This window comes from Anser anser, assembly GCF_964211835.1.
Source record: "Anser anser genome assembly, contig: HAP1_SCAFFOLD_133, whole genome shotgun sequence".
Taxonomy (NCBI): domain Eukaryota; kingdom Metazoa; phylum Chordata; class Aves; order Anseriformes; family Anatidae; genus Anser; species Anser anser.
In genome coordinates this window covers 213-70,521 of record NW_028153510.1, presented here as the reverse complement: position 1 = coordinate 70,521, position 70,309 = coordinate 213, and the positions used below count along the sequence as shown (strand labels likewise).

The 70,309-nt window shown below is 55.2% G+C and overlaps 5 protein-coding genes across 5 annotated transcripts; 4 read left to right on the top strand and 1 right to left on the bottom strand.

The window, feature by feature from the left end:
- Positions 1 to 13,914: 13,914 nt before the first annotated feature.
- Positions 13,915 to 15,275, bottom strand: LOC310892047 (olfactory receptor 14C36-like). Its single transcript, XM_083854229.1, has one exon. The coding sequence runs from the start codon at positions 15,163 to 15,165 to the stop codon at positions 14,206 to 14,208; it is 960 nt and encodes a 319-aa protein (XP_083710355.1). The 5' UTR covers positions 15,166 to 15,275; the 3' UTR covers positions 13,915 to 14,205.
- A 7,624-nt stretch (positions 15,276 to 22,899) lies between these two features.
- Positions 22,900 to 26,870, top strand: LOC310892029 (olfactory receptor 14C36-like). The gene has a single exon (XM_083854214.1). It carries the CDS (start codon positions 25,298 to 25,300, stop codon positions 26,462 to 26,464), a length of 1,167 nt encoding a protein of 388 aa, XP_083710340.1. The 5' UTR covers positions 22,900 to 25,297; the 3' UTR covers positions 26,465 to 26,870.
- A 4,732-nt stretch (positions 26,871 to 31,602) lies between these two features.
- Positions 31,603 to 34,894, top strand: LOC310892030 (olfactory receptor 14C36-like). The gene has a single exon (XM_083854215.1). It carries the CDS (start codon positions 32,078 to 32,080, stop codon positions 33,017 to 33,019), a length of 942 nt encoding a protein of 313 aa, XP_083710341.1. The 5' UTR covers positions 31,603 to 32,077; the 3' UTR covers positions 33,020 to 34,894.
- A 6,819-nt stretch (positions 34,895 to 41,713) lies between these two features.
- Positions 41,714 to 46,019, top strand: LOC310892046 (uncharacterized protein). The gene is made up of 3 exons (XM_083854228.1): positions 41,714 to 42,800; positions 43,545 to 43,640; positions 45,733 to 46,019. The coding sequence occupies exons 1-3, from the start codon at positions 42,105 to 42,107 to the stop codon at positions 45,997 to 45,999; spliced, it is 1,059 nt and encodes a 352-aa protein (XP_083710354.1). The 5' UTR covers positions 41,714 to 42,104; the 3' UTR covers positions 46,000 to 46,019.
- Positions 46,020 to 46,179: 160 nt separating this feature from the next.
- Positions 46,180 to 49,105, top strand: LOC310892024 (kinesin-like protein KIF22; the record flags this gene model as incomplete). The annotated part of the gene is made up of 4 exons (XM_083854209.1): positions 46,180 to 47,414; positions 48,324 to 48,456; positions 48,528 to 48,655; positions 48,747 to 49,105. The coding sequence occupies exons 1-4, from the start codon at positions 47,330 to 47,332 to the stop codon at positions 49,103 to 49,105; spliced, it is 705 nt and encodes a 234-aa protein (XP_083710335.1). The 5' UTR covers positions 46,180 to 47,329.
- Between the last annotated feature and the right edge of the window lie 21,204 nt (positions 49,106 to 70,309).

Sequence of the window (70,309 nt, the reverse complement as noted above, 5' to 3'; positions counted from 1 at the left end):
CCGTCTTAGCCAGTATGAAATAACTCCCTGTACCCAGGCGCCACTGTCCCCTCTTCCTGCAGAGCAGCACTGCCATCTCAGGGTCCTCTGAGGAGCACTAGGAGGAGGCCAGGAGCAGCAGGGCTGGTGCTCCTGGAGGAGGGATGGGGAGAGGTCAGGGAAGGGCTGACCTGGGCTGGAATTTTTCTCACAGAGAAAAATACTGATGTTCTGTTAATCCAAGACAATGCCCAGGCTGCGGGTACCCTGAAGTACACTTATAGTGAAGTCCCTTTTGACTTGGTGCTCTACTAGTGTCTCCTGCTCTAAACTTTGGTGCCTTCATTCCTCCAGAAGGGTGTCATCAAAAGGAAGGATGGGACCCTGTGTCAGGAGCTATACTGAAAGAACAATAACCCATACCCCATGGTAGTTCACAGATATCCTTCAGTCCCCATGCCCAGCACACATCCTTGAGACAGTCTCTCCCACTCCATGTGCCAGGCCTTACCCCAAAAGTCTCCCCCAGACAAAGCTCCTCAGCTGTGGTCGAGCTGGATCACTGGAGTCCAGCCATGACCATAGGGAGGACAGAGCCTCTCATGGGTCTTCTGAAGGGAGATCATCCTCTGTGATCCCCAGAGAAAATGGCAGCAGGCAGAGGAGAACTTAAGAAACTGTTGCCCATTCCTGTGCACATGGGACCCTCAGCCCAAGATCCTGATTGGCTCGTTGTTGCATGAAACGGCAAGGAGAAGCTCTCACGGGAGCATTAGTCCAAGATCACACCATTTCACAGAATGCTGGAGGTACCAGTCATTTCATCATAGGAGGTTTTCAAGTTGTTCAAGCATGACTTCCCTTTGGTGAATCCATGCTGACTACTGCTGATGACTTTCACGTCCTTTCTTTGCCTGTAAATGGTTGCCAGGAAGAACTTCTCCATCACTTTCAGAGGGATGGAGGTGAGGCTGCCCAGCCTATAGGCTCATGGGTCCTCCTTCTTGCCCTTCTTGAAGATATGGAAAGCACAGCACTATATGAGCTGTTCTAAGAATGTTAACTCAATCCCAGCCACACCTTGTACAGTTAGGCTTGGTCAGAGTAGGTGAGGTAATCTGTCCTGCTGGCAGGGATGGGGGGGAAAAGACAAAAGACCAAGAGGGAAAAAAAAAAAAAAAAAAGTGAAAGGGGCCAAAAGAGAAATTTCGAATGGTTTTCAGGAGAAAATAAATCACCGTGAATGTGAATTAAAGCTTGGTCAGGAGAAAGTACTGACTAATCTGATCTCTCAGTTAAGTTGTCTCTGCTCAGAGCAGACCACAGTGCTAGAGAGCTCCAGAAGTCCTTTGTGACCCTAGGTCCTGTCAGGGAACGGGGCTGCACAGTGGAGGCAGGGTTAGTGGGCACTTCCGTGTCTTGCGGCTTTGCTGGCCTTTGTAATCCCTGGCCGGACCTGTCCTCAGCACTGCACAGTGACCATGTTCATCCTCAAAATGCAGCTCTGATCCATGGGCTCCAGGACTCCATCGAGGATGGGGGTACCACAGACAATTTCTCAGAAACACTGCTGGGCATTACAGAATCACAGAATTATGAGGGTTGGAAGAGGCCTCTGGAGACTGTCTGGTTCAAGCGCTTCCTACTCAAGCAGGGTCAGCTGGAGCAGGTTGGCCAGGACAGGGTCCAGCAGTGTTTAGAATATCTCCCAGGACAAAGGCTGCAGTATCTCTCTGGGCAATGGTCATCAGTCACCTACAGTAAAGAAATGTTTCATAGGGTCAGCTAGTGGCCATTGCCTCTGGTACTTCATCAGCCTCTCTACCAGGATCTTATGGGAGACATGTGAAAAGACTTTCGGAAGACAAGGCAGACAGCATCCCCTGCTCTCCCCTCATTTACCAAGGCAGTCTTTTCATTGGAGAAGGCTATCAAGTTGTTAAAGTCACAAGAGACCCTTGGTGAATCCATGCTGACCACTCCTGATCACTTTATTGTCCTCCATGTGCTTGGAAACATTTGCCAGGATTAGCTGCTCCATCACCTTCCCAGGATCTGAGGAAAGGCTGTCTGGCCTCTAGTTCCCTGGGACCTGTCTTGCCTTCGTGCAAGGTAGGAGTCACATTTGCCTTCCTCAGCTGTGCTCTGGGCCTCTTTCTAAGGCTGTGCTCTGGGTTTCTGGGTATTGCTTGCAGTCTGGCACTTGGAGAGCCATGGTGCTATGCAACTGTACACCCCATAAAGGTTTGGCCAGCTCATAAAGAGGAAGGTTGAAAGGGAAGTCCTAGCACATGTGGCCATTGGTCAACAGCAAAGAGCTAAAGGCAGGATCAATCCAACCCCTCTAACCCTAATTGCTTTCTGCTCCATTTAGATCTGAAATGGAGATGTGCAATGTGCCAATACACGCATGTCCTGAGAACACAGTTTCACCACTCAAAGTTTAGGGAAGGAACATGTTTGGGAACATGGGTGCAAGCTTGGATGAGAATTCATAGACAAGCCTAAATGTTCTGGAAGTTAGTGCATTTCATTTGTTTTGTCTCTTGGCTTCCCTCCATAAATCAAGGAGCTCAGGATTTCAGCATGTGACTCTCTGATTCCAAAAAGCGAATATCAGGAAATGAAGTCCTGGGAAAGGAGTGGTTTTGGTGGCCTTGGTGGGCCTTTTGGTGGCCAGGAGGGCCAACTGTATCCTGGAGTGCATCAAGCAAGGCATTGCTAGTCGGTCGAGGGAAGTGATTGTCCCGCTCTACCCTGCGCTGGTGCGGCCTCACCTCGAGTACTGTGTGCAGTTCTGGGCACCACAGTACAAAAAGGTCATTAAACTGTTGGAGAGTGTCCAGAGGAGGGCGATGAAGATGGTGAAGGGCCTAGAGGGGAAGATATATGAGGAGCGGCTGAGGTCACTTGGCCTGTTCTGCCTGGAAAAGGGGAGGCTGAGGGGAGACCTCATTGCAGTCTACAGCTTCCTCACGCGGGGGAGTGGAGGGGCAGGCGCCGATCTGTTCTCCTTAGTCACCAGTGATAGGACCCGCAGTAACGGTGTCAAGCTGAGGCAGGGGAGGATTAGGCTAGACATCAGGAAGAGGTTCTTCACTGAGAGGGTGGTCACACACTGGAACAGGCTCCCCAGGGAAGTAGTCACTGCACCAAGCCTGTTGGAGTTTAAGAAGTGTTTGGACTTTTCACTTAGTCACATGGTCTAAAATTTTGGGTAGACCTGTGTGGTGCCAGGAGTTGGACTCGATGATCTTTATGGGTCCCTTCCAACTCGGGATATTCTATGATTCTATGAACTCATAATCCTCAACGAAGAAGGAGCTGGTCAGTGGAGTCAGGACCTGGGAACACTGCTGTGAGTTGAGACACTGCCTGCTTTTGTAATCTCTGTTCATCAGGGTTACCTAGTGAGTGAAGTCATCCTAAAAGCAAACTCTGTTCCATGGGCACCAGGACTCAGACTGGTTTGAGGTGCCACGGAAAAGTTTCCAGAAACACTGCCGGGTATCAGAGAACTACAGAAAGTTTGATGTTGGAAGGGAGCTCTGGAGATTGCCTGGGCAACCCCATTGCTCAAGCAAGGCCAGCTTGAGCAGGTTGTCCAGGCCCATGTCCATGTCCAGATGGGTTCTGAATATCTCCAGCTATGTTGGCTCCACAACATCTCTGAGCAACCTGTGCCACTCATCAACCAAGTTCACAGTACAGAAGTGCTTTCCTGTGTTCAGGAGGTTTTACCAGTGTTTCATTTGGTGCCCATTGCCTCATGTCCTGTTCCTGGGCACCACAGAGACGAATCAGGCTGCCTTGTCTTAATTCCTCCCATCAGGTCTTTACCTAACGTGGCCACACCTAGAGTATTTTGTCCAATTCTGAGCTCCCCAGTAAAAGAGGGACTTGGAACTGCTGGAGCTAGTCCAGAGGAGGTCTACAAAGAGGATGAAGGGACTGGAGCACCTGTCATATGAGGACAGGTTGAGAGAGCTGGGCCTGTTTGGCCTGGAAAAGAGAAGACTGAGGGGAGACCTCATCAATGTGTATAAATATCTGAGGGGAGGGTGTCGAGAGGATGGAACCAGACGTTTTCAGTTGTGCCCAGCAACAGGACTACAGGCAACGGGCACAAACTGAAGCACAGGAAGTTCCAGCTGAGTATGAGAGGGCACTTCTTTACTGTGAGGGTGACAAAGCACCACGTTGCCCGGAGAGGTTGTGGAGTGTCCTTCACTGGAGATATTCAAAATCGGCCTGGATGCCATCCTGTGCAATGTGCTCTAGGTGATCCTGCTTGGCAAGGGGATTAGACTAAATGATATTCAGAGGTCCCTTCCAACCTCAGCCATTCCATGATTCTTTGATAAAAAGCTCCCCCGAGCCTTCTCTTCTCCAGGCTGAACACTCCAGCTCTCTCAGCCTCTCCTCATCTGAAGACGCTCTGGTCCCTTAATGATCTTTTTGGCTTCTGCTGGACTTACTGCACTACATCCAGGTCTTTCATGCACAGGGGAGCCCAGAACTGGACACTGCACACTGGGTTTGGTCTCAGCAGAAGTCAGTAGAGAGGAAGGACCAACTCCCTGAATGTACTGGCAAGGTTCGTAATAATGAAGTCCAGGGTGCTGGTGGCCTTCTTTGATGTAATTCCACATGGCTAGCACCTGTTCATCTTGTTGACTACCAGAAAACCCAGGTCCTTCTCTACCAAGCTGATTTCTAGCTGGTTGTCCCCAAGCAATGTCTTGGTGCATACTGTTATTCCTGCAGGAGCATTTCACTTTGTTGAATTTCATGTGGTTCCTCTCTGCCCAGTTCTCCAGCCTGCCGAGGTCCCTCAGAATGACAGCACAACCATTTGATGTGTCAGCCACTGCTCTCAGATTCATATCATCTGCCAACTTGCTCCATTGTACAGATCATTAATAAACTTGTTAAATAATACTGGTCTAGTATTGACTCCCTGTTTGCACAGTAGTGAACAACCTCCAGCTGGAGTGTGTATATCTAGTCACAACACTCCAAACCCAGATGTTTAGCAAAATTCCAGTCCATATCATCCACACAGGATCACCGAATTAAAGAATGGCTGAGGTGTGAATGGACAGGATAGGACCCAATATTGCCCCCACAGTGTCCTGCTTGTGACTGATCTCCAACTAGACTGCGTGCCACAGGACTGTGAGCCCAGCTGTGCAGAAACTTTTCAATACATTTCTCCTCATCCTGCCCAGACTTCATCAGCTTCTCTACCAGGATCTTATGGGAGACATGTGAAAAGGCATTCGGAAGACAAGGCAGACAGCATCCCCTGCTCTCCCCTCATTTACCAAGGCAGTCTTTTCATTGGAGAAGGCTATCAAGTTGTTAAAGTCACAAGAGACCCTTGGTGAATCCATGCTGACCACTCCTGATCACTTTATTGTCCTCCATGTGCTTGGAAACATTTGCCAGGATTAGCTGCTCCATCACCTTCCCAGGATCTGAGGAAAGGCTGTCCGGCCTCTAGTTCCCTGGGACCTGTCTTGCCTTCGTGCAAGGTAGGAGTCACATTTGCCTTCCTCAGCTGTGCTCTGGGCCTCTTTCTAAGGCTGTGCTCTGGGTTTCTGGGTATTGCTTGCAGTCTGGCACTTGGAGAGCCATGGTGCTATGCAACTGTACACCCCATAAAGGTTTGGCCAGCTCATAAAGAGGAAGGTTGAAAGGGAAGTCCTAGCACATGTGGCCATTGGTCAACAGCAAAGAGCTAAAGGCAGGATCAATCCAACCCCTCTAACCCTAATTGCTTTCTGCTCCATTTAGATCTGAAATGGAGATGTGCAATGTGCCAATACACGCATGTCCTTGGAACAGAGTTTCACCATTCAAAGTTTTGGGAAAGAATATGTTTGGGAAAATGGGTGCAAATTTGGATGAGAATTCATAGACAAGCCTAAATATTCTGAAAGTTAGTGCATTTCATTTGTTTTGTCTCTTGGCTTCCCTCCATAAAACAAGAGAGCTCAGGATTTCAGCATGTGACTCTCTGATTCCAAAAAGCGAATATCAGGAAATGAAGTCCTGGGAAAGGAGTGGTTTTGGTGGCCTTGAAATGTGTGCTTGACACTCACAAAAAATATTTTTCATTTCTCTAAGGTTCTCCGTTGTGGAAATTGGACTAAGTAGAGGAAATATGGGCTTAATATAGAGCTGAAGAGTGTCTTTTATTTTTGACCAGACTGTGCCTTTTATTTGTCATTGCTGTCAATTAAGACATTACCTTCAGTGCCTGCATGTAGCTCATTCTCCAAGGAAAGCAGCTGGGAATTGGTGCCAAGGGGCTGGAAAACATTCCAATGCAACACTCATGAAAAATCTCAGAGCTTCTCACACCTGCTGTCAGTCCCAGGTGGCTGATAAGGGAAAGAGTGGGGCTGAGGGGTAGGGATGGAAACTGTGCATAGGGTGCCTGGCAGAAAGGGTCTTGATTTCCCCACGGGCTCAGAGTCCCTTAGGAGACATTCAGGACCAATATCAGTTGGAGATTGTTGATATCACTTTATCTGTAGGCAGACAAGTAAAGAAACAGCAGAAAGAAGAAATCTTTTCCTATACTTTTCATTATTATTATTCTTGAAGTCTCTCCATTTAAGGAGACTCCTGGCATCTCCCTAATTAACCCCATAAGAACTGAAGACTTCGGGAGAATTGTGTCCGGAGCCTTGGCTTGTGAGGGAGTTTTGCATGTTGATTCGCCCTCTGCTGCCAAGTTCCTGAACTGCAGATCCTGAAGCAAGTCTGAAGAAGTAAAAAACAGAAGCCCCAAGATGTTTGAGGGTGTTGGCCAACCCCGATGAGGGCCATCCCAGGAGAGACCACGAGAGAAATAACCAGACAAGGTGCCTGTCTCTGGGAGATGGTGAAGAAGAAAATCAGAGGCACTGGTTACAAGTGGAAAATCAAATGGAGAAGTTGCTCCGAAAGCCCTTGATGTGTTTCACCAAGGGGGATGGCCAAGGCCTGTGCGCATCCCCTGGGAAGGGGGATCCTGTACTTCCTTGGCTGCTCGGGGCTCTGGCAAGGCCAATGGGATGTGGGGGTGTGCAATTCCGAGTGCAGGACACTGGTAGGACACTTGCCAGGCTCTGTGGGGCCTCAGTGGAAGAGGCTGCAGCTGTAGCCCTAAGGATACCGGTTTCATTGGGGGGGCTCCAACCCCACTAGAGCCCTTTGTCATCCCTCTCCACAGCCTCTCCCAATTTTTCCTGTACCTGTACTTGCATCCCTGCAGACTTTTACCACACATTCACATTCCCAGCTCACTCTGACCCTTCGACTGCACAAGTTCTCCTGATTTCTCTCCACCCTCACTAGATTTGGCTTCAAACACTTTGTCTTCCTGAGGATTTACCGATACCTGTGGTTTCCCCACAACACATCAGACTTCTTCCAAAGCCCAATCCTAATGGTCCTCTATCAGCCAATATGTCCCAGACCCACCTTTGTTTGCTTCATCTCTGCATTGAATCTCTACATTGCAGCCCTGACCTCCACATTACCCTTCTGAAATGGAAAAGGACTCACTAGAGCATGTACATCTCTGAAGAGAATGTGGCACGTGGATAAGTCCACACCTCTGAAGGCACACCCGCAAGTGTTGGTGGCAGTCAGTAAGTCCACGACACAGTAGGTAGAGCTCTGAAGGGACTGTGGCTCATGGATACGGCTGTGTCAGAGCAGGTACAGCTCTAAGGGACTGTGGCCAGTGGACGAGCCCAGGCTGGAGCTGAGGTGACGGCAGGAGTTCATTGCAATGTCAGATTCTGCGGCCTGGTCTGTGCTGTGGTTTAACTCAGCAGGCAGATAAGCACCTCACAGCCATGTTCCATAGCAGGAAACACTCGAATCAATGGCAGACGAGCCTCACAAGAAGCAGTGCAAGTGCAGCAGTGACCTGAGCTGAGCTGGCGTTGGTGACCTCTCACTCCATGTAACATATGTCTTCTCCTGTCCTGTGGGGCCACAACAACAGATAGAACCCAATTCATGAACTAAATGGATTCATTGGACATTTTATGGGCATTTCACTGAGTAGGCCCATAGACTAAGGGTATGAAATCCGTGTTTTAATTGCAGGGTGTTGATTAATGAAGACGTATTGGAAAGTCCTGAACCTGTCATTATATAAACAGTAGAGAATAAGGGGTGGATATTGTCCTGGTTACTTCTTGGGTGACTTTTTTGGCTCTCAGCCCAGCTCAGAGAGGTTGTTTGTTCCTCCACAGAGGGACGCTTAATGGAGAAGTCAGAAGTCCATATGTGTGCCCTCTATAGATGAGGCTTCAGTGTGTACATTGTGTGCATGTGAGGTGAACATGAGTGAGCACAAATGCCCTCTCCATGTGTCCATTCCTCATGCCACGGGGTATCTCAGACAAGTGCAGAGCAGGGCAATGCACCACAGGGCTGAGGTGCCTCCCAGCCTGTGGGAGAGGCAGCAGGAGCCAGAGGGACACCACAACCACTGCAATGCCCTGCCTTTGGGTGTACAAGGGTAGGACTTGTGTGTTCTTGCCTGTCTCCTGCACCACCCTCCCCTGCCTTCCTGGACTGTGTCAGCAAATGTGCCAGGGGGACTAGAAAGCTTTTTGGAGACTTGGAATGACATCAGACCTGCCTTCCGGAAGAGGAAAAAAGAGGGTGGGAAGAATTAAGGCTGGTCAGCCTCACCTCCATCCCTGGGAAGGTGATGGGGCAAGTTTTTCCACAGCTACCTCCGGGCACTTGAAGGACAAAAATGGGATTGCTGAACCCATAGGTGAGGGAAAAGGAAGGGATGCTGTCTACCTGCACTTTGGCAAGGCTGTTGACATTATCTCCTGGAGACTACTTACAGCCTGATTGGTGCCATGTGGACTTAACAAATGGATGAGGCTGTGGGTGGGAATTTGGCTGGACACTCAGGCGCAGTTGTCATCTGTGCTGCAAAGTTCTCCTGTCAGGCAGTTCCTAGCACCATCCCTCAGTGAGCAGTACTTGGGCCAGCACTGCTGAATGTCGTTATTAACTCTCTGAATTACAGGACGGAGCACACTTTCAGATCCTTTCTGGATGGTGCCAAGCACAGAGGAGCCCTTGACCAACCGCATCTAGTTTAGTCTGCCTTGAGCAGGACAGTTGAAGAGGATGACATTCAGGGGTCTCTTCCAACATGAGTTATTTTGTGATTCAATGACTCTTTCCATTGGAGAGCTCTCTGAAGACATAATAGGGAGAGGAAGAAGAAAAGAGAGACAGGCAGAGGTAGAGATACATCGTGTCTTACTATGAACACAGTAGATCCTGTGAAGAATGTTTCCGTATTTAAAAAAGTGTTAGAAAATTTGATTAATAAATTTCATTTAAAAAGCTTACTTTTTGTGTCCTCATGTCCTGGCCCACAAGGCGAGTGCTGGGTGAATGTGTTCTTATGTGGTCTGTCGTGCCTCAGAAACTTAAAGTCCAGTAGGAAGCATCTGGTCACCTCAGTCTCTGGAGCTGACAGGCCAGCAGCAGTAACATGGCTGGGGACAGGGCCTATGAGGTGACTGCTTCCTGAAGCAGCTGATGTGTCAGCCCTTGCCTCCTGGCTGAGACCTGTGCTTTTCCGCTTACACCTGCCAGCATCCCTGATAAGGCAGCAGAAGGCACCTGCTTGGCACATTGATTGTGAGATGCCCTCTGTCTGAGAGCCTGATAGGCCCCATGCAGGAAGAGGCCTTGGTGTGAGTTATAACATCCCTTCTGCCTGAGCACATGGTGGGCCAGCAACAGGAACACAACTTGGTCACATCTACCTGAGAAGCTGGAAGGCCAACAGCAGGAATACGGCTTGGAAGATCATGGTGAGGTTTCTTCTGTCTGGTCAGGCCATAGGGCTCCAGAAGGCTGATGGCTTGGGACATCTGCTAAAAAAGTGGTTTGTTGATAATGGAGCTTTCTCTGGTGGTGGGAAACAGCAGGAGAGAGTAAAAGCTGCTGCAATGTGCTTCTTGGAAGTTTACGACTGGGCATGAGGAGGAGAAAATGTCACTGAAAGGGTAGTGCTGTGGTGTCAGAGGTCACCCAGAAGGAGTCTGTGGTCAGCCCATGCCATTGTGTTTCAAGCAACTGCCATGGAGGGTGGGGAGACATCAGTGAAAGTAAGGAAATGCCTGGATGAGAGCAAAGAGGAGAAGCAAGGTGGGTGCCTACAGCCTGCAGGGAAAAGCGGGAAGGGATAAGACAGCGCAGGACAGCCTGTGGCGACAGAACCTCCCTTCCCAGGGGCTGGGGGTCCGGGCTTGGCCTTTGTGCTTCACCAAACAAACCAAGGCCTTTACTCAGCATCAGTCTCCTGCCCAGTGCCTTTGCCTACCTGCAATCATGGCCTCCCATTGTCTGCTCTAACAAGTCCATAGGGAGGCTTTGTCAGTAATGATCCTCACTGGGGCCCATTAATACTCCCACACACTTCAAAGTCTCCTTCTGACTTTAACTTCTCCTGCAGTTACATCATTCTCTTATCACTACCTGAAGTTTATGGACTCAGCACCAAATGCACCATGGGGCTCATTACAATTCAGTCATTTTCATCCAGTCTTCCAGACTTGTACAATTAATTAGTGAGGTTTCAAGAATGCAGTTTAAAGAGGAAGTTTTCAATGACCACTTCACTAAGAGCATTTTCCTTATTTAAGATTAGTTTCCATTAGTTTAGAGTTTTCAGAAGAACTGATAGCATCATTCTCTAGTTGTCATGAATCCAATGTGCCTCCTAAGGAGGTCTGTATAGGTGGAAAGGCAGTCCATTGAAGTCCTAGACTGTATGGACAACCTTGCTGCTGTATGGACAACCTATGGACAACCTTGCTGCTCAGCTCCCCATCCCCACCACTTCTCTCATCAGACACCTGGGACTTGCATCACTTTGCCTTACACCAGACTTCTCCACTGAAGTCTGCAGCTGGATGTGACAGCATCTTTTCACCAAGTCCCACCTCCTTTCTTCAGACAACTGGCTGCACACAGGCACAGTTTTTGATGTCGTTGTTATTAACATGTTACAACAAAGAAGCAAACCCCACAGTCCTCAACAGTGAGCCAAATCCAAGTTGCCTCCAATGAGGTGCAACTTCCACAAGGGATGACTATACAAGAAATGTTTGACATGGGCAGGAAATGATGAATAGAAATGCAATTACAGAGTTGTCTGTAGGGATGATGAGGTAGAAAACTGAAATATGGGCAAGCTTGAGATCCCTCAAGTTCTGAGAACCAACTGTGTAGGTGAGAGGTATCTGAATGATCAAAGAGTGAGGGGAGGGGAATCTGGAGAAGAATGGAAACTGCACATGTCCAGACAGTCTGCTGGAAAGGTTACTTCCAACACGGTCTGTTTCACAAAGCCAGGTGGAAATACCTGAAAGACTGGGGAGATGAAGTGCGGTGCATAAGAGACAGAGTTCTGGCAATGCAAGTACAGGGGAAGATTGGTATTTTTTCTTTTGCTGTAATAAACATCCAAGAAAAAAAAAAAAAGATGTCATGGGACAATTCAAACATTGTATTAGAAGTGTTCAGTCATTTCAGTTGATTGAAGTGTGCTGATTGAAGTGAAATGTTTGAAATGGTTAAAAAAAATGGAGGCAATACTCAGGCCTACAGCCATAAAATGACGATTTTCAGTCCTGCATGGAGCCCGGTTACCATAAAACCATCCCTGCTCAGGACTGTTCATGCCACCCCTCACTCCTGCCACAGAGCAAATCTTTGACATGTCGACCTCTCCTGCCTGTTAGAGGCCCAGATGATGTAGGCAATGGTATCTGAATTACCAAATGCGGGTACAGGTATAGCAAACTAGGGATCAGTGGGGGAAAATGTGATTGGTGAGCACTGGTAATTGAGCAGGGCACTGCATGTAAGAAAGGAAGGGATTAAAGTGTCTCAAGGAGGAAGAATCCTGTGGAAGAGGAGGGGAGAGGGATGCAAGGGGCCAGCTGCATGTGGATATGGGGCTGGTCAGGGCTGGTCTGCTCAGGCCCTGTGCCTGATCACTGTCCTGCCTTCTTATTCACCTCTGTTGCTGGCTATTTGCTGTGTGAGTGTGCTCACTCCTGGGTGTGTTAGGGGTGAATCATACAATTATGGAACCACATAGCCATGTGTGCGTCTGCACCCATGGGTAATTGCTGCTGGGGATGCGTGGAGCACTGGTGACCTTCAGAGCAGATCAGGCTGAGGTGGGGAATGGGATGGGTCCAGGTGTGTTGCTCATGGCTCTGTGTGTGCTGCTGGTGGTGTGGTGGCTGTGAAGGTGCTGTTCCCTGTTGGAGTTGCTCTGTGTGTGGTCAGCTGTGTCCATGCCATGTGTGCACATCTTTGTGTGTATGAGAGTGTATGTTTCTGCATGCACGTGTGTGTTTTTCCTGTGTGCACAAGAGTGTCGGAAATTCTGAGAGAATTTCTGCAGGTTCCTGATGAAAGGAGAAGCTGGGCTTTGCTGGATCTTAGGACTGAGGGACATTTTCTGATGCTCATACAGACACAGAGATTGTGAAAGGGGTGTTAGCATGTTATCAATATGCTCCCTTTTCCTGTGGAGCATGCAAAGGCATCCAGCTATGGACAGGCCCAAGGAGAGGGTTCGTCCTTCCTGTGGTCACAACTACACTCCAGTCCTTGGGGAGGACCCAAGCTGAGGACTTGCTGAGGACTTCTGGGCTCAGGTTCAGCTCACACAGACTGGGGGAGACTGTCTCACGGCCATGTGCTAGACACAGCCAGAGGAACAGCAGCAAACTGCTATGGCTGCTGGGCCCTGTTTCCATCAGTCAAAGCCCAGACACAGGGCACAGGCATTGCTTTCGATGGCACCCAACTAGAAAGATGGTTGCATTAAGGGCTGGAGAATATAGGGCACCAGTTCTTCCTCAGCCACTTCCTAGGCTTGGTGAAGCACCAGGAAACCGTGGACGTGTGGCTCTGTATCGTAAGAAGCACAGAATCATAGAATTATTAAAGTTGGAATAGACCTCCTAGATCATCTGGTCCAACCATCCCCCTACCACCAATATCACTCACTAAACCAGGTCCCTAAGTACTACATCCAACCTTTTCCTCTGCACAGCTTTCCAGCCAGCCTGCCCCAAGCCTGTAGCACTGCATGGGGTTGTTGTGGCCACAGGGCAGGACGCGGCACTTAGCCGTGGTGAACCTCATCCCATTGGCCTCTGCCCATCGATCCAACATGTCCAGGTCCACCTCTAGAGCCTTCCTATCCTCCAGCAAATCGACACCTCCCCCCACCTTGTTGTCATCTGCAGACTTACTAAGGGTGCACTCAATTCCCTCATCCAAATCATCAATAACGCTGTTAAAGAGCATGGGCCCCAACACCAACCCCTGTGGAACACCACTAGTGACCAGTCACCAGCTGGATTTCACTCCGTTCACCACTACTCTGTGGGCCCGGCAGTCCGGCCAGTTTTAACCCAGCAAAGAGTGTACCTGTCCAAGCCATGGGCTGCCAACTTCTCCAGGAGAATGCTATGGGAGACCGTGTCAAAGGCCTTGCTGAAGTCTAGGTGGACTGCATCAACGTGATTTCCCTCATCCACCACGCAAGTCACCCAGACATAGAAGGAGATGAGGTTGTTCAGGCAGGACTTGCCTTTCATGAACCCATGCTGACTGGGCCTCATCCCCAGGTTGTCCCACATACGTTGTGTGACTGCATTCAAGATGATCTGTTCCATCACCTTTCCTGGCATTGAGGTGAGGCCGACAGACCTGTAATTCCCCGGGTCCTCCTTACAAACCTTCTTGTAGATGGGCTTCACATTAGGAAGTCGCCAGTCATCTGGGACCTCTCTGGATGACCATGACTACTGACAGATGATGGAAAGAGTCTGATAGGTGATGGAAAGCGGCACAAGCTTCGGGAAAGCTTGGCAACAACCTTGAAAAAAGAGCCAAGGCTTCAGACTGTGCACTGTGGAGATCCCGTTTTATTTTGCAGATGCTATGGAAGAGTCAGCTCTGACCTTCTGTTAGACACATATTTACAGAGCCTCAAGAGCAAATAGAGCAGTGTCGATCCTCAGCAGAAGTAAGATGAAAAAGAAATATTACTCTAAGAGCATAATAAATGCAAATGATACCAAAGATAAGAATAACAATAATGATAATGAAAGAAGGACCAGGCCTGAGGGGAGGTACCAAGTTAAGTCATTTCTGGAAAAAGAGGGGAAATTTCTCACTATTCAGAAACGTCCATGAAATCACTTTCCTAATAGCCCACTTGAGCTCCTGGTTCCTCATGCTGTAGATGAGGGGGTTCGATGTTGGAGGTATCACCGAGTACAGAACTGCCACCACCAGGTTCAGGGATGGGGAGGAGATGGAGGGGGGCTTCAGGGAAGCAAAAAAGCCAGTGCTGATAAACAGGGAGACTACAAAGAGGTGGGGGAGGCAGGTGGAGAAGGCTTTGTGCCGGCCCTGCTGAGAGGGCATCCTCAGCACAGCCCTGAAAATCTGCACATAGGAAAAAACAATGAAAACAAAACAGCCAGATGCTAAACAGATACCAGTCACAACTACCCAAAAACTCTTCAGGTAGGAGTGTGCACAGGATATCTGCAGGATCTTGGGGATTTCACAAAAGAACTGGTCCACAGCATTGCCTTGGCAGAGGGGCAGGGAAAATGTATTGGCAGTGAGCAGCAGAGCATAGAGAACCCCACTGCCCCAGGCAGCTGCTGCCATCTGGGCACAAGCTCTGCTGCCCAGGAGGGTCCCATAGTGCAGGGGCTTGCAGATGGCAACGTAGCGGTCGTAGGACATGACGGTGAGAACATAAAATTCTGCTGATATGAAGAAGAGGAACAAAAAGACCTGTGCAGCACATCCTGCATAGGAAATGGCCCTGGTGTCCCAGAGGGAATTGGCCATGGCTTTGGGGAGAGTGGTGGAGATGCAGCCCAGGTCGAGGAGGGCGAGGTTGAGGAGGAAGAAGTACATGGGGGTGTGGAGGCGGTGGTCGCAGGCTACGGCGGTGAGGATGAGGCCGTTGCCCAGGAGGGCAGCCAGGTAGATGGCCAGGAAGAGCGCGAAGTGCAGGAGCTGCAGCTCCCGCGTGTCTGCGAATGGCAGGAGGAGGAACTCACTGATGGAGTTGCTGTTGGACATGTGCTGACTCTTGGCCTCGGAGCCTGTCCAAAGACAAAAGGACACAGAGAACTTAGGGCAGACTTCTCTGAGCAGAGCTCTGTACTTTCAGCAACACTCTTCCTTTCTCACTCACCTACACAAACGCATTCTCAGCAGCAGTTTCATTCTCTTCTCTGGCTGGAGCTCTGCTTCGTGTTGGCTGAGTGCTGTTTGGAGCAGCAGCCTCTGCCCATGAGTTCTCTAGGACTCAGCCCTGCTTTGCAGCAGTGGGTACCTGGGAAAGCTGGTGACCCATTCTGAAACTCATAGTTTGGTTCAGATGCTGTGCACCTGTAACACAGAGAGGCTGTTCAACATCCTCCAGCAGGATAACCCCAGGGACACCGCTGGATGTCCTTAAACCAGAGTGAGCTGAATAGAGCCAGCTCATTTCCCAGCCCTACGCACCAGAGTGCCCAGAGCCATATTGCCTAGAACAACTTTGGCACTTTGCTCCCAGGGATACACCTCCAGAGCAGGACTCAGTACTCTGGTGTTTGAGATCTGGCTTTAATCCCACTGCCCAGAGTCTGAGGAGAATAGTAAGGGCAGGATGGATGGGAGGGGAAACACAAAGAAATGCCCCATTGCTTCTGCTGAAGAAGCCAAGAATGAGAGTGAGAGCTGGGCATTTGGGGTGACCTCTTGTCCTGAAGATTGGACAGCCAAGGGAATAACGTTGAAAGACTCCATGGTTGTGGGGGTAGTGGCTTTACTGGATGGAAGAGCAGACCATGCAGCTGCTCAGGGGAAGGCGTCTCCAGTGCAGGGATGGCAGGGAGGTGCCTGAATCCCCTCTGCCATGGAGTTTCTGGGAGCAGCTCCCTCTCACTCCCTGACCAAGGCTCTGCTGCCTGCAGCTGTCCCTGCCTGCAGCTGGGTCTCTGTCCCCACGCCTCCTGCCTGCAGGTCACAGCCCCCATCCCACCCGCTGGGTGCTCAGCTCTGCCCTGCAGACACCTCCTGGCAGCAGGGCTCTGCCCAGGGGCAGCTCGCTGGGGGCACGTCCTAGAGACCAGGTCACACAGACCCTGCTGGCACTGCACGTGTGGTGGTGGAGCTTTTTCTGGGCTGAGGGGCAGGCAAGGGACTTGTTGGGGGTCCTTGTAACCCTCAGTGGGAAGGCTTAGGCATATCAGCCTCTTCTGGGAAATAGCAGCCTCTATTTCTATTCCCACAGCGACAAAGACGAGAAAACTGAAAGCAAATAGTCTGGAAAGCTGAGCCTAAAGTATCTAACCCCTGATTGTCTTCTCACCTTAGATACATCCCAGTTGTGCTTTGGAGCTGTGAGCAGGCTGCCCCAGGCAGCAGCCTCCCGCCAGCAGCAGGACCCTGCCCTGCCGGGGGGGCTCCTGCCACCCGCAGCTTCTCCCCGCAGCGCCCTGGGCAGCTCCCCGCGCAGGCTGAGTGCTGAGCCTGGCAGGCGGCAGAGGCCCTGCCCCGGCACACAGCCCCTGGGGCACAGCAGGGACCCTGCTCTGCACCACAGCCCTGGGCACCCCTGCCTGCACCCGCGGCTTCTCCTTCCTCCAGGAGCTGCGGCTGCATTGCCCTCCAGCCAGAGACTTACCGGGGTCAGGGCTGGCAAGTGTTCTCCCCCAGCGAGCTCTGTGCATCCTGCCACTTCTGCCTGCCTTTACCCACTCTGTCTCTGCAGGCAGTGCCCCCAGCCCTGCTGCGCTGGGCAGAGGAGCTGCTCCTGGGCAGAGCTGGCTCTCTGCAGCGCTGCCCGCTTGCCAGGAGCTCCCCTTGGGCCCAGGAGCCCGGCCCAGCTCAGCAGCACAGGCCCAGCCCAAGGCCTCCCTTGCTCTGCCCCCCACCAGGCTCCCTGCCCATGGCCCTGAGTCTGCAGGGGAACCTGCTGGGAAACAGCCTGAAGGGATCCCTGGGGTTCCCTCCCTCCCCTGGGCACACGCTTCTCGACAGCATGCTCATTTCTCCTAACAGAAAACCAATTAAGTGTAACAATCACATCTTCTTGTCCCATTATCAGTTTGGGCATCCAGACAAAGTCAGGGAATCATCTTCTTTATCCCCTGTTCAGGGAAGGGATTCAGCAGAGTCAGTTAAGGCATCTCATTCAGGGTTTTAGTCCTGGGACTAGAACGGGGCTCAGCTCATACCCGTGCCTGCCCCAGACCCACAGGAGCTGGGATTCCTCTGCCCTCCCTTTAATGTACACCACATGGGCACCTGCAGGTGAGCTCCTTTTCTCAGCTCCAACATCATTAATGGAGATGGAGGCAATCAGGGGGCTGCAAACACCTGGTGACATGTCAGGGGGCAGAGGGACGTGCAGGTATCTGCAAGCTCTCATGGAGGAACCCTGAGGGACAGGGCAGCACCTGGGGGCATCCCCTTGGAGCTGGTGGGGAATGCCTTTGGCCAGCTGAAGTGACAGCAAATGCACACATTTAGGACAACTAAACCTGTCCCTCCTCAGTAGGCTCAGGGCAGCCTGTAGAGGTATCCACCTGACCCAATGGAGAGCTGTGCCACAGGGAGACCTGAGTCTCTCTCTCCCTCTTCTCCATCTGGTTTTCCCTCCATCTCCAGTGACTGTAACGGCACTTGTCTCACGGACATCCCTACATTGCCTAACCTCGTTCAGGGCAGCTGCTCCATGTAATAGCCAATTCCAGGCCTGCAGTGCTACCTGAGATGCCAACGCTGCCCAGCACCGCTGGAGCATGCAGCTGACACGGGCAGCACAGGACCCACAGGACAGCTCTGGCCATTCATAGCTGGTACTTAACGGGCACCCCGATGGCATCTCCGACAGATCTGGTGCTTATGAGCAAGTGGCCGCTTCCCAGGGCTGCAGCAAGCCAAGGTCTGTCCCTCCTCTATGCAGTAGAGGCAGGCAGTGCATGGACATGAGGCACATCACACCGGGGTTTCCACTTGTGTTTGCAAACACTGCTGCTGCTTCTTACCCCCATCCTTTACTCAGTCAAGACACAGCCCAGTGATTTTTTCTGTGTCCCTGGATCACAGGACGCCCATAGGCAAGGACTTTGGCAGCAGCCCCTTCTCCTGCCTGGAGATCAGCCCCAGCTCCAGCACTGGCCCTCAGGGCTGCACCAACACCACAAAAGGCCCTCTGCTGTCAGGGCGCCACAGCCCAGGCCTGTTTCCTTCTGGCCTCAGGAACACCAGGGCGTGCTCTGCTTCGGGCCCCTCATTTCATCCTCCCATGGCCATCTGCCATCCACGGCAGCAGGTCTCTGCTGTGAAGGAAAGCCTCTGCATGCCCATGCTTGGGCACAAGATCTGGGACAAGGCTGAGTTTGGCCCTTGTGCCACAGCTGAGGTGCTGCAGCCCAGATGTGCCCCAATGCCCTCAGCGTGGGGCACAGGCAGGAGGAGCTGAATCCCCACCGTAAGGAAGCTGCGTCAGCCTTAAGGAGTGCACTGCATCTGTCCCAAGCTGTTCTCCCTACTCTCCCCTTCGTCTGCTGCACTGCCCTACCCCTTTCCCTTGCCATGAGGTGCTGAGAGTATGTTTGCCATTCCCTCGTGTACTACTTCTGCCTCCTGCATGGCAGACTGGGGGATGTTGCTGAGGCCTTCTCAAATCTCAGAGCCCCGTGAGATGTCCGGGAAGGAAGGCACTGGCATGTGCTGCAATTCCCTCCATATAACACATCCTACTTCTCCAAGTGAGCGACATGCATTGAAGAGGAGTTCAGGCATACCGAGGGGCTGTCTTCGCATACCGAGCTGCCTTCGCTCCCATCTTTTGAAAAAAGCCCAGGCCCAGGACAAGCCTCAAAACCCACCTTCCTGGAAGGGCTTCCAAGAGCACAGGCGTGTTGGAGCAGGAACACAGGGGTGACTTTTCCAGCGCTCCACATCCTTTATTCCGTGGCCTTTTTCACCATTTCAAGATGTTCCTGGTGGATTTGTCAGGATCCTGTGGAAAAGAACTGGGCAGAAGGGAGGTGACTGTTTCTCAGGACAAGAAGGGAAATCTCTCGTCACTCTCCCAAGCTGTGCCATCTCCATGCTGCTGACCTCCCAGGCCTCCAAATGACACGTGCGGATGTCACAGGGGGATGGATGCACTGCATCACCAGGATATCGTCACTGGAGCAGCGGCAGTGCCGGCACTTCCCTGCAAGGCCTGGTCCCTGCTGGGCACTGCTTGGGTGCTCCCCACCGCTGTCCTTCTGTGGCCAGGAGTGGGGGCAGCAGGCAGCAAGGTTGCACTGGGCGACCCTCGCTGACGGGCGGAGGAGCAGGGGCACCTTGCAGAGGAGCTGTGGTTGAGGAGCCAGGGCGGGCATCCCTTGTCGTGAGCTGAGGGCCAGCAGCATGCGAGATGGATGGCTGCTGGAGTGTGACCATCACCTCCAACCTGACTTCCCTGTTTCCAGTGCTCCTGCAGCTCTTCTCCAAAGGTGAGGGTGTCAGGAACCCCTTCCCAAGGGGTGTCCCAGGGGCTGTCAGCTGTCCCAAGCTGCAAGCCCTGGGCTGTTTTGGGGAGCTGGGCAGGACAAGTGTCTGCTTCAAGAGCCCTGCCTGAGGATTCCAATGGGCTCAGGGGACGTTGCAGCAACCACGACTCCTTGGTCCTGATGCTAGGGCTGCCCTGAGCCCCAGGGATCCACTAGGCATGGCTCAGCCTCATCGTGATGGGGGACAATCCAGGGCCAGGTTCCCCTGGGAGCTGGTGCCTCTTTGGAATCTGTCTCTGGGAGGAAAGACCTCTGGTGTCCCAGAGCCTGGTGTGGCCTGCAGCTCCCACAGGCCTCTCAGGAATGTTCCAGCCATGCCTGAGTTGGAAATCAAGCCTTCCCCTTGTACTGCTCTCCTTCAGGGGAACCTCTGTTCCTTCCCTCCTGTTCCACCAGGCTGGCAGAGCATGTCCTGGATGCTGAGATGCCATCCCTGAATGGCCACAATCCTGGTGCTGAACCCTTCCTATATCTCTGCTATGGTAGTTTTACCCGGCTATGCAGGTGAACTCCACAGCAACTGCTCTTTCACTTCCACACCTACAAGGAAAAGGGGGAGAAATATGATGAAAAGAGATCAAGGGTTCAGGTAGAATAGGAGGTCACCCACCGAACATCCTCATGGGCACCAGTTATCATCGGGGCAAGACAGATTTAGCATAGGCAGACTAATATAATTTATTGCCTATCACTGGTGGACTACAACTGTGAGGAATTACAAGCAAACTAAAAACACCATTCCCCCTATCCACACTCTTCTATCTCCTTCCCCTGAGTGGAACAGGGAAAGGGGGATTGCAGTCAGTCCATGACACTTGTCTCCACCGCTCCTTGACGGTCAATCTCTGCCCCTGCGTCCCTCCCATGGAATGCCGTCCTTCCCAAATGGATCCTGCGTGGGGACCAAAGGATTGAGATAATGACAACTATGACTGGATCATGTTAAAATAAACCTGTTATAAGCATTCTAACACCTTCATGGTTGATGGCCACAATGTTTATTTTGTTTTTATCTCGATGTAGTAGCTCTGTTTGCCCTCAGAATTGTGTTGGATAGCACATTACATACTGTGCGTGTTCCCTGTTGTGCTGTTTATCCTTTTTGGGGGCTGGTTTATGGTTATTAGTTTACTCTACAGCCTAACACTGCCTTATGTTGTGATAAAATTGCTGGTCATGAGACTAATCTGGTAGTTGTACTCAGCATTGCTGTCACCTCCATACTTGAGGAACCATCTCCCAGAAACTATTCATAATTAACAGTTGTTACCTTTTCTCCTCGGGGAGCCAATCTATGGGATGGATGAGGGGGGACACTTCTTTTCCCCACTTCTTCCCTTTCCCTTTCTCCTTCACCTCCCCCTTTCTCCTCCAGGCTAGTTACAATAGCTCTTCAAAACTTTCAATATCCTTGGGATGTTCAAACCAACTTCTTCTTATTCTTATTTCTCCTGAATGTGTTTCAGGTTTTGTTTAAGGTTAGGGTAACCTATTTCTAGAATGCCACACAGGGATGTGCCTTGAGGCAGGATAATTGTGAGTGGCAGGGAATGTTGGAGGATATGGGCAGGCACCTAGAACTGTAGACACCTGCAATGCTTTGTTACTTCACCCATGAACAAGTGCAGAATCCTAAAAAAAATAATCACTGAATGCTTGAAAAAGGAGTGTCATCACCCTGGCAATTCCAAAGAGACAGAAATAACTGCAAAGTGCTGGGGCTTGGCCTTTGCTTACTGAGTTGCAATCTACACAACTCCAATCCCTGTGACTGAGCCACAGAACCAAACTGTGCCTGTATCAGTCATATGTATACGTGAGAAAAAAACAAAATCAGCTTGTTTAGCAAGGAAAGAAGCTCCTACTCATAGAGGGAAGGAGGAAGAAGAAGATGAGGCAGGCTACTCCCAAGTAGGGCCATCAGAGGAACACGTGGATGAAGAGTGAGATATCATAAAATCATCAGTAAGCACCTGATCACTGTTCCTTGGAGAGCTGTGAGATGTGCGAAAAGATTTCAGCCATCATGTAGGCCAGCACATTGTCACCTGGCTGCTCTGATACAGGGATAACAGGGCCAGTAGCCTGGAATTAGAGGGCAGGGAAGCCAAGCAGCTGGATACCTCCCCAGGGAAGGGGGCATTGACAAAGCAGTTGGAAAGGGGGCACAAACCCTCACTCTCTTGAGGCAACTCCTGTCAGGTGTAAAGGAAAGGTATCCCTTCAAGGAAGATGTTGTCTGCCACCCAGGCAAATGGATCACCAGGGAGAGAGGCAGCCTGTATCTGATGGAATTGGCCATGCTGGAGGTGATTTATGGTGATTTATGCACATTAAACAGTTTTCTACCTTGCCCGGTCCCTCACAGGATCCTTCAGTTGTGGGGTTGCTCAGGGTCGAAGTCCCAGTAGCTACCCAAATGGTGCACCAGTGGCAATATGGCACTATCCGAGACTCCCTGATTACCACATATATGCTGATTCATTAACTGGAGAGCCAAGGACTGATCAGCAAAACTCGCTCACCCTTTAATAATCCCATAGGGTCAGTGCAAATGTCTAATGGGGAGCTGCAACTAACAGTGGAGTACTGTGTCTAGAATGAAGTCACACCAAATTCAATAGGTCATCTATAGTCTTCTCTCCTTACAGTCTTAGCTCTAAGAGCAGTTAAATGATCCCTTACAGTATCTGAATGCTGCTGTCCGATTCCTTCCTGGGATCATAAGGAACCAGTACCTCCAGGCCAGAACACTCTCCCTGTACCCGTGGATGCACGCCCTAAGGTCCCATGAACTGTTAAGGGTGTAGTTTGCAAAGTAACCACTGATTTTGTCCCCACCCACCTGTTGTACCCCTGCAGAGTCCTGCCTCAAGGCACAAAGGGCAGGGAGACCTTGCTGGTGAGAGCTGAGGCCCTGTGGAGATGTCGGAGACACAACAGCCATTACAGCCAAGGGTCATGTAGAAGAGAACAGAATAGGTTTAGCTCTCCCTGTGACACATGACTCCTTTTGCTCTGCTGACAGCCTCTGCAGGCTGCCCTGCACATAAGGGGTAGGGACAGGTTCAGTTGTCCTACATGTGGCATCTGCTGCCGTTTCAGTTACCCAAAGGACGTATGCCTCCACCTGACTCGCAGAGGATCAGCTACAAATTTCATGAGATGTTTGCATCTGAACAGCTCCTGCCTGTCCTCCATCTCCACTAAGGAGCTATTGTGGCTCAGTAATTCGCATTAAGGTGCCTATGTTGTGGACACCTGAACTCCCGGGTCCTGTGGGTCTGGGGCAGACATGGGAGGGAGCTGAGACCTCTCCCAGCCCCAGGAATAACAAGCAGCATGAGATGCCTTCACTGACTCTGCTGACTTCCTTCTTCAAGTGGGGATGAAGGAGATCAGTCCCTGACCATGACTTCATGTCCTAACTGATACTGGGACAACAAGATGAGATTGTTACACTTAATTGGTTTTCTGTAAGGAGAAATGACCCTGGTGTGAAGAAGTGTGTGTGCCAGGTGAGGGAGGAACCCCAGGGATCCCTTCAGGCTGTTTCCCAGCAGGTTCCCCTGCAGCCCCAGGGCCATGTGCAGGGAGCCTGGTGGGGGGCAGAGCAAGGGAGGCCTTGGGCTGGGCCTGTGCTGCTGAGCTGGGCCGGGCTCCTGGGCCCAAGGGGAGCTCCTGGCAAGCGGGCAGCGCTGCAGAGAGCCAGCTCTGCCCAGGAGCAGCTCCTGTGCCCAGCGCAGCAGGGCTGGGGGCACTGCCTGCAGAGACAGAGTGGGTAAAGGCAGGCAGAAGTGGCAGGATGCACAGAGCTCGCTGGGGGAGAACACTTGCCAGCCCTGACCCCGGTAAGTCTCTGGCTGGAGGGCAATGCAGCCGCAGCTCCTGGAGGAAGGAGAAGCCGCGCGTGCAGGCAGGGGTGCCCAGGGCTGTGGTGCAGAGCAGGGTCCCTGCTGTGCCCCAGGGGCTGTGTGCCGGGGCAGGGCCTCTGCCGCCTGCCAGGCTCAGCACTCAGCCTGCCCGGGGAGCTGCCCAGGGCGCTGCGGGGAGAAGCTGCGGGTGGAAGGAGCCCCTCCGGCAGGGCAGGGTCCTGCTGCTGGCGGGAGGCTGCTGCCTGGGGCAGCCTGCTCACAGCTCCAAAGCACAACTGGGATGTATCTAAGGCGAGAAGACAATCAGGGGTTAGATACTTTAGGCTCAGCTTTCCAGACTATTTGCTTTCATTTTTTTCTTTTTTGTCTCTGTGAGAATAGAAATAGAGGCTGCTATTTCCCAGAAGAGTCTGATACGCCTAAGCCTTCCCATTGAGGGTTACAAGGACCCCCAACAATTCCCTTGCCTGCCCCTCCGCCCAGAAAAAGCTCCACCCACTACGTGCAGTGTCAGCAGGGTCTGTGTGACCTGGTCTCTAGGACGTGCCCCAGCGAGCTGCCCCTGGGCAGAGCCCTGCTGCCAGGAGGTGTCTGCAGGGCAGAGCTGAGCACCCAGCGGGTGGGATGGGGGCTGTGACCTGCAGGCAGGAGGCGTGGGGACAGAGACCCAGCTGCAGGCAGGGACAGCTGCAGGCAGCAGAGCCTTGGTCAGGGAGTGAGAGGGAGCTGCTCCCAGAAACTCCATGGCAGGGGAGATTTGAGCACTTCCCTGCCATCCCTGTACTGCAGATGCCTCCCCTGGAGCCACTCTCCACTCTCCTTTTTCTCACACCATAGACTTCCAGCCCTAATGTCACTGGGGCTTTTGCTGGGCTGCAGGCTGCCTTGCACAAGGGCACAGCTCTTCCCTAGCAGCCCTGTGTTATCTAGCATCCCCATGGAGAAGACACGTCAGTCCTAAGGCCATAGAAATGCTGCTGGATGGCTGTATGTGGGCAGCTGCTATGATCCCTCTGTGTCCGTGGAGAAGAGCAGAGAGCTGAGATCCTCTTCAGGTACAATCAGAAGGGTGAGGGGTCTGGAGATCTGCACTTTGAACCTGGATTCAGGTGCTCTCAGCTGCATCCAGGTTCTTTTCAGGGGAACACCTGAGTGTGACCATCCTCCAGAGGTGCCCGCACAGGGCAGCTGAGACCAGGATGGATGGACACACCAGCTGTCCTCACTCTGCCCTGAGGGACAGTCCCTTTGCCTCCCAGGAGGCCAAGGTTTCACTTGGTGGGCAGTAAATGTGCCAAGGATTTGTGCCTTAAATGCACTCCTCGGGTGTAGGGGGACAAGTAAAAATTAACAAACCAAAGCATTGTGCACAAAGCCCTGCTCTGCACTTGGGTGAATTTTGAGAAAGTGTACTCCAAAACTCCTTGTTACATCAAACACAGCTCATCTGAGACCTCCCCATGTTCCATTTACTTCTTGCTATAGGTCAGCACTGTCTCCTGCAGTCTCTTGCTCGCAGTACCACCCTCAGGCAGCACCACTTTGACATCAAGCAGAGGACCAGTCCTCCCAGAAGTGAAGAGGCAGTTTTTTATGGTTTCAAAAAAAAAAAAGAAAGAAAGAAAGAAAGAAAGAAAGAAAGAAAGAAAAATAATAATAATAAAATAGGCTAGGTTTTCCTCACAGAGGTCTACCCTAACATTTTAATTCTCTTTCCTCCTTGGACAGGCCTCCCTATTCAGAGCAGCAGATCCCAATTCCCAGGAGGATCAGATGTCCAACAGCAGCTCCATCACTGAGTTCCTCCTCCTGCCATTCGCAGACACGCGGGAGCTGCAGCTCCTGCACTTCGCGCTCTTCCTGGCCATCTACCTGGCTGCCCTCCTGGGCAACAGCCTCATCCTCACCGCCGTAGCCTGCGACCACCGCCTCCACACCCCCATGTACTTCTTCCTCCTCAACCTCGCCCTCCTCGACCTGGGCTGCATCTCCACCACTCTCCCCAAAGCCATGGCCAATTCCCTCTGGGACACCAGGGCCATCTCCTACGCAGGATGTGCTGCCCAGGTCTTTCTGTTTGTCTTCTTTATTGGAACTGAATTTTCAGTTCTCACCATCATGTCCTATGACCGCTACGTTGCCATCTGCAAGCCCCTGCACTACGGGAGCCTCCTGGGCAGCAGAGCTTGTGCCCAGATGGCAGCAGCTGCCTGGGGCAGTGGGGTTCTCTATGCTCTGCTGCACACTGCCAATACATTTTCCCTGCCCCTCTGCCAAGGCAATGCTGTGGACCAGTTCTTCTGTGAAATCCCCCAGATCCTCAAGCTCTCCTGCTCAGACTCCTACCTCAGGGAAGCTGGGCTTCTCACATTCAGTAATGTTCTGTTTTTGGGGTGTTTTGCTTCCATTGTGCTCTCCTATCTGCAGATCTTTAGGGCCGTGCTGAGGATGCCCTCTGAGCAGGGCCAGCACAAAGCCTTTTCCACGTGCCTCCCTCACCTGTTTGTGGTCTTTCTGTTTCTCAGCACTGGCATGTTTGCCTACCTGCAGCCCCCCTCCATCTCCTCCCCATCCCTGGATCTGGTGGTGGCAGTTCTGTACTCAGTGGTGCCCCCGATATTCAACCCTTTCATCTACAGCATGAGAAACAAGGAGCTCAAGCGTGCTATCAGCAAAGTGATTACATGGATTTTTCTTAAGATTGGCACATTTCTCCTCTTTCTCCACAAGTGTCTTCCTTTGTTTTCACTTGGAGGCTTGGTACTTACTTTCATTACCATGATGTTATATTTATCTTCAGTGTCATTTCCATGTATTACTTTTGTAGAAAGAAGTATTTTATTCACCCCACTTCTCCCGAGGTATGAAATTGCTATTTTTTTTTCTCTGGACATTTTTTGTCTACCTGGATGCCAGTACTCTCTCTTAGCATCTGCTTAATAAAATGGAATCTCCCCAGTGCACTACCTGAAATCCTGTCTCTTCTTTCAAAGATGTTGCCAATAACATGGCTGAGCAGTGTGGTGGTTTCACATCGATGGGCAGCTGAAGTCCTCCACACTGCTCTTTCACCCCCCTCTAAAGGAAAAGCTGGAGAAAAAAGAGTGGAAAAGGACTCCAGGGTTGATTTAAGGGAGAGGCAGATGACTGATATATTTCAGTCATGCTCTTAACAGACTTTGTAGAGAGATTCAGGTAAGTTATTGAGCATTACTAACAGACGAGAGCAGTGAGAAACTAAAGGCCTAAAAACACCTTCACCCCAATCCACCGTCTTCTACCTCCTCCCCCCAGTGGTGCAGCGGAACGGGGAATGGGGGCTGCAGTCAGTCTATAACACTTTGTCTCTGCCGCTCCTTCATGGTCACCCTCTGCCCCTGCTCCAGTCTGAGGTCCCTCCCATGGATGCCATCCTTCCCGAACTGATCCCCCCAGGCCCCCAGCTCCTGCGTGGGTGCCTCTCCATGGGATACAGTCCAGCCTGGAGTCTGCTCCGGCAGGGGTCCTCCATGGACCACAGCCTCCTCCAGGCCACATCCACCTGCTCCACCGGGGGCTTCTCCATGGGCTGCAGCGTGGAGATCTGCTCCGTGTGGGACCCGTGGGCTGCAGGGGGACAGCCTGCTCCACCAGGGGCCTCTCCACGGGCTGCAGGGGAACTTCTGCTCTGGTGCATGGAGCACCTCCTGCCCTCCTTCTGCACTGACCTTGGTGTCTGTACCAAGGACTGCTTCTCACTACATTTTCTCACTCCTCTCTCCCAGTTGCAGAGCAGATTTTTTTTCCCCTTCCTTAAATCTGTTCTCACAGAGGCCAACCCAGCATCGCCCATTGCCTCGGCTCTGGCCAGCAATGGGTCACTTCTGGAGCCACCTGTAACCGGCTCTTCTTTAACATGGGGCAGCTTCTGGACTCTGCTCACAGGGTCCAGCTCTAGATCCCCCCTGCTACCAAAACAGTGACACCTAAGCCCAATACAAGCTGCTGCACCTCAGAAGGCCTGTAACTCCATGCGTTTGGGAGACAAAAAGCTCATCACCATCATATGAGTTGGGAGATACCAAGGGTAGGATTTAGGAGTAACCTGTTGGTGTCTGATGACAGTGAAAGTGGTGAATGGCCACTGAGGTACATCCCCGCGTCTGTCCCACATGGGGCAGGGCAGAGGACATCCTCTAGGAGAGTAATGTGGAACTGCCTGGGAAGTTCAGGGGTTCTCCCTGGGGAGCATGTCCCAGGGGTGGGCAGTGCCTGGAGCCCTACAAAGTGAGAGCTTGCCCAAGGTGGAGTCATCCATAGGAACAGTGCCAAATTTTGATGTCCCCAGGCAAACAAGAACTCAGTGCCTGTGGGATTCAGTGAGGGACCAGCATGCTCAAAGAAGGAAGGCTGGAGAGGGGTTCGCCTCATCCTCAGGGAAGTCCAGCTGCCTGGATCTATAAAATACCTGGAAACCCCTAGAGTCCTTGGAAATATTCCCTAGCCTTCCTGAGCATCTGCCACAGATATTGAATCCAGAGTGAGAGTTTAGCAGCAGCGATCCCAATACAGATAGGTCTACTTCCCACTGTGTGCAGCACAGCCAGTGTGCCGTCACCTCTTGGGCACCACAGCATGCTTGGTCTGCTCATAGCACCACCAGCTCAGGGCCACATGGGGAGCATGGGGAGGTGGCCAGGAAGAGCTGGAGAGGAGAGAGGAGGCATGAGGAGAGATCAGATGGGAGCTGACCTTGTCTAGAAGTTGCCTCAAATACTGGTGTTCACCTCATCCAAGACAAGGTCTGGACATATCCATTAGTCCCTAAACCTAAATGCTACTCCACACCCTGAGAGGAATCCACTACTCTAATGTTTGACCACAATATCCCTTGAAGCCAAACTTAGTCCATAGCCTTTTTCCATTACCCTTACACTCTTGCTCGCCCTGATCCCTGCCCTTAACACTAGCATTAAAATGCTCTAGTTAACCCTAGTCTTCTTGCAGACCTAAACAAAACCCTAAACCACAGAGCTTGATCATACCCTAACCACAGACCTGACACCACAAGCAGAACACCAAACACTTCCACTAGATTTTGCTTCATCTCTAACCCAGAAAAGTGAGCTCTAGTCACTAATGCCATACATGAACAACTAACACCTAAAGCCCCCATTCCTGTGCATTAACCTCCTCACCTTCAACCCCTCTCCTGACCCTTAACTTTAGGCGCTTACCCCCTTGGCGCAGGGCAGGAGCCGTGAGGTTGCTGTGCAGTCACATGGCATTCAAAGATGACTGTGAGGGGCCATGGATCTGATCAGCTCGTCAAACACAAGGAGGAGATGGGTGGGAATGCTCTGATGAGCTCAGCTCTGCCTCAGGATCTCCTGCCCCAGCAGGAGGAATGTGGCTGTGGCAGTGACTGTGAGGTCACTTCTGTCTCTGCAGATGATAGGGCAGCAGCAGGAACGTGTCATGGAAAGGGACTGTGAGGTCACTTCTGTCTGAAGTAGCTGACAGGTCACCCTTGCCTTCTCCCTGGGATCTGTACTTTTGGGCTGACATCTGCCAGTGGCCCTGGTAGGCCAGCAGAAGGCACCTGGTTGGCATGCTGACTGTGGGATCCCCTCTGCCTCCATACCCAGGAGGACCCAGGCAGAAAGAAGGCCCGCATATGGGTTGTGCTGTCCCTTCTGCTTGAGTCCATGACTGGACAGCAGGAGGCACAAGGCTTGGGTGTGTCTACACAAGAAGCTGCAAGGCCAGCAGCAGGCCCATGGCTTGGAAGATGCTGGTGAGGTGACTCATGTCTGGTTGGCTGACAGGCCGCAAGGAGCCTGATGGGTTGGGATGCCTACTTCAGGAGCGGTTTCCACCCTTATGGAGCTTTCTTTGGTATTGGGAAAGAGCAGGAGAGAAAAAACTGCCACAAAGTGTATCTTGGAAGGGTGGCACTGGCCGTGAGGAGGAAGAAATGCCCAGGGGATCAACTGGTCTTGCTGCTAGAGACTGAGGCAAAGAAAGCATTAAGTGCCTCAGCCTTTACCGCATCTCTTTTCACCAGGTTTCGCCCCACATCCAATAAAATATGATGATTCTCCTTAATCCTCCTTTATTAAAATATTTATATAAACAGTTTTTATTGTCTTTGACAGTTAAGACAGATTGACCTCCAGCTGGGCTTTGGCCGTTCTAACTTTGACCTGCACAGCCCCATAAAGTTCAGGACACAGCTCCAGACAAACTGACAGCATGCGTGAGAAGGAAGCACAGAAAATTGGAACCTGGCAGCCTCCCATCCCCTACGCTTCTATGATTCTGTGCTGCAATTCCATTCAACTGGTTACTCCTGTATTATCCAAACTTTCCTGCAACTCCTGATTCTGATATCTTGTCACAGATCACACAAAGGTTGAACTGTCGACCTACAGACATTAACAGCTGACAGAATGGAGTGTCATTGTGGGGGAACCTTGAGAAACTGCAGGATTTTGCCTAAAGGAACATCTTGACCTTTACAAGAAGAAGAACCCAGTCCTGCACCAGAGGAAGAGGAACCCCACACATCAGAGCAGACTGGGACCTTGCTGAGTGAGCAGTGCCCAGGACGAGGAGGGCCTGGGCACCACGAGGGATGCCATATGAGCAGTGGTGCCTGCTCACCAGGAGCCAGGCCAGCTTCCTACAGAGCTGCCTTACGAGGAGCATGGCCACCAAGAAAATCTGAGTTATCAGACTCAGCTGAGATCCGGTAAGACAGCACCCACAGAAGGGTCTACAGGCAGCAGGGAAAGATGTGCAGGTCTGCGAGTCCTTCAAACAGCCAGGTATGGACAGGATAGAGGGCTGTGGCAAGGCTGAAAGTCCCAACAGGACCCAGGTCTTTGTGTCCATGGCTATGGCTGTTGTCTCTGCCACTGAGGCCTATGAGGAGACAGCTTGTCATTAAAGTACCAGGGCCTCATTGCCTCCTCGACCCCACCCATGAACCAGGCAGGGGTCATACCATTCTCCTGCACTTGTCCATGCACATCCCCATCTCCTACTGCCCCAGGAAGAGCCCTGAGCAGTGTGTGACAGAAACAGATCTCCCTTCCTGGGTGCCAGGGGACAAGGTCTGTTCCTTTGCTTTGGTGAAACACATCCAGGTTGTCTACACATCAGTGTCACTTTCACATTGCCTTTGTCTCCTTGTCCTCACTGCCTCCAATGTTCTGCTCTAACGAGCTCCAAGGGGGCTGTGTCAGTGCTGGTCCTCAGGCGGACACTGCAGGATACTTGGATCTGACCTGGACTTCTTGAGAGATTTCTTCAATTGTCTCTCAGTGCCTGAGGTTCGTGGGCTCATCACCAAAGCCCCCAGAGGGGTGATTACAATGCCTTGGGCTGGGCCTCTGGTGCTGAGCTGGGCCGGGCTCCTGGGACAGAGAGAGCTCCTGGCAAGAGGGCCCTGGTGCAGAGAGCCAGCTCTGCCCAGGAGCAGCTCCTCTGCACAGCGCAGCAGGGCTGGGGGCTCTGACCGCAGGTGGCACGGGGAGAGGAGAGAAGGAGAGAGGTCTTGGAGGCAGTTGGGAGTGGGAGGATGCTGAGAGCTGACTGCAGGAGAAATCTGCACAGCCCTTGACAAGGTAAGTCTCTGGCTGCAGGGCCATGCAGCTGCACGTCCTGGAAGGGTCTCCTCCTGGGTCTTGTTTCTGGGAGGGCAGGGGGCAATGCAGTGGGCTTTGAGAGTCCTGCTGGATTTCACTGTGAGGTGAGGAAGTCTGTCGGAAGCCCCTTGGAGTGCTCTAAGCCAGGTGCCCCTGGTCAGCCAAGGGCAGAGTGTCCAAGACTCCTCCAGACACTGCAGGGGTGTAGATGGGAAGCTGGGACATCCTTTCTTGCAGATATCCAGCTCTCTTTGTGAGGTGTCTTCCTGGGTTGGAGGCTGCTCTCCAACAGGATGCAGCTCTCTAGCAGCATCCTTGTGTTATCCAGGTGCCCCAAGAAGAAGACACCTCCATGCAAAGGCCATGTCCATGCTGCTGGATGGCTGTCTGTGAGCAGCTGGAGTGAGGCCTCTGCACCCCTGGTTAGGAGGGAAGAGCTGAGATCCTGCTCAGACACCTGGAAACAAGGTGAGGATTCTGTCCAGCTGCACTGGCACTGGGGCTTCTCTGCTGTAAGCTGTCTCCACTTCTTTGGAAACACACGAGTGTGATCATTGTCCTAAGCGAAAGAAAATCTGCCTTTCTCTACACTGTGGTTGGATGTGTTCTTTGCAACAACACTGCAAAGTTCATGGATCTGATAAGTGGACTGAACTTGAGTTTCCCTCATGTTCCTGCTTCCCGCCTGCTTCACAGCAGGAGGGACTCCTCTGGAGCCCACAGCAATCCCTGCTCCCAGTGCCACTCTCAGACAGCATCAGCGGGGAATCAAGTGATAGAGCTGCAGAAATGTTCTCTTGCAAAGAGAGAGGCTTGGGATGAGAGTGCTCTAAGACTTGCTATAGGCTTTCCTCAGAGAAGTCTCTTCTAAATTTTTTCTGCCTTCTCCTCTTCAACAGACAACAGTGTCCAATGTCAGAAAATGCCCAACAGCAGTTCTGTGAGCGAGTTCCTCCTGCTGGCATTCGCAGACACGCGGGAGCTGCAGCTCCTGCACTTCGCGCTCTTTCTGGCCATCTACCTGGCTGCCCTCCTGGGCAACGGCCTCATCCTCACCGCCGTAGCCTGCGACCACCGCCTCCACACCCCCATGTACTTCTTCCTCCTCAACCTCGCCCTCCTCGACCTCGGATCCATCTCTATCACTGTACCCAAAGCCATGGCCAATTCCCTCTGGGACACCAAGGCCATCTCCTATCAAGGATGTGTTGCACAAGTCTTTTTTCTCTTTTTCATTGCATCAGCAGAGTATTCCCTTCTCACCATCATGGCCTACGACCGCTACATTGCCATCTGCAAGCCCCTGCACTACGGGAGCCTCCTGGGCAGCAGAGCTTGTGCCCAGATGGCAGCAGCTGCCTGGGGCAGTGGCTTTCTCAATGCTGTCTTGCACACGGCCAATACATTTTCCCTGCCCCTCTGCCAAGGCAATGCTGTGGACCAGTTCTTCTGTGAAATCCCCCAGATTCTCAAGCTCTCCTGCTCAGATGTATATCTCAGGGAAGCTGGAGTAGTTGTGTTCAGTGTTTCTGTGTTATTTGGTTGTTCTGTTTTTATTGTTATTTCCTATATTCAGATCTTCAGGTTAGTGCTGAGGATGCCCTCTGAGCAGGGCCGGCACAAAGCCTTTTCCACGTGCCTCCCTCACCTGGCTGTGGTCTCCCTGATGGTCAGCACTGGCATGTTTGCCTACCTGAAGCCCCCCTCCATCTCTTCCCCATCCATGGACCTGGTGGTGGCAGTTCTGTACTCAGTAGTGCCCCCAGCAGTGAACCCAGTCATCTACAGCATGAGGAACCAGGAACTAAGGGATGCGGTGAGGACACTGCCTGAATACACAAACTTTCAGCATATTCGCCTATAATAATATGCCTATATTCAGAAATTCCAGCTTTTCTCAGAAAAATTTTTACATACTCTTTTATTATTATCTATCTGTACTATTATTTTCTCTTTTTTTTTCTTTTTTTTTTTTTTTCTGATTTATAAAATATTATTCTTAGCCTCCTACAGGTTAATTATTTTCCAATAAAACACTGCTTCCTGTGTAGATAAACCCAATAATGAAGTCATCAGAAATTCATTGGTCTCAGCTGCCATCTCATCCCTTCTCCTCTGGAGCTGGGGGAGCAGCCCCAGCATGCAGGAGGGGCTCGGGGCCTAGAGCCCAGCTGCCACATGGAGGAGCAGCCCCGGTGGCCCTCGGGGCTGCCCCTCACTGCCCGCTGGGCTCTGCCTCTCTGCTGCCTTTGGGTCGGGGCTGCCGCTTCCCTGGAGCCATGGCCATGGCCAGCAGCAGGATGTGGCCTTTTCACTGCTGCTCTCTTTTGGCTTCCTCATTGTTCTCTTGTGCTCTTGTACGTGGGTTAGCCCTCAGATCTCGTGTACCTTGGTGACAGTCCTGTTGTCTCTGCAGTGGCATCCCTGTCCCAGCAGGCAGCAGCAGGCAATGTGCAGCCCCGTGTCACAGCTGCCCTCCCTGATACCACGGCAGTAACAAATGGGGCTCTGCAGGGCAAACCCAGAAGCCTGGATGCCTCTTCCAATGCTGCTGTTAGGAACAGAGCCAAGGGTTTGCTCCGTGCTCTTCTGTTTTCTGGGGTTCTTCATGGAGTGTAGGACACAGGCTGAAAGTCCCAGCGCGGTGTGTGAGTAGCAAAGGACTGGACCAAGAGCTCCCTTTATGGCCTCACCTGTCTAATCAGACAACAACTGGTCTCGGACTCCTCTTCATGGGACTAGGCACCCTGCAGTGGGGTGGATTGATGATGGCAGCCTGGAGAGGAATCTGGAGGTGCCAGGAGAGATCAGGGCAACCCTGGGACAATGTGCTCATTGGGTAGTGATTAAAACCTCATAAAATTAGTGACCATCCAAAGAAGATTTTGGCAAAGGAAAAGGCCAATCAGAGAACTCTGTGGGCTAAGGAGGGCTCTGCAATGCCAGGGGAGGTGGTGAAGAGCCAGCAAGCGAAGGCCCATAAAACTGCATTGTAATTGAGGAGACCTTCTTTGAAGCCTCGTGGGCCAGGTCTGGTGCAGCTCTTGTCCAGCACCCTGAGCAGCACGGGCAGGGGAGGGTCCCCACAGGGTCTCAGGGCACAACAGCCCCTGGCTCTGCACAGCATCACCGCCAGCTCAGGGCCTGGCGGGGAGCACATCAGGGAAGCAGCAATGGCAGGCCAGGCCAGCACGGACACACTGCCCTGGGCAAGGCTCTCTGGGAGCAGGGATGGCCCTGGGAAAGAGCAGGGCAGCATTTCTGGGCCTGCACAGATGGGTAAAGGAGGAAGAATAAGCTCTTTGTGTAGGCACCTGCTCGGGGCAGGCTGCTCTGTGCCTGGGCCAGGCCTCTTGTGCTGGCCTGGGGAGCAGGGCTGGCCCTGCGGGGCACAGGCACTCTGTGCTGGGGATCTCCCAGGCAAGAGACCAGGGCTCCTGCAGCTTCACCGACCTCCATTTCCTTGCACCATGGCCAGCCTCCTCCTTGCTCACCCCAGACAGCAGCATGCACGAGCTGCCTCCTTCCTCCTCCTCTAGAGGGCAGAGGGGAGGGAACACCATAAATAAGTAAAACTCACAGATTGAGAGAAAGACACATAAGGATAGGAAAGGAAAAGAAAAAAGAAAGAAATGAAAATCAAACGCCAAACATAATGAGCATCTTGTAACTCATCAGTTCCCACTAGCAGACCGTTGTGCAGGCAGTCTCTGAGAAACTGCCACCTTGTCTTGGAAAGATGATCCCAACATGTATTGCTGAGCACTATGTTATGTGCCATGGATCATCCATTGGGTCAGGCTGGGTCAGCTGTCACAGGGGGTTCCCCTCCCAGCCTTTTGCCCACCCACAACCAACTCGCTGGTAGGGCAGAGTGAGAAGCAGAGAAGGCCTTGGTGCTGTTCACGCGCTGCTCAGGAACAGCGACCACAGCCGTGTGTGACCAACACTGCCCTGGTCACATCAAAAACACAGCACGACAGGGGCTGCTCTGCAGAGAGTAACTCCGTCCCAGCCAGAGCCAGTGCAGGGCCCCATGCTGGACAAGAAAGCTCGCTCTGAGCTCTGGAAGGAGCCAGGAAGGTGCTAATAAGCACCAGGACAATTGAGGAAGCCCAAAGGCCCTTCTGAAGGGAAGGGTCACTGAGTGCCACCTGAGAGGCAGTGCTGGGCAGCGGGGAGGGCCAGGAGAAAGACTTGTGAGAAGGCTGTGAGAAACAAGGAAATCCAGGGCTTTAGCAGATCCTTAAAGTCCTGCCTGAGTCCCCAAATGGAAAGCAATGTATGTCTGTGGGTGGACAAGGAGGAAGTGATGAGTCCTGGATCTGGGGCAGGGCTGAAGGTCCCTGCGTGAAGCTGGGCTGATGGAGAAGTGTCCACCTTGCACGTGTGCCTCAGCCTGGGAGAAGGGGCCTGCCTGCGGTGCGGGATGGCTGGGCTGTGCTCAGCCATGCCCCAGGAGCTGACCTTGCTCTCTTCCTCCCCGCCACTCCCCACACGGGGCAGGCCCTCAGGAAACACCCCTGAGCCTGAAGACGCACCAACCTGCTGCAGTGAAGTGCCACTACTGCAGGGGAAGAGGGGAGGGTTGGAGAGACACGTGGGGCCTGCGGGCAAGAGTGGTGTGGCTTGAGAAAGTGAGTGCCTGGGAAAAGTTACCCTCGACCCATAGGAGCCGTTCTGGAAAGAAAACTTGTATGCAGGAACCACACTTTTCTGGAGGTGCAGAGCTGCTGGGCACCTTGTGGAGGGTGCTCTGATGGACTTTTTTGCCATTTTCCATCGTGTCTTAAGTGCCGCTTTTCTCAGAAATAGAGTAGCCAACAAGAGGTGTGATGGATACGTTGAGGTCATGATAGCCATCAGAAAGCTGATCCCAATGAGATGACTGATATGGGGAGGTCAGGAGAAACCCTGGTCAGGAGAGACATGAGATTTGGGGGAGGGAATAGGGTCTTGCCCAGCAGAAATTAAGGATTTTGTAGAGGTAAGAGGGTTCAGGTTATGCTGGTGCTGCTGTAGCAGTGACTTAATGAAGGGATGAAAGACAGGGACTGCTGATGGCTCTTGAACTGGAGACGTTTATTGCCCTTTTTCACTACTACATATACTTTCCCTGTAGCCCCACATGCTGTCCACGCGCCCGAATCTGTCATACAATTGGTTAGAGACCCTCAGGCACGTGCCTCGAGCCAGCCAGCAATTGGCCACTGCCCAAAGCTCATCTTTAACACTGTAGCCAATTTACTTTATCTCCACCTTGCTCAAGTTTTTGTTTCTACCGCTTGTTTCCTCATTATCTCTAATTCAGGGATGTGTGAAACAGCACGAAGCCACCTGCGAATTCCTTTCCCACAATTCCCCCTTTTTTATTTTCAACCAACCAAATGCTTTCTATAGATTTTTCTATCAATCACCACAGACATTGCAATAAGTAAGGTACAATAAGCAACAGGGTGAAAATCACATGCAGGATTACAATTGTAAAGTAGCGTGCCTACTAGAATCTACATCAGTCAACAAGCCACTAAGCGCTAGGGATGTTGTTTCGCAGTGATGCTGCATCTCACTCGCACAGCACAATCACACAATCACGCAAAGAGGCCTCTTGCACTTCTCATTCATACCACAAGAAAATATCACTTAAAATAATTTGTCCGTGGCTTCAGGAGGCCCTTGTCTACTCCCGTGGTGAGCGGCTGAGAGTGGAGACCCCTCCGAGGAAAAATGCTGGGGGTGCACCTAGGGGCGTTCCACAGTCAATCCCACAGCCGAGCAGAGCGGCTCCTGACGCAAGGAATGATGCTATTATAGTTTTGTATAATTACAGCAAAGAGATGCATTGCAATAAGGAGCAAGTGTGGCGTTGACCATTTGTTTCATGATTTGTTTTTTTGCCTGAGAAATTAAACCTTACACATGCTGTTGCTGTTTCACATCCCAGGATATCTAATTCCTGTGGCTCTAGGGGCGCTTGCGGCAAGTAGACAGTCCAGTCTTTGTTATCTGCCGGGTTCCCCACCAGACGTCATGAATGGCTCGTTAGCACTAGCCCGGGACAGGCACATCGCTTCTTGTCCTGTCATGTTGGCGAGGGTGACCCAGATGTTGCAGCATGGTTGGATGGAGACCCAGGGCTGGCAATAATCGATGACAGCAGCGATTGTGAGGAGGAGGCCAACCATGGCGTTACCTCCCTTGCTGGTACCCATCTTGGTCCGTGACCTGTGGAGACACAGGCATACCCTCGACCCCAAGTTATTAGGGCTGGGGTCCCTCCCAAAGACCCTCCCAAAGACCTGTATTTAAATTTTTTACTATTACTAAGGCCTACTCTGACTGTGGCACCCATGACAGTGCGGAATTCATACTTTTGTAATGTTTTATTGTGGGCGGTACCTCTTTGTGAGGAAAGGGTAATGATAGGTGATTTATTATGTAAAGTGCCTTTCCCAACCTGTTCTGTGGTGTTTCCTGGGTGTCTCCCCCTTTTTGTTTATTTAGCAGTGTTTTCAAGGTGCGATGTGTGCGCTCAACAGTGGCTTGACCCGTGGGGGAATGAGGAATGCCTGTGGTGTGTCAGATAACCCAAGTTTGAAAAAAGGTTTGAAGGGAGTGACTAGTATAGGCGGGGCCACTGTCGGTTTTTATTTCCTTTGGGATGCCTAGCGCTGCGAAAGCAACACGGACGTGAGCCTGGACGTGGCGACTAGTTTCACCCACCGCAACTGTTGCTCAAATAGCATGAGAGAAAGTATCTACCAATACATGAACATTTTTCAAGCGACCAAATTCTGGAATATGCGTCACGTCAGTCTGCCATAACTGTAAGGACCGTAGACTTCTATGGTTTACCGTTAAAGATCGGGTCGAAACATGTTGTTGACAGTCAGGACATGTTTGGGCAATCAATTTGGCATCAGCGATCGATATAGTGAATTGTTTCGCCAAGACTTTGGCGGATTGATGGAAAAAGGCATGGGATAACCGTGCTTGCTCCAGCACCTTAGGCACCAGGGCAGTCAGGGTCATATTAGTTAGCTGGTCAGCATGTGCGTTACCCTCTGCAAAAATACCGGGTAACATGGTGTGGCTCCACATATGAATAATACAATATGGGTGCACTTGCTGCTCTACCAAAAATAACAGTTCTTTAAATTTTAGAAACAAGTTTTCCTTTGGGATATGTCTCAAATTGGCCCTCTCAATGCGCTGAGCGACACTTACAGCATATTGCGAGTCCGATACAATATCCAAAGGTACTAGGTTTTTCTTTTTTTTTTCCTTCTCTTTTTTTTTCTTTTTTTCTCTCTTTTTTTTTTTATTTATTTAGCACATTTTTATTGAGAGTGCAGCACAGATACTTTCCCTGAAACAATTACTTCAAAACATTAATGAATATAAATTGTCAAAAATATGCTAACGAATTTACTTAAATACATACATTTAAAAAAAAAACTGAAAAACAATTATTTAACAGCCTAAGACACATTCACAATGTAATTTCTCCATCATTTATGGTTTTTATCTCTAACACAAGAGGACACAAGTCTGAAAATCCGCATATATTAAGGTATCACAGAGCATAGAAAATATATGAAAATATCTACTAGCATTTGGCACAATGCAAATATTCTACCCCAAGAGAGAGAAACAGTGTAATATTTTGAGCTACACAGATTGTTATTCACGCAAATTGTGATGTTACAACAGCAACTCTTGTCTTAGTTGGAAAAACCCAAAGGTGGTGAGCAGGGGACACGGTGGTTTGTGAGAAAGCACGTTCAGGTGCTTAGCCGTCTAATTTAGCTGGATGAGGAACAATGTGACATTTTCCTGTTGTTAAACGTCGCCATCTGTATCGCTGGCACAAAAATTATTCGTACTGGAGCAAACAATTTGTGAATAGCATATGCCAACAGGAATGTGCCTGTACCAGCAGCCCTTTTAGATTGCAGCGATGATTCACTGAAACCAAGTTTGAAGAGAACCGCAGTCATATCCACGCCACTTGACGCAGCCAGGTAGAAGATTCCTAGAGATACTAGTGAAATTCCAACGTGGAACGAAACCCCTACAGCACCACATTCTTTGAAAACTTTTTTCAGCTGCTGGGATTTACTGAGTTTGCGTTCACTGCTGAGATCTGTGGCTGCCTTTTCAGGGGATCCACCCACACCCTCGGCCGAGCTGCCGCCGGCGGCCCGCAGCGCCAGCAGAGGGGCCGGCGGGCTGAGGGGGAGCCGGCCCGGGGGTGGGGGGGATGGCGGGGGGCAGCAGCGGCGGCGGCGGAGGGCGGCGGTGAGCGGGGTCCCGCGGGGCGGAGGGCCCGGGCGCAGCAGCGGGCGGAACACGGCAGCGCCCGGTGCGCGCGGGCGTGCGCTCAAACCTGAGAAACGCAGCAGCCGGCGGCGGGGCGGGTGTGCGGGTGCTCGGAGGTGACAGCGGGGGTGCAGGTGGCGCTGGACCCTGCGTTAGCGTTGCATTTCAACTCTATCCTTTGGAAACCATATCTCGGAAACCATTAACAATTACACCTATTGCCTTTTCGCGCTCCGCTTCCCGTTTCCCTGCCGCCGTCGTAAAGGTTTTCCCTCTGCATTATGCTTCGAATGGCACTGGCTAGCCCAGTGCCATCCCTTGCCGCACCGTGGGCAAGCAGCGGGAGGAGCAGGGTTACCACGTCCCCCCTCCCGCTCCTCGCTGTGGACATTCAGCAGCAAAATGTCCCGTGGCTTGGCAGTGGGAACACTGTTTACCTCCGATTTGAAGCACAGAACCAAAAGCTCCGGCCAAAGCGGCAGTGTGATGTTCTATGGATCCAACTCGACTGCATGCCTCTATCATTTGTACTAATGTAGTATTAGCAGGCAGGGCTTGGAGTATTTTCTTACAGTCTGTGTTTGCATTGTCCACTGCCAGTTTTAGCATAAGGGCCTCTTTGGCCTCGTGGTTGTCAATTTGTTTGTCCAAAGCGTCTCGCAATCTATCAATGAATTGCATATAAGGCTCGGTAACTTGTTGCCTACTGCTGGTAAATGATGGCTGGACTTTTCCAACTTCAGGCAACTTCAGCATAGCCTGGAGGGCCAGAGACGCAGACTGCCACAGGACGGCATCGTTGAGCCTAGCCTGCAATCTCGGATCAAGTAACGGCTCGGTCCCCATCAACTGTGGGAACCCGGCTCCCCGGAGGGGGTCGCCAGGCTGCCGTTCTATGTTACCTAGGGCGGCTAATTCGCACCCTTCTTTCCATTTTTGCTTCCAGAGTAGTTTTTGTGTTGGCGTTAAAATCAGCACAGCTATCTGACGGCAATTGTACGGCACCAACAATTGACCAGTCATAACATTTTCTAACAATGACTGAGTAAATGGTGCGTGTAATCCATATGTAGTCACAGCCTTTCTTAATTCTTTAATTAGGTCCCATTGGAAGGCATGATATTCATTTGGACCATTAGGTCGCACCTGCACCGGGAAAGGCATTCCTACCGCGTCCCCGTCCTTTAGCGCTTCCCGGCGCACTAGCTCCCATCGTTCCCGCGGGTCAAAAGCTCAGGCCTGCAGGGAGGCATTATCGGGGGTAGGCAAGGTGGGAGCCAAGGGGGTCAGCGGGGAGGGGCTCTGCGGCGGCGGTCCGTGGCTCTCTTCCTTGTCATCCCCCAGGTCTATCAAATCGCACTGCTCTGGTGACCTTGCAGGCTCTGATCTCGGTTCGGCTGCTGTTATTGCCTGGGCAGCGGCGTTCTGTACTTCCTTTTCTGCCTGCCACGATCCTAAAGTCTCAGTCACCAGCCGCCACGTAGCCGTTACCTCAGCAGCATCAGTATCCCCACTGGATGCTGCTTCCCATATTTTTTCCTCCGCTTGGTCCCAAGTTTTTACATCAAATACTGTGGAAGCCATTGAGGGGAGCCCTTGTTTTTGCAAAAATTTCAATAATAGCTTTATTTTAAACGGATCATTTTTTACTCCCCTGTCTATTAGGAGTTGCATTAGTAGTTTCACTATAGCCTCTTCCTCTGCCGAAAGGCTAGCTCCCATGATCAATGCCCAGCCTCTCACCTGTCCTTCAGGTGATGTCCCGGGGTTGAAGCTGCAGTCCAGCTGCGAGCTTGACTCATTCGGCTGGGTTCCCTTCGGACGTTCGTGCAGCGCTGCTCCTCCCTGATCACGTCGGAGTCACCATTTGAAGGGATGCAAGACACAGACTCCTGATGGCTCTTGAACTGGAGACGTTTATTGCCGCCCTTTTTCACTACTGCATATACTTTCCCCGTAGCCCCACGCGCTGTCCACGCGCCCGAATCTGTCATACAATTGGTTAGAGACCCGCAGACACGCGCCTCGAGCCAGCCAGCAATTGGCCACTGCCCAAAGCTCATCTTTAACACTGTAGCCAATTTACTTTATCTCCACCTTGCTCAAGTTTTTGTTTCTACCGCTTGTTTCCTCATTATCTCTAATTCAGGGATGTGTGAAGCAGCGCAAAGCCACCTGCGAATTCCTTTCCCACACCTGGGTGTCTGGGTGCCCCAAATTGGGGTGTCCCAAAGCCACCTGGGACACTTGGGTCACCCAAATCGGGGTGTCCCCAAATCTCTGGGTGTCTGGGTGCCCCAAATTGGGGTGTCCCCAAGTCCCTGGGTGTCTGGGTGCCCAAACTGGGGTGTCCCAAAGCCACCTGGGACACTTGGGTCACCCAAATCGGGGTGTCCCCAAATCTCTGGGTGTCTAGGTCCCCCAAATTGGGGTCTCCCCAAATCCCTGGCTGTCCGTGCCCCCAAATCGTGCCGCCCCCAAGCCCCTCCCCCCACGTGTCCCCCCGAGACCCTCCCCCTGTGCCCTCCGAGGACACCGGTGTCCTCGCCGCGCCCCCCCGCAGGCACTGGCTGGCGGGGGCGTACCCCCAGTTCGCCATCCCCTACTTTGTGTACAATGTCTACGCCATGTTCCTGTGCCACTGGCACCGCGGGCGCGTCAAGGGACACGAAGCCGGGCCACCGCCATCCCTGCGGGCAGCCGCCGGCGCCTACCTGCGCAAGGACCTCCTGATGGTGCTCCACCACACCGCCATGGTGCTCGTCTGCTTCCCCGTGGCCACCGTGAGTGGGGGCAGGGACCGGGGGGGACACCTTGGGGACACGGGAATGGTGTGGGGACACGGGAACGGCGTGGGGACACGGGAACGGCGTGGGGATGTGGAGGTGGAGGGATGGTGGCTGGGTGTGGACGTGGTCGTGGAGGTCCACCACACCTTCGTGGGCTTCTTCGTGGTCACGGGGACACTTGGGGACACTTGGGGACACTTGGGGACATGGGGTGGAAGGACGTCACCTGGGTATGGAGCTACTCATGCAGGTCACCACGCTGTGGTCCTCGTTGGCTTCTCCGTGGCCATGAGGACAGACGTGCTCATGGAGGTCCACCATGCTGTCGTGGGCTTCTCCGTGGTCATGGGGACTCTTGGGGACACTTGGGGACACTTGGGGACACGGGGTAGAAAAAGGTCACCTGGGGATGGAGCTACTCATGGAGGTCACCACGCTGTGGTCCTTGTTGGCTTCTCCGTGGCCACGGGGACAGACGTGCTCATGGAGGTCCACCACGCCGCCATGGTGCTCGTCTGCTTCCCCGTGGCCACCGTGAGTGGGGGACAGGGACCGGGGGGACACCTTGGGGACACGGGAACAGTGTGGGGACACGGGAACGGCGTGGGGACACGAGGGTGCCATGGGGATGTGGAGGTGGAGGGATGGTGGCTGGGTGTGGACGTGGTCATGGAGGTCCACCACGCCTTCGTGGGCTTCTTCGTGGTCATGGGGACACTTGGGGACACTTGGGGACATGGGGTGGAAGAATGTCACTTGGGTATGGAGCTACTCGTGGAGGTCACCACGCTGTGGTCCTTGCTGGCTTCTCCGTGGCCACGGGGACAGACGTGCTCATGGAGGTCCACCACGCTTTTGTGGGCTTCTCCGTGGCCGTGGGGACACTTGGGGACATTTGGGGACACGGGGTAGAAGAAGGTCACCTGGGGATGGAGCTACTCATGGAGGTCACCACGCTGTGGTCCTTGTTGGCTTCTCCGTGGCCATGAGGACAGACGTGCTCATGGAGGTCCACCACGCTGTTGTGGGCTTCTCCATGGTCATGGGGACACTTGGGGACATTTGGGGACATTTGAGGACACTTGGGGACACTTGTGGTGGAACACCTCCTTGGTACGGAGCTACTCATGGAGGTCCACCACGGAGTCATGGTGCTTGTTGGCTTCTCCATGTCCCCATGTCCCCATGTCCCCATGTCCCCGTGTCCCCACATGTCCCCAAGTGTCCCCAAATGTCCCCGCGTGTCCCCAAATGTCCCCGTGTCCCCCCCCCCCCCAGCTGTGGCGCCAGGGGAAGGGCGACTTCTTCCTGGGTTGCCTGCTGATGGCGGAGCTCAGCACCCCCTTCGTCTGCCTGGGCAAGGTCCTCATCCTGGTGAGCCCCGAAACGCGGCCCCGGGGGGACAATGGGGTGGCCGGGGGGGCTCCAGCCCCGGGGTCCCCAACCCCTTGAGTCCCCAGAAGAACATGGGGTGGTGGTGGGTCTCCACCCCCACGTGTCCCTCAACATCTGGGTCCCTGGGAGAACATGGGGTGGTGGTGGGCCCCCAAACCCTCGTGTCCCTCAACATTTGGGTCCCCAACCCCTGGGTCTCTGGGAGAACACGGGATGGTGGTGGGTCCCCAAATCCTCATGTTCCTCACCACGTGGGTCCCCAGGAGAACATGGGATGGAGGTGGGCCCCCAACCCCACGTGTCCCTCAACATTTGGGTCCCCAACTCCTTGGGTCCCCAACCCCTGGGTCCCCAGAAGAACATGGGGTGGTGGTGGGTCCCCAAACCCTCGTGTCCCTCAACATTTGGGCCCCCACCCCTCATGTCCCTCAACATTCAGGCCCCCAACCCCTCGTGTCCCCAGCTCCTTGGGTCCCCAACCCCTGGGTCTCCAGCATAACAGGGGATGGTGGTGGGCCCCCAAGCCCTCATGTCTCCAACCTGTTGGGTCTCCAACCTGTTGGGTCTCCAACCTGTTGGGTCTCCAAACTTTTGGGTCCCCAGAAGAACGTGGGGTGGTGGTGGGCTCCCAACCCCTCGTGTCCCTCAACATTTGGGTCCCCAACCCTTCATGTCCCCAACCCTCGGGTCCCCAACCCCTGGCCGAACATGGGGTGGTGGTGGGCCTCCATCCCACGTGTCCCTCAACATTCAGGCCCCCAACCCCTTGTGTCACCAGTCCCTGGGTCCCCAGCATGACTTGGGGTGCTGGTGGGCCCCCAACCCCACGCGTCCCTCAATATTTGGGTCCCCAACCCCTTGGGTCCCCAACCCCTTGAGTCCCCAGCATGACTTGGGATGGTGGTGGGCCCCCAGCCCCACGCGTCCCTCAACATTTGGGTCCCCAATCCCTCGTGTCCCCAACCCCTTGAGTCCCCAGGATGACTTGGGATGGAGGTGGGCCCAACCCCATGTGTCCCTCAACATTTGGGTCCCCAACCCTTTGTGTCCCCAACCCCTTGGGTCCCCAGAAGAATACGGGGTGGTGGTGGGTCCCCAACCCCTCGTGTCCCTCAACATCTGGGTCCCCAGGAGAACATGGGGTGGTGGTGGGCTCCCAACCCCTTGTGTCCTCCAACATTTGGGTCCCCAACCCCTTGTGTCCCCAACCCTTCATGTCCCCAGCAGAACGTGGGGTGGTGGTGGGCCCCCAACCCCTCGTGTCCCTCACCACATGGATCCCCAGCATGACTTGGGATGGTGGTGGGCCCCCAACCCCACGTGTCCCTCAACATTTGGGTCCCCAACCCTTCATGTCCCCAACCCTCGGGTCCCCAACCCCTGGCTCCCCAAGATGACTTTGGTTGGTCCCCAACCCCTCGTGTCCCTCAACATCTGGGTCCCTGGGAGAACATAGGGTGGTGGTAGGCCTCCAACCCCCCACGTCCCTCAACGTTTGGGTCCCCAACCCTTTGTGTCCCCAACCCCTGGAGTCCCCAGCAGAACATGGGGTGATGGTGGGTCCCCACCCCACGTGTCCCTCAACATTTGGGTCCCCAACCCTTTGTGTCCCCAACCCCTTGAGTCCCCAGGAGAACATGGGGTGGTGGTGGGCCCCCAACCCCTCGTGTCCCTCAACATTTGAGTCCCCAGCATGACTTGGGGTGGTGCTGGGCCCCCAGCCCCACGCGTCCCTCAACATTTGGGTCCCCAACCCTTTGTGTCCCCAACCCCTTGAGTCCCCAGAAGAATACGGGGTGGTGGTGGGTCCCCAACCCCTCGTGTCCCTCAACACCTGGGTCCCCAGGAGACCATGGAGTGGTGGTGGGCTCCCAACCCCTTGTGTCCTCCAACATTTGGGTCCCCAACCCCTTGTGTCCCCAACCCTTCATGTCCCCAACAGAACGTGGGGTGGTGGTGGGCCCCCAACCCCTCGTGTCCCTCGCCACGTGGGTCCCCGGGAGAACATGGGACGGTGGTGGGCCTCCATCCCACGTGTCCCTCACCCCTTTCCCCCCCCCACCCCCCGCAGTACAAGCGGCAGCACACGGCGCTGCACAAGCTCAACGGGGTGGCCATGCTGGTGACCTTCCTGGGCTGCCGCGTGCTCCTCTTCCCCTACCTGTACTGGGCCTACGGGCGCCACCTCGGGGTGCCCCTGCTGCGGGTGCCGGGGGCGCTGCCCCCCGCCTACAACGCCGCCGCCGCCGCCCTCCTGGCCCCCCAGCTCTACTGGTTCGGCCTCATCTGCCGGGGGGCCTGGCGCCTCTTCCGGCCCCCGCCCCGGCACCCACCCTGAGCCCCGCCGCCACTGCGGGGTGGGCGTCCCGTGGGGTGGGGTGGGGTGGGGTGGGGTGGGGGGGCACCCTGAGGTCCTTCGAGGGGGGTTTAGGGGGGGGGTTAGGGGGCGGCCTGGGGCGGTTGTGGGGGCGGGGGGACTTCTGGGGGCGCACTGAGGTCCGTATGGAGGTCCCAAGGGGGTTCTAGGGTCCTTATGGGGCACCCTGAGGTCCTTATGGGGAGTCCTGAGGTCTTTAGGGGGCACCCTAAGGTCCTTATGGGGTCCCAAGGAGTTCCTGGGGTCCTTATGAGGCACCCTGATGTCCCTATGGGGAGTCCTGGGGTCTTTCAGGGACACCCTGAGGTCCTTACGGGGGTCCCAAGGGTGTCCTGGGGTCTTCAGAGGGCACCCTGAGGTCCTTATGGGGGTCCCAAGGGAGTTCTGGGGTCTTCAAGGGGTCCTTGGGGTCCTTGTGAGGGTCCCAAGGGAATCTGGGGACTTCAAGGAGCACCTTGAGGTCCTTTGGGGGGTCCCAAGGGGGTCCTGGGGTCCTTAGGGGCACCCTGAGGTCCCTCTGGGGGTCTCAGGGGGGTCCCCCCCCCACCCATGGGTGCCCGCAGGGTGCCCCCGCGCTGTCCCGGCTGCTGCATTAAAGGACTTTGGGGACGGCCCGGCTCCTCCTTGGGGACATGCGGGGGGGGGGGGATCGTGATGTCACCGCCCCGATGATGTCACAGCCCCGATGATGTCACCGCCCCGATGATGTCACCGCCCTGATGATGACGTCACCACCCCACTGCTGATGTCACACCCCTGAGGTCACTGCCCGCCGGGAGGTCGGGAACTGGGCCCCTTCCCAGTATGAACTGGGGCCATTCCCAGTACAAACTGGGACCCCCAGCCCCATCCCAGTACAAACTGGGACACTTCCCAGTACAAACTTGCACCCCCAGCCCTTTCCCAGAATGAACTGGGATCCTTCCCAGTATGAACTGGGACGCCCAGCCCCATCCCAGTACAAACTGGGATCCCCAGCCCCATCCTAGCACAAACTGGGAACTGTCCCAGTAGAAACTGGGCCCACTCCCAGTACAAACTGGGACCCTCAGCCCAATCCCAATACAAACTGGGCGCAGTCCCAGTGCAAACTGGGCCCTTTCCCAGTACGAACTGGGCGCGTTTGGCTTCGCCCCGCCCCCGTTGCCAGGCAACCGCCGCCGCCACCGCTGTTCCCGCCTCTTTTCCCTCCGTTCTCAGGCAACCGCCGCCATTTTGTCCCCTCCCCTTCCCGCGTTGCCAAGCAACCGCCGCCATTTCGCCCTGCCCCGCCGGGCTGCCCGCACTGCGCATGCGCACCTCCTCGCCTCCCATTGGCTGCCGCCGCGCGGCTTCAAACGGTCGGGCGGGAGCGATGGCGGCGGCGGCTGCGGCCGGTACGGGGAGGCTGAGGGCGCCGGGGGGGGGGAATTTGGGGGGATCTGAGGGGAATTGGGGGGATCTGGGCGGCCGGAGGGGTTCAGAGAGGTTCTGGGGAGGGGGTGCGAGGCTTTAGGGGGTTCTGGCGGTGAGGGGATGAGGGGTTGTGAGGGGGAAAAGGGCTGAGGGGTCGTTCGGTGAGGGGAGAGGGGCTGTGAGGGGACGTTTTGTGAGGAGACGAGGGGCTGTCAGGGGACCGGGGGCTGTTAGGGGGGCATTTTGTGAGGGGACAAGGGGCTGTCAGGGGAGAGGGGCTGTGGGGGGACATTTTGTGAGGGGATGAGGGGCTGTCAGGGGACGAGGGGCTGTCAGGGGGGCATTTTGTGAGGGGACAGGGGGCTGTGAGGGGACACTTCATGAGGGGACGGGCTGTCAGGCAACGTTTTGTGAGGGGACAGGAGCTGAGGGGACATTTTGTGGGGGGACGAGGGGTTTTCGGGGGGACAGGGGCTGTGAGGGGACACTTCCTGAGGGGATGGGCTGTAAGGGGACGTTTTGTGAGGAGACGGGGCTGTGAGGGGACGTTTTGTGAGGGGACAAGGGGCTGTCAGGGGAGAGGGGCTGTGGGGGGACGTTTTGTGAGGGGATGAGGGATTGTGAGGGGAGAAAAGTGCTGAGGGGACACCTCATGAGGGGACGAGGGGCTGTGAGGGGACGGGGGCTGTAAGGGGACATTTTGGGGGTGTCAAGGGGCTGTGAGGGGACAAATCCTGAGGGGAATGGTGTGTGGGGGGACGTTTTGTAGGTGGATGAGGGGCTGTGAGGGGACAGGGGGGCTGTGGGGGGACACTTCCTGAGGTGACAGGGGGCTGTGAGGACTCGTCGTCCAGCCGGGACCACCTCAATGGGTGCTGGTGCCCCCCCAGCGCCCCCCCGCCGGGTGCAGGTCTGCGTCCGCCTGCGCCCCGGCCCCCCCGGCGAGGAGCCCTGCCTGCTCCCCCTCGACTCCCACACCCTGGAGCTGCGCGAGGAGCCCCCCAACGCCCCCTCCCGCTACCGGTGAGCCCCGGGGGAAGGCGGGCGGCACCCATGGGTGCCCCCCACCCCCTTCCTAACGCCTCCTTCCTCAGCTTCGATGCCATCTACGGTGCCGCCAGCTCCACCGCCGCCGTCTATGAGGGCTCCGTCCGCCCGCTGCTGTCCCACCTCCTGGCCGGCCGCGATGTCACCGTCCTCGCCTACGGGCCCAGCGGCTCCGGTGAGCGTTGTCACCCCCCCGCCAAGTGTCCCTGATGCCGCGGTGACCCTCCTGGGGGGGTGACACGGTGCTGGTGCCCACCCCCCCCCAGGGAAGACGCACACCATGCTGGGCAGCGAGGGGGAGCCCGGCTTGGTGCAGCGCGCCCTCGAGGACGTGCTGGAGGCCGTCGGGGACAGCCACCGCGTCACCGTGGCCTGCATGGAGGTGTACTGCGAGGAGGTGCGTTGGGCCCCGCTTCCCCCCCACCACCCCCCCGACTCACCCCATGTCACCTCCCTTTGTTCACGTCCCCCCCCCCACACACACACACCGGTGTCCCCACATTTATCAACCTGTCCCACCCCCAGGTCCCCCCCGGGTCTTCAGATCTGCTCTACCCATAGACAGATCCCTCCCCAGACCCCCATATCACCCACTTATCCCCCCCCCAAATCCACATACCCCTGAAAAAATTCCCATACTCCTCCTAAATCCCCATTTCCCCCCCGTATCCCCCCCAGAAAACACATCCTCCTCAAAATCCCCATATCTACCCCTAATGCCCATATCCATCCCCATTTCTCCCCCCAAAATCCCCATATCCCCCCCAAAGCCCCCGTTACCCCCCCCAAATCCCCATACGGCCCCATATCTGCCCCCAAATCCCCATTTCCCCCCCAAATCCCCCCCACATCCCCCCTCAACCCCCAAATTCCCCACCATATCCCCTCCAAATCCCCCAAATCCCCAGAAATCCCCCTCCATAGGGCACCCTCTCTGCCCCCCCCCCCCCCCAGGGCGCCCTCTCTGCCCCCAAACCCCTCATACCCCCCCCATTTCCCCCCATAACCCACCCAAAATGCCCATATGCCCCCCAATGCCCATTTCCCCCCGTAACCGCCCCATATCTCCCCCCCCAGAATCGCCCACAACCCCCATACCCCCCCCATATCCCCTCCCAAATCCCCACATCCCCCCACAAACCCCCCATACTTCCCCCATATCCCCCCCATGCCTCCCCATATCTCCCCCCAAAAAAAAACCATATCCCCCTCAAATCCCCCCCATATCCCCCTCAAATCCCCCCATATCCCCCCATGCCCCCCCATATCCCCTCAAATCCCCCCCATAGCCCCCCAGTATCCTCCATCAAATCCCCAACCCCCCATATCCCACCCCCAATGCCCATTTCCTCCCCATATCCCCCCAAATCCTCCCCCAAAATTCCCAGATACCCCCAATGCCCTATAACACCCCATAATTCCCCACCCCCCCATATCCTCCCCATATCGCCCCCAATGCCAATTTCCCCCAGTGACCCCCCCAAAAATCCCCATAACCTCCCCCAAAATGCCCATACCCCCCCATACGTCTCCATATCCATCCCCAAACCCCTCTACTCCCGCCAACCCCCCCCAAATCCCCCTATATCCCCCCAAATCTCCCCAAATCCTCGTATGCCCTCCATACGGCCCCCATATCCGTCCCCAAAATCCCGGTTATCCCCCCAAATGCTCTCCAGACCCCCAAATCCCCCATACACCCCCCCAAACCCCCCATACACCCCCCATACGTCCTCCAAATCCCCGCAAACCCCCCAAATCCACCCTATACCCCCCCAAAAAAAACCATATCCCCCCCCAGATCCCCCATACCCCGCCATATCTGCCCCCAAACCCCTCTTCACCCCCCCCATATTCCCCCCAAATCCCCATACCCCTCCCCAAATCCCCAATGCCCATTTTCTCCTCGTAACCCCCCCATACACCCCCATATTCCCCTCCCAAAACCCTCATTTCCCCCTGGAGCTTCCCCTATACGCCCCCATAGCACCCCCTAAAATCCCCCAATGCCCATTTTCCCCCTGTAACCCCCCATACCCCCCCAAATCCCCCCTATACACCCCCAACCTCCCATATCCCCCCCATCCCCCCCCAAAATCCCCCACATGCCCCCATATCCCCCCCCAATGCCAATTTGCCCCATGTAAGCCCCCCAAAAATCCCCATATCCTCCTCCCAAATCCCCATACCCCCCAAACCCCTCATATCCCCCCCAAATCCCCCAATATCCCCCACCAAACCCCCTATATCCCCCCAGTGCCCCCCAAATCGTATCCAGTTTCCTTCCCTCATATTCCCCCCCAAATCCCCATAACCACTCTGTTTCCCCCCAACCCCCCCATATCCTCCCCAGCACCCCCACATTGCCCCCTCAAACCCCCATACTCCCCCTGTCCCCCCCAAATCCCCGCAAACCTCCTATATCCCCCCCAAAATCTTCCCATACCCCCCATATCCCCCCTAAATCCCCCAAATCGCCCCATATTCCCCCGGAATCCCCCCCATATCTGCCCCCAAATCCCCCCATTTCCCCCCATAACCCACCCAAAATGCCCATATGCCCCCCCAATGCCCATTTCCCCCCCGTAACCCCCATATCCCCCCCATATCCCCCCGTATCTGCCTCCATATCTCCCCCCAGTATCCCCCCCCATATCCCCATATCCTCCCCCAAAATCCCCATGACCCCTCATACGGCCCATATCTGCCCCCAAACCCCTCTTCCCTTTCTAAATCCCCCCCCCCAAAATTGCCCAAACCCCCATATCCCCCCCAAATCCCATTTCCCCCTACATTCCCCCCAAATCTCTACATCCCTCCCAAAATCCCCCTATGCCCCCAAATCCCCATATGCCCCCCCAATGCCCATTTCCCCCCATAACCCCCCATATCCCCCCCATAATGCCCCATATCTGCCCCCAAATCCCCATTTCCCCCCCACATCCCCCCCCAAATCCTCCTATATCCCACCATATCCACCACATACCCCCCCAAACCCCACATCCCTCCATATCTCCCCCCAAATCCCCCCCAAAATTGCCCAAAACCCCCATAACCCTCTCAAACCCATTCCCCCTACATCCCCCCCCAAAATTCCCCCATACCCCCCTCAAATCCCCATATCCACCCTCCGATGCCAATTTTCCCCCCCGTAACCCCCCCCAAAATCCCCATATCCTCCCCCAAAATCCTCATACCCCCCCGTACAGCCCCATACTTCCCCCAAAGACCCCCCAAATTACCCCCAACCCCCCCATATCCTCCCCAGCCCCCCCACAGTACGCCCTCAAACCCCCATACTCCCCCTTATGTCCCCCCAAATCCCCGCAAACCTCCTATATCCCCCCAAAATCTTCCCAAATCCCCCAAAATCCCCCCCCATACGGCCCCATATCTCCCCCCCATACTCCCCATATCCCCCCCATAGGGCCCCATATCTGCCCCCAAACCCCTCATACCCCCCCAAATTCCCCCATTACCCCCCATAACCCACCCAAAATGCCCATATGCCCCCCCAATGCCCATTTCCCCCCCGTAACCCCCCATATCCCCCCCCATAATGCCCCATATCTGCCCCCAAATCCCCATTTCCCCCCCACATCCCCACCCAAATCCTCCTATATCCCACCTATATTCCCCCCAAACCCCCACATCCCTCCATATCTCCCCCAATATCCCCCCAAATCCCCATATCCTCCCCCAAAATCCCCATACCCCCCATACGGCCCCTTATCTGCCCCAAACCCCTCATACCCCGCCCCCAATTCCCCGTATGCCCCCCATACGGCCCCCATATCCCTCCCCAAAATCCCAATTCCCACCCCCCATCCCCCACAAAATCCCCATATCATCCCCCAAGCCCCATATCCCCCCCCATAACCTCCAACCCCCCCATATCTCCCCCCAAATCCCAGTATCCCTCCCAATGCCCATTTCCTCCCCATATCCTCCGCCAAAATCCCCATACCCCCCATAATGCCCCATATCTGTCCCCAAATCCCCATTTCCCCCCCCCAAATCCCCATATCTTCTCCCCAAAACCCCCATTACCCCCCCATGCTCCCCATATCCCCCCATACGGCCCCATATCTGCCCCCAAACCCCTCATACCCCCCCAAATCCCCCAACTTCCCCCCCATAACCACCCAAAATGCCCATATGCCCCCCCAATGCCGATTTGCCCCGTAGCCCCTCATATCCCCCCATATCTGCCCCCAAACCCCCATATCCCCCAAAATTGCCCCAAACCCCCAAATCCCATTTCCCCCTACATCCCCCCAAAATCCCCCCAAAATCGCCGTATGCTCCCCCATGCCCATTCCCGCACCATAACAACCCCATATCCCCCCCAGAATCCCCCAAACCCCCCATACCCCCCCAAATCCTCATATCCCCCCCCGATGCCAATTTCTCCCCCATAACCCCCCCAAAATCCCCATACCCCCCCCATATAGCCCCATATCTGCTCCCAAATCCCCATATCCCTCCCCCAAATCCCCAAATCTCCCCAACCCCCCCCCCAAAATCCCGATATCCTCCCCCAAAACCCCCATACCCCCATATATCCCTCCCCAAATCTGCATATCTCCTCCAAATCCCCATATGCCCCCCATATGGCCCCCATATCACTCCCCAAAATCCTGATTTCCCCCCATCCCCCACAAAATCCCCATATCATCCCCCAAACCCCATATCCCCCCCTTAACCCTCCAACCCCCCCATATCTCCCCCCAAATCCAGTATCCCTCCCAATGCCCACTTCCTCCCCATATCCTCCGCCAAATCCCCATACCCCCCCATAATGCCCCATATCTGTCCCCAAATCCCCATTTCCCCCGCACATCCCCCCCATATTTCCCCCTGAACCCCCCATTTTCTCCCCCAAATCCCCATATCTTCCCCCCAAAACCCCATAACCACTGTTTCCCCCAACCCCCCCCATATCCTCCCCAGCCCCCCCACATTGCCCCCTCAAACCCCCATACTCCCCCCTGTCCCCCCCAAATCCCCCCAAATCGCCCCATATTCCCCCGAACCCCCCATATCTGCCCCCCATACTCCCCCATATCTGCCCCCAAATCCCCCAACTTCCCCCCCATAACCCACCCAAAATGCCCATATGCCCCCCCAATGCCCATTTCCCCCCCGTAACCCCCCATATCCCCCCATATCTGCCCCCAAATCCCCACATCCCTCCATATCTCCCCCCAGTATCCCCCCCCAAATCCCCATATCCTCCCCCAAAATCCCCATGACCCTCATACGGCCCCATATCTGCCCCCAAACCCCTCTTCCCTCCCTAAATCCCCCCCCAAAATTGCCCAAACCCCCATATCCCCCCAAATCTCTACATCCCTCCCAAAATCGCCATATGCCCCCAAATCCCCATATGCTCCCCCCATGCCCATTCCCGCCCCATAATCACCCCATATCCCCCCGATGCCAGTTTCCCCCAAATCCCCATTTCCCCCCACATCCCCACCCAAATCCTCCTCTATGCCACCCATATCCCACCACATACCCCCCCAAACCCCACATCCTCTACATCTCCCCCCAATATCCCCCCAAATCCCCATATCCTCCCCCAAAATCCCCATACCCCCCATACGGCCCCTTATCTGCCCCAAACCCCTCATACCCCGCCCCAATTCCCCGTATGCCCCCCATACGGCCCCCATATCCCTCCCCAAAAATCCCGATTTCCCCCCCATCCCCCACAAAATCCCCATATCATCCCCCAAGCCCCATATCCCCCCCATAACCCTCCAACCCCCCCATATCTCCCCCCAAATCCTAGTATCCCTCCCAATGCCCATTTCCTCCCCATATCCTCCGCCAAATCCCCATACCCCCCATATCTGTCCCCAAATCCCCATTTCCCCCCCCAAATCCCCATATCTTCTCCCAAAACCCCATTACCCCCCCATGCTCCCCATATCCCCCCATACGGCCCCATATCTGCCCCCAAACCCCTCATACCCCCCCCAAATTCCCCATTTCCCCCCTGTACCCCCCATATCCCCACCATATCTGCCCCCAAACCCCCATATCCCCACAAAATTGCCCAAAACTCCCAAATCACATCCCCCCCCAAAATCCCCCCAAAATCGCCGTATGCTCCCCCCATGCCCATTCCTGCACCATAACAACCCCATATCCCCCCAGAATCCCCAAACCCCCCCCAAACCCCCCAAATCCTCATATCCCTCCCTGATGCCCATTTCCCCCCCGTAACCGCCCCATATCTCCCCCACAGAATCGCCCAAAACCCCCATATTCCCCCCACATCCACCCCCAAACCCGCATATCCCCCCCAGCCCCCATACTCCCCCCATATCCCCTCCCAAATCCCCACATGCCCCCAGAACCCCCCCCAATGCCCCTATAACCCCCGTGACCCCCCAAAAATCCCCATAACCTCCCCCGAAATCCCCATACGTCTCCATATCCATCCCAAACCCCCTATACTCCCGCCAACCCCCCCCAAATCCCCCCTATATCCCCCCAAATCCTCATATGCCCCCATACGGCCCCCATATCCGTCCCCAAAATCCCGATTATCGCCCCCAAATGCTCTCCAGACCCCCAAATCCCCCCATACACCCCCCCAAACCCCCCATACACCCCCATACGTCCTCCAAATCCCCGCAACCCCCAAATCCACCCTATACCCCCCAAAAAAAACCATATCCCCCCCCAGATCCCCCCATACCCCGCCATATCTGCCCCCAAACCCCTCTTCACCCCCCCCATATTCCCCCCCAAATCCCCATACCCCTCCCCAAATCCCCAATGCCCATTTTCTCCTCGTAACCCCCCATACACCCCCATATTCCCCTCCCAAAACCCTCATTTCCCCCTGGAGCCTCCCCTATACGCCCCCATATCCCCCCCAGAATCCCCCAAAACCCCCATAGCACCCCCTAAAATCCCCCAATGCCCATTTTCCCCCTGTAACCCCCATACCCCCCCAAATCCCCCCTATACACCCCCAACCTCCCGTATCCCCCCCATATCCCCCCCCAAAAATCCCCACATGCCCCCATATCCCCCCCCAATGCCAATTTGCCCCATGTAAGCCCCCCAAAAATCCCCATATCCTCCTCCCAAATCCCCATACCCCCCCAAACCCCTCATATCCCCCCCAAATCCCCAATATCCCCCACCAAACCCCCTATATCCCCCCAGTGCCCCCCCAAATCGTATCCAGTTTCCCTCATATTCCCCCAAATCCCCATAACCACTCTGTTTCCCCCCAAAGCCCCCCCCATATCCTCCACAGCCCCCCCACATTGCCCCCTCAAACCCCCATACTCCCCCCTGTCCCCCCCAAATCCCCCCAAACCTCCTATATCCCCCAAAGTCTTCCCATACGCCCCATATCCCCCCTAAATCCCCCCAAATCGCCCCATATTCCCCCCGAACCCCCCATATCTGCCCCCCATACTCCCCCATATCTGCCCCCAAATTCCCCCATTTCCCCCCCATAACCCAAAATGCCCATATGCCCCCCAATGCCCATTTCCCCCCCGTAACCCCCCATATCCCCCCCATATCTGCCCCCAAATCCCCACATCCCTCCATATCTCCCCCCAGTATCCCCCCCCAAATCCCCATATCCTCCCCCAAAAATCCCCATGACCCTCATACGGCCCCATATCTGCCCCCAAACCCCTCTTCCCTCCCTAAATCCCCCCCCAAAATTGCCCAAACCCCCATATCCCCCCAAATCTCTACATCCCTCCCAAAATCGCCATATGCCCCCAAATCCCCATATGCTCCCCCCATGCCCATTCCCGCCCCATAATCACCCCATATCCCCCCCGATGCCAGTTTCCCCCCCCATAACCCCCCCCCAGAATCCCCATATCCTCCCCCAAAATCCCCATACCCCCCCATACGGCCCCTTATCTGCCCCCAAACCCCTCATACCCCGCCCCCAATTCCCCGTATGCCCCCCATACGGCCCCCATATCCCTCCCCAAAATCCCGATTTCCCCCCCATCCCCACAAAATCCCCATATCATCCCCCAAGCCCCATATCCCCCCCCATAACCCTCCAACCCCCCCATATCTCCCCCCAAATCCCAGTATCCCTCCCAATGCCCATTTCCTCCCCATATCCTCCGCCAAAATCCCCATACCCCCCATATCTGTCCCCAAATCCCCATTTCCCCCCCCCAAATCCCCATATCTTCTCCCCAAAACCCCCATTACCCCCCATGCTCCCCATATCCCCCCATACGGCCCCATATCTGCCCCAAACCCCCATATCCCCACAAAATTGCCCAAAACTCCCAAATCACATCCCCCCCCAAAATCCCCCCAAAATCGCCGTATGCTCCCCCCATGCCCATTCCTGCACCATAACAACCCCATATCCCCCCCAGAATCCCCAAACCCCCCCAAATCCTCATATCCCTCCCTGATGCCCATTTCCCCCCCGTAACCGCCCCATATCTCCCCCACAGAATTGCCCCAAACCCCCATATTCCCCCCACATCCACCCCCAAACCCGCATATCCCCCCCAGCCCCCATACTCCCCCCATATCCCCTCCCAAATCCCCACATGCCCCCAGATCCCCCCCCAATGCCCCTATAACCCCCATATCCCTCCCCATATCCCCCCCCGATGCCAATTTCCCCCCGTGACCCCCCAAAAATCCCCATAACCTCCCCCGAAATCCCCATACGTCTCCATATCCATCCCCAAACCCCCTATACTCCCGCCAACCCCCCCCAAATCCCCCCTATATCCCCCCAAATCCTCATATGCCCCCCATACGGCCCCCATATCCGTCCCCAAAATCCCGATTATCGCCCCCAAATGCTCTCCAGACCCCCAAATCCCCCCATACACCCCCCCAAACCCCCCATACACCCCCATACGTCCTCCAAATCCCCGCAAACCCCCCAAATCCCACCCTATACCCCCCCAAAAAAAACCATATCCCCCCCCAGATCCCCCCATACCCCGCCATATCTGCCCCCAAACCCCTCTTCACCCCCCCCATATTCCCCCCCAAATCCCCATACCCCTCCCCAAATCCCCAATGCCCATTTTCTCCTCGTAACCCCCCCATACACCCCCATATTCCCCTCCCAAAACCCTCATTTCCCCCCTGGAGCCTCCCCTATACGCCCCCATAGCACCCCCTAAAATCCCCCAATGCCCATTTTCCCCCTGTAACCCCCCATACCCCCCAAATCCCCCCTATACACCCCCAACCTCCCGTATCCCCCCCATATCCCCCCCCAAAAATCCCCCACATGCCCCCATATCCCCCCCCAATGCCAATTTGCCCCATGTAAGCCCCCAAAAATCCCCATATCCTCCCTCCCAAATCCCCATACCCCCCAAACCCCTCATATCCCCCCAAATCCCCAATATCCCCCACCAAACCCCCTATATCCCCCCAGTGCCCCCCCAAATCGTATCCAGTTTCCCTCATATTCCCCCCAAATCCCCATAACCACTCTTGTTTCCCCCAAAGCCCCCCCATATCCTCCCTAGCCCCCCCACATTGCCCCCTCAAACCCCCATACTCCCCCCTGTCCCCCCCAAATCCCCCCAAACCTCCTATATCCCCCCAAAGTCTTCCCATACGCCCCATATCCCCCTAAATCCCCCAAATCGCCCCATATTCCCCCCGAACCCCCCATATCTGCCCCCCATACTCCCCCATATCTGCCCCCAAATCCCCCCATTTCCCCCCCATAACCCAAAATGCCCATATGCCCCCCCAATGCCCATTTCCCCCCCCGTAACCCCCCATATCCCCCCCATATCTGCCCCCAAATCCCCACATCCCTCCATATCTCCCCCCAGTATCCCCCCCCAAATCCCCATATCCTCCCCCAAATCCCCATGACCCCTCATACGGCCCCATATCTGCCCCCAAACCCCTCTTCCCTCCCTAAATCCCCCCTCAAAATTGCCCAAACCCCCATAATCCCCCCCAAATCTCTACATCCCTCCCAAAATCGCCATATGCCCCCAAATCCCCATATGCTCCCCCCATGCCCATTCCCGCCCCATAAATCACCCCATATCCCCCCGATGCCAGTTTCCCCCCCCATAACCCCCCCCAGAATCCCCATATCCTCCCCCAAAATCCCCATACCCCCCATACGGCCCCTTATCTGCCCCCAAACCCCTCATACCCCGCCCCCAATTCCCCGTATGCCCCCCATACGGCCCCCATATCCCTCCCCAAAATCCCGATTTCCCCCCCATCCCCCACAAAATCCCCATATCATCCCCAAGCCCCATATCCCCCCCCATAACCCTCCAACCCCCCATATCTCCCCCCAAATCCCAGTATCCCTCCCAATGCCCATTTCCTCCCCATATCCTCCGCCAAAATCCCCATACCCCCCATATCTGTCCCCAAATCCCCATTTCCCCCCCCAAATCCCCATATCTTCTCCCCAAAACCCCCATTACCCCCCCATGCTCCCCATATCCCCCCCATACGGCCCCATATCTGCCCCCAAACCCCTCATACCCCCCCCCAAATTCCCCCATTTCCCCCCTGTAACCCCCCATATCCCCCCCATATCTGCCCCCAAACCCCCATATCCCCACAAAATTGCCCAAAACTCCCAAATCACATCCCCCCCAAAATCCCCCCAAAATCGCCGTATGCTCCCCCCATGCCCATTCCTGCACCATAACAACCCCATATCCCCCCCAGAATCCCCCAAACCCCCCCCAAACCCCCCCAAATCCTCATATCCCTCCCTGATGCCCATTTCCCCCCCGTAACCGCCCCATATCTCCCCCACAGAATCGCCCAAAACCCCCATATTCCCCCCACATCCACCCCCAAACCCACATATCCCCCCCAGCCCCCATACTCCCCCCATATCCCCTCCCAAATCCCCACATGCCCCCAGATCCCCCCCCAATGCCCCTATAACCCCCCATATCCCTCCCCATATCCCCCCCCGATGCCAATTTCCCCCCGTGACCCCCCAAAAATCCCCATAACCTCCCCCGAAATCCCCATACGTCTCCATATCCATCCCCAAACCCCCTATACTCCCGCCAACCCCCCCCAAATCCCCCCTATATCCCCCCAAATCCTCATATGCCCCCCATACGGCCCCATATCCGTCCCCAAAATCCCGATTATCGCCCCCAAATGCTCTCCAGACCCCCAAATCCCCCCATACACCCCCCCAAACCCCCATACACCCCCCATACGTCCTCCAAATCCCCGCAAACCCCCAAATCCACCCTATACCCCCCAAAAAAAAACCCATATCCCCCCCCAGATCCCCCCATACCCCGCCATATCTGCCCCCAAACCCCTCTTCACCCCCCCATATTCCCCCCCAAATCCCCATACCCCTCCCCAAATCCCCAATGCCCATTTTCTCCTCGTAACCCCCCATACACCCCCATATTCCCCTCCCAAACCCTCATTTCCCCCCTGGAGCCTCCCCTATACGCCCCCATAGCACCCCCTAAAATCCCCCAATGCCCATTTTCCCCTGTAACCCCCATACCCCCCCAAATCCCCCTATACACCCCCAACCTCCCGTATCCCCCCCCATATCCCCCCCCAAAAATCCCCCACATGCCCCCATATCCCCCCCAATGCCAATTTGCCCCATGTAAGCCCCCCAAAAAATCCCCATATCCTCCTCCCAAATCCCCATACCCCCCCAAACCCCTCATATCCCCCCCAAATCCCCAATATCCCCCACCAAACCCCCTATATCCCCCCAGTGCCCCCCCAAATCGTATCCAGTTTCCCTCATATTCCCCCCAAATCCCCATAACCACTCTGTTTCCCCCCAAAGCCCCCCCCATATCTCCCCAGCCCCCCCACATTGCCCCCTCAAACCCCCATACTCCCCCCTGTCCCCCCAAATCCCCCCAAACCTCCTATATCCCCCAAAGTCTTCCCCATACGCCCCATATCCCCCCTAAATCCCCCCAAATCGCCCCATATTCCCCCCGAACCCCCCCATATCTGCCCCCCATACTCCCCCATATCTGCCCCCAAATCCCCCCATTTCCCCCCCATAACCCAAAATGCCCATATGCCCCCCAATGCCCATTTCCCCCCCGTAACCCCCCATATCCCCCCCATATCTGCCCCCAAATCCCCACATCCCTCCATATCTCCCCCCAGTATCCCCCCCAAATCCCCATATCCTCCCCCAAAATCCCCATGACCCCTCATACGGCCCCATATCTGCCCCCAAACCCCTCTTCCCTCCCTAAATCCCCCCCCAAAATTGCCCAAACCCCCATATCCCCCCCAAATCTCTACATCCCTCCCAAAATCGCCATATGCCCCAAATCCCCATATGCTCCCCCCATGCCCATTCCCGCCCCATAATCACCCCATATCCCCCCGATGCCAGTTTCCCCCCCCATAACCCCCCCCCCAGAATCCCCATATCCTCCCCCAAAATCCCCATACCCCCCATACGGCCCCCTTATCTGCCCCCAAACCCCTCATACCCCGCCCCCAATTCCCCGTATGCCCCCCATACGGCCCCCATATCCCCTCCCCAAAATCCCGATTTCCCCCATCCCCCACAAAATCCCCATATCATCCCCCAAGCCCCATATCCCCCCCCATAACCCTCCAACCCCCCCATATCTCCCCCAAATCCCAGTATCCCTCCCAATGCCCATTTCCTCCCCATATCCTCCGCCAAAATCCCCATACCCCCCATATCTGTCCCCAAATCCCCATTTCCCCCCCCAAATCCCCATATCTTCTCCCCAAAACCCCCATTACCCCCCCATGCTCCCCATATCCCCCCCATACGGCCCCATATCTGCCCCCAAACCCCTCATACCCCCCCCCAAATTCCCCCATTTCCCCCCTGTAACCCCCCATATCCCCCCATATCTGCCCCCAAACCCCCATATCCCCACAAAATTGCCCAAAACTCCCAAATCACATCCCCCCCAAAATCCCCCCAAAATCGCCGTATGCTCCCCCCATGCCCATTCCTGCACCATAACAACCCCATATCCCCCCAGAATCCCCAAACCCCCCCAAACCCCCCAAATCCTCATATCCCTCCCTGATGCCCATTTCCCCCCCGTAACCGCCCCATATCTCCCCACAGAATCGCCCAAAAACCCCCATATTCCCCCACATCCACCCCCAAACCCGCATATCCCCCCCAGCCCCCATACTCCCCCCATATCCCCTCCCAAATCCCCACATGCCCCCAGATCCCCCCCCAATGCCCCTATAACCCCCCATATCCCTCCCCATATCCCCCCCCGATGCCAATTTCCCCCGTGACCCCCCAAAAATCCCCATAACCTCCCCCGAAATCCCCATACGTCTCCATATCCATCCCCAAACCCCCTATACTCCCGCCAACCCCCCCAAATCCCCCCTATATCCCCCCAAATCCTCATATGCCCCCCATACGGCCCCCATATCCGTCCCCAAAATCCCGATTATCGCCCCCAAATGCTCTCCAGACCCCCAAATCCCCCCATACACCCCCCCAACCCCCATACTCCCCCCATACGTCCTCCAAATCCCCGCAAACCCCCCAAATCCAGCCTATACCCCCCCAAAAAAAACCATATCCCCCCCCCAGATCCCCCCATACCCCGCCATATCTGCCCAAACCCCTCTTCACCCCCCCCATATTCCCCCCCAAATCCCCATACCCCTCCCCAAATCCCAATGCCCATTTTCTCCTCGTAACCCCCCCATACACCCCCATATTCCCCTCCCAAAACCCTCATTTCCCCCCTGGAGCCTCCCCTATACGCCCCCATAGCACCCCCTAAAATCCCCCAATGCCCATTTTCCCCCTGTAACCCCCCATACCCCCCCAAATCCCCCCTATACACCCCCAACCTCCCGTACTCCCCCCCCATATCCCCCCCAAAAATCCCCCACATGCCCCCATATCCCCCCCCAATGCCAATTTGCCCCATGTAAGCCCCCCAAAAATCCCCATATCCTCCTCCCAAATCCCCATACCCCCCAAACCCCTCATATCCCCCCCAAATCCCCCAATATCCCCCACCAAACCCCTATATCCCCCCAGTGCCCCCCCAAATCGTATCCAGTTTCCCTCATATTCCCCCAAATCCCCATAACCACTCTTGTTTCCCCCCAAAGCCCCCCCCATATCCTCCCTAGCCCCCCCACATTGCCCCCTCAAACCCCCATACTCCCCCCTGTCCCCCCAAATCCCCCCAAACCTCCTATATCCCCCCAAAGTCTTCCCATACGCCCCATATCCCCCCTAAATCCCCCCAAATCGCCCCATATTCCCCCCGAACCCCCCATATCTGCCCCCCATACTCCCCCATATCTGCCCCCAAATCCCCCCATTTCCCCCCATAACCCAAAATGCCCATATGCCCCCCCAATGCCCATTTCCCCCCGTAACCCCCCATATCCCCCCCATATCTGCCCCCAAATCCCCACATCCCTCCATATCTCCCCCCAGTATCCCCCCCAAATCCCCATATCCTCCCCCAAATTCCCCATGACCCCTCATACGGCCCCATATCTGCCCCCAAACCCCTCTTCCCTCCCTAAATCCCCCCCCAAAATTGCCCAAACCCCCATATCCCCCCCAAATCTCTACATCCCTCCCAAAATCGCCATATGCCCCCAAATCCCCATATGCTCCCCCCATGCCCATTCCCGCCCCATAATCACCCCATATCCCCCCCGATGCCAGTTTCCCCCCCATAACCCCCCCCAGAATCCCCATATCCTCCCCAAAATCCCCATACCCCCCATACGGCCCCTTATCTGCCCCCAAACCCCTCATACCCCGCCCCCAATTCCCCGTATGCCCCCCATACGGCCCCCATATCCCTCCCCAAAATCCCGATTTTCCCCCCCATCCCCCACAAAATCCCCATATCATCCCCCAAGCCCCATATCCCCCCCCATAACCCTCCAACCCCCCCATATCTCCCCCCAAATCCCAGTATCCCTCCCAATGCCCATTTCCTCCCCATATCCTCCGCCAAAATCCCCATACCCCCCATATCTGTCCCCAAATCCCCATTTCCCCCCCCCAAATCCCCATATCTTCTCCCCAAAACCCCCATTACCCCCCCATGCTCCCCATATCCCCCCCATACGGCCCCATATCTGCCCCCAAACCCCTCATACCCCCCCCCAAATTCCCCCATTTCCCCCCTGTAACCCCCCATATCCCCCCCATATCTGCCCCCAAACCCCCATATCCCCACAAAATTGCCCAAAACTCCCAAATCACATCCCCCCCCAAAATCCCCCCAAATCGCCATATGCTCCCCCCATGCCCATTCCTGCACCATAACAACCCCATATCCCCCCCAGAATCCCCCAAACCCCCCCCCAAACCCCCCCAAATCCTCATATCCCTCCCTGATGCCCATTTCCCCCCGTAACCGCCCATATCTCCCCCACAGAATCGCCCAAAACCCCCATATTCCCCCCACATCCACCCCCAAACCCGCATATCCCCCCCAGCCCCCATACTCCCCCCATATCCCCTCCCAAATCCCCACATGCCCCCAGATCCCCCCCCAATGCCCCTATAACCCCCCATATCCCTCCCCATATCCCCCCCCGATGCCAATTTCCCCCCGTGACCCCCCAAAAATCCCCATAACCTCCCCCGAAATCCCCATACGTCTCCATATCCATCCCCAAACCCCCTATACTCCCCGCCAACCCCCCCAAATCCCCCCTATATCCCCCCAAATCCTCATATGCCCCCCATACGGCCCCCATATCCGTCCCCAAAATCCCGATTATCCCCCCCAAATGCTCTCCAGACCCCCAAATCCCCCCATACACCCCCCAAACCCCCCATACACCCCCCATACGTCCTCCAAATCCCCGCAAACCCCCCAAATCCACCCTATACCCCCCAAAAAAACCATATCCCCCCCCAGATCCCCCCATACCCCGCCATATCTGCCCCCAAACCCCTCTTCACCCCCCCCATATTCCCCCCCCAAATCCCCATACCCCTCCCCAAATCCCCAATGCCCATTTTCTCCTCGTAACCCCCCCATAACACCCCCATATTCCCCTCCCAAAACCCTCATTTCCCCCCTGGAGCCTCCCCTATACGCCCCCATAGCACCCCCTAAAATCCCCCAATGCCCATTTTCCCCCTGTAACCCCCCATACCCCCCCAAATCCCCCTATACACCCCCAACCTCCCGATCCCCCCCCATATCCCCCCCCAAAAATCCCCCACATGCCCCCATATCCCCCCCAATGCCAATTTGCCCCATGTAAGCCCCCAAAAATCCCATATCCTCCTCCCAAATCCCCATACCCCCCCAAACCCCTCATATCCCCCCAAATCCCCCAATATCCCCCACCAAACCCCCTATATCCCCCCAGTGCCCCCCAAATCGTATCCAGTTTCCCTCATATTCCCCCCAAATCCCCATAACCACTCTGTTTCCCCCCAAAGCCCCCCCCATATCCTCCCCAGCCCCCCACATTGCCCCCTCAAACCCCCATACTCCCCCCTGTCCCCCCCAAATCCCCCCAAACCTCCTATATCCCCCAAAGTCTTCCCATACGCCCCATATCCCCCCTAAATCCCCCCAAATCGCCCCATATTCCCCCCGAACCCCCCATATCTGCCCCCCATACTCCCCCATATCTGCCCCCAAATCCCCCCATTTCCCCCCCATAACCCAAAATGCCCATATGCCCCCCCAATGCCCATTTCCCCCCCGTAACCCCCCATATCCCCCCCATATCTGCCCCCAAATCCCCACATCCCTCCATATCTCCCCCCAGTATCCCCCCCCAAATCCCCATATCCTCCCCCAAAATCCCCATGACCCCTCATACGGCCCCATATCTGCCCCCAAACCCCTCTTCCCTCCCTAAATCCCCCCCAAAATTGCCCAAACCCCCATATCCCCCCCAAATCTCTACATCCCTCCCAAAATCGCCATATGCCCCAAATCCCCATATGCTCCCCCCATGCCCATTCCCGCCCCATAATCACCCCATATCCCCCCCGATGCCAGTTTCCCCCCCATAACCCCCCCCCAGAATCCCCATATCCTCCCCAAAATCCCCATACCCCCCATACGGCCCCTTATCTGCCCCCAAACCCTCATACCCCGCCCCCAATTCCCGTATGCCCCCCATACGGCCCCCATATCCCTCCCCAAAATCCCGATTTCCCCCCATCCCCCACAAAATCCCCATATCATCCCCAAGCCCCATATCCCCCCCATAACCCTCCAACCCCCCCATATCTCCCCCCAAATCCCAGTATCCCTCCCAATGCCCATTTCCTCCCCATATCCTCCGCCAAAATCCCCATACCCCCCATATCTGTCCCCAAATCCCCATTTCCCCCCCCCAAATCCCCATATCTTCTCCCCAAAACCCCCATTACCCCCCCATGCTCCCCATATCCCCCCCATACGGCCCCATATCTGCCCCAAACCCCTCATACCCCCCCCCAAATTCCCCCATTTCCCCCCTGTAACCCCCCATATCCCCCCCATATCTGCCCCCAAACCCCCATATCCCCACAAAATTGCCCAAAACTCCCAAATCACATCCCCCCCCAAAATCCCCCCAAAATCGCCGTATGCTCCCCCATGCCCATTCCTGCACCATAACAACCCCATATCCCCCCCAGAATCCCCCAAACCCCCCCCCAAATCCTCATATCCCTCCCTGATGCCCATTTCCCCCCCGTAACCGCCCCATATCTCCCCCACAGAATCGCCCAAAACCCCCATATTCCCCCCACATCCACCCCCAAACCCGCATATCCCCCCCAGCCCCCATACTCCCCCCATATCCCCTCCCAAATCCCCACATGCCCCCAGATCCCCCCCCAATGCCCTATAACCCCCCATATCCCTCCCCATATCCCCCCCGATGCCAATTTCCCCCCGTGACCCCCCAAAAATCCCCATAACCTCCCCCGAAATCCCCATACGTCTCCATATCCATCCCCAAACCCCTATACTCCCGCCAACCCCCCCCAAATCCCCCTATATCCCCCCAAATCCTCATATGCCCCCCATACGGCCCCCATATCCGTCCCCAAAATCCCGATTATCGCCCCCAAATGCTCTCCAGACCCCCAAATCCCCCCATACACCCCCCCAAACCCCCCATACACCCCCCATACGTCCTCCAAATCCCCGCAAACCCCCCAAATCCACCCTATACCCCCCCAAAAAAAACCATATCCCCCCCCAGATCCCCCCATACCCCGCCATATCTGGCCCCCAAACCCCTCTTCACCCCCCCCATATTCCCCCCCAAATCCCCATACCCCTCCCCAAATCCCCAATGCCCATTTTCTCCTCGTAACCCCCCCATACACCCCCATATTCCCCTCCCAAAACCCTCATTTCCCCCCTGGAGCCTCCCCTATACGCCCCCATAGCACCCCCTAAAATCCCCCAATGCCCATTTTCCCCCTGTAACCCCCCATACCCCCCCAAATCCCCCCTATACACCCCCAACCTCCCGTATCCCCCCCATATCCCCCCCAAAAATCCCCCACATGCCCCCATATCCCCCCCAATGCCAATTTGCCCCATGTAAGCCCCCAAAAATCCCCATATCCTCCTCCCCAAATCCCCATACCCCCCCAAACCCCTCATATCCCCCCAAATCCCCAATATCCCCCACCAAACCCCCTATATCCCCCCAGTGCCCCCCCAAATCGTATCCAGTTTCCCTCATATTCCCCCAAATCCCCATAACCACTCTGTTTCCCCCCAAAGCCCCCCCATATCCTCCCCAGCCCCCCCACATTGCCCCCTCAAACCCCCATACTCCCCCCTGTCCCCCCCAAATCCCCCAAACCTCCTATATCCCCCCAAAGTCTTCCCATACGCCCCATATCCCCCTAAATCCCCCCAAATCGCCCCATATTCCCCCCGAACCCCCCATATCTGCCCCCATACTCCCCCATATCTGCCCCCAAATCCCCCCATTTCCCCCCCATAACCCAAAATGCCCATATGCCCCCCCAATGCCCATTTCCCCCCCGTAACCCCCATATCCCCCCCATATCTGCCCCCAAATCCCCACATCCCTCCATATCTCCCCCAGTATCCCCCCCCAAATCCCCATATCCTCCCCCAAAATCCCCATGACCCCTCATACGGCCCCATATCTGCCCCAAACCCCTCTTCCCTCCCTAAATCCCCCCCCAAAATTGCCCAAACCCCCATATCCCCCCCAAATCTCTACATCCCTCCCAAAATCGCCATATGCCCCCAATCCCCATATGCTCCCCCCATGCCCATTCCCCGCCCCATAATCACCCCATATCCCCCCCGATGCCAGTTTCCCCCCCCATAACCCCCCCCAGAATCCCCATATCCTCCCCCAAAATCCCCATACCCCCCATACGGCCCTTATCTGCCCCAAACCCCTCATACCCCGCCCCCAATTCCCCGTATGCCCCCCATACGGCCCCAAAATCCCGATTTCCCCCCCATCCCCCACAAAATCCCCATATCATCCCCCAAGCCCCATATCCCCCCCCATAACCCTCCAACCCCCCCATATCTCCCCCCAAATCCCAGTATCCCTCCCAATGCCCATTTCCTCCCCATATCCTCCGCCAAAATCCCCATACCCCCCATATCTGTCCCCAAATCCCCATTTCCCCCCCCCAAATCCCCATATCTTCTCCCCAAAACCCCCATTACCCCCCATGCTCCCCATATCCCCCCATACGGCCCCATATCTGCCCCCAAACCCCTCATACCCCCCCCAAATTCCCCCATTTCCCCCTGTAACCCCCCATATCCCCCCCATATCTGCCCCCAAACCCCCATATCCCCACAAAATTGCCCAAAACTCCCAAATCACATCCCCCCCCAAAATCCCCCCAAAATCGCCGTATGCTCCCCCCATGCCCATTCCTGCACCATAACAACCCCATATCCCCCCCAGAATCCCCAAACCCCCCCCAAACCCCCCCAAATCCTCATATCCCTCCCTGATGCCCATTTCCCCCCCGTAACCGCCCCATATCTCCCCCACAGAATCGCCCAAAACCCCCATATTCCCCCCCACATCCACCCCAAACCCGCATTTCCCCCCCAGCCCCCATACTCCCCCCATATCCCCTCCCAAATCCCCACATGCCCCAGATCCCCCCCCAATGCCCCTATAACCCCCCATATCCCTCCCCATATCCCCCCCGATGCCAATTTCCCCCCGTGACCCCCCAAAAATCCCCATAACCTCCCCCGAAATCCCCATACGTCTCCATATCCATCCCCAAACCCCCTATACTCCCGCCAACCCCCCCCAAATCCCCCCTATATCCCCCAAATCCTCATATGCCCCCCATACGGCCCCCATATCCGTCCCCAAAATCCCGATTATCGCCCCCAAATGCTCTCCAGACCCCCAAATCCCCCCATACACCCCCCCAAACCCCCCATACACCCCCCATACGTCCTCCAAATCCCCGCAAACCCCCCAAATCCACCCTATACCCCCCCAAAAAAAACCATATCCCCCCCCAGATCCCCCATACCCCGCCATATCTGCCCCAAACCCCTCTTCACCCCCCCCATATTCCCCCCCAAATCCCCATACCCCTCCCCAAATCCCCAATGCCCATTTTCTCCTCGTAACCCCCCCATACACCCCCATATTCCCCTCCCAAAACCCTCATTTCCCCCCTGGAGCCTCCCCTATACGCCCCCATAGCACCCCCTAAAATCCCCCAATGCCCATTTTCCCCCTGTAACCCCCCATACCCCCCCAAATCCCCCCTATACACCCCCAACCTCCCGTATCCCCCCCCAATGCCAATTTGCCCCATGTAAGCCCCCAAAAATCCCCATATCCTCCTCCCAAATCCCCATACCCCCCCAAACCCCTCATATCCCCCCCAAATCCCCCAATATCCCCCACCAAACCCCCTATATCCCCCCAGTGCCCCCCCAAATCGTATCCAGTTTCCCTCATATTCCCCCCAAATCCCCATAACCACTCTGTTTCCCCCCAAAGCCCCCCCCATATCCTCCCCAGCCCCCCCACATTGCCCCTCAAACCCCCATACTCCCCCCTGTCCCCCCAAATCCCCCCAAACCTCCTATATCCCCCCAAAGTCTTCCCATACGCCCCATATCCCCCCTAAATCCCCCCAAATCGCCCCATATTCCCCCCGAACCCCCCATATCTGCCCCCCATACTCCCCCATATCTGCCCCCAAATCCCCCATTTCCCCCCCATAACCCAAAATGCCCATATGCCCCCCCAATGCCCATTTCCCCCCCGTAACCCCCCATATCCCCCCCATATCTGCCCCCAAATCCCCACATCCCTCCATATCTCCCCCAGTATCCCCCCCAAATCCCCATATCCTCCCCCAAAATCCCCATGACCCCTCATACGGCCCCATATCTGCCCCCAAACCCCTCTTCCCTCCCTAAATCCCCCCCCAAAATTGCCCAAACCCCCATATCCCCCCCAAATCTCTACATCCCTCCCAAAATCGCCATATGCCCCCAAATCCCCATATGCTCCCCCATGCCCATTCCCGCCCCATAATCACCCCATATCCCCCCCGATGCCAGTTTCCCCCCCCATAACCCCCCCCCAGAATCCCCATATCCTCCCCCAAAATCCCCATACCCCCCATACGGCCCCTTATCTGCCCCCAAACCCCTCATACCCCGCCCCCAATTCCCCGTATGCCCCCCATACGGCCCCCATATCCCTCCCCAAAATCCCGATTTCCCCCCCATCCCCCACAAAATCCCCATATCATCCCCAAGCCCCATATCCCCCCCCATAACCCTCCAACCCCCCCATATCTCCCCCCAAATCCTAGTATCCC

What these genes read in the sequence shown, in the direction of transcription:
- LOC310892029 (XM_083854214.1), top strand. Translation starts at nt 25,298, where the DNA reads ATGTCCAACAGCAGCTCCATCACTGAGTTCCTCCTCCTGCCATTCGCA.
- LOC310892030 (XM_083854215.1), top strand. Translation starts at nt 32,078, where the DNA reads ATGCCCAACAGCAGTTCTGTGAGCGAGTTCCTCCTGCTGGCATTCGCA.
- LOC310892047 (XM_083854229.1), bottom strand. Translation starts at nt 15,165, where the DNA reads ATGTCCAACAGCAACTCCATCAGTGAGTTCCTCCTCCTGCCATTCGCA.
- LOC310892046 (XM_083854228.1), top strand. Translation starts at nt 42,105, where the DNA reads ATGTTCCTGTGCCACTGGCACCGCGGGCGCGTCAAGGGACACGAAGCC. An exon ending in TCTGCTTCCCCGTGGCCACC is followed by an intron (nt 42,801 to 43,544) that starts GTGAGTGGGGGA and finishes CCCCCCCCCCAG; the next exon opens with CTGTGGCGCCAGGGGAAGGG. An exon ending in TGGGCAAGGTCCTCATCCTG is followed by an intron (nt 43,641 to 45,732) that starts GTGAGCCCCGAA and finishes CACCCCCCGCAG; the next exon opens with TACAAGCGGCAGCACACGGC.